The 53,723-nt window shown below is 35.4% G+C and overlaps 2 protein-coding genes, 1 long non-coding RNA gene and 1 other non-coding gene across 7 annotated transcripts; 3 read left to right on the top strand and 1 right to left on the bottom strand.

Annotated features, from left to right (window-relative positions):
• The first annotated feature begins 9,998 nt into the window (after window positions 1-9,998).
• Window positions 9,999-10,105, top strand: LOC123887795. The gene has a single exon (XR_006801789.1). It is a non-coding gene; the product is annotated as a small nucleolar RNA R71 (small nucleolar RNA).
• A 3,954-nt stretch (window positions 10,106-14,059) lies between these two features.
• Window positions 14,060-17,420, top strand: LOC123884745. Of its 2 annotated transcripts, XR_006800920.1 has the most exons (7): window positions 14,060-14,262; window positions 15,463-15,593; window positions 15,841-15,982; window positions 16,083-16,132; window positions 16,383-16,465; window positions 16,803-16,869; window positions 17,029-17,420. It is a non-coding gene; the product is annotated as an uncharacterized LOC123884745 (long non-coding RNA). The 2 variants fall into 2 exon arrangements; XR_006800919.1 differs by having other exon boundaries at window positions 16,383-16,869.
• Window positions 17,421-28,997: 11,577 nt separating this feature from the next.
• LOC123884720 (putative E3 ubiquitin-protein ligase LIN-1) lies at window positions 28,998-37,673 on the bottom strand. Of its 3 annotated transcripts, XM_045933883.1 has the most exons (15): window positions 36,964-37,673; window positions 36,215-36,278; window positions 35,066-36,090; window positions 34,832-34,973; window positions 34,139-34,378; window positions 33,360-33,654; window positions 33,071-33,192; window positions 32,825-32,944; window positions 32,490-32,621; window positions 32,261-32,383; window positions 31,992-32,102; window positions 31,772-31,918; window positions 31,383-31,508; window positions 29,565-29,681; window positions 28,998-29,460 (listed from the first exon to the last, which is right to left on the bottom strand). In XM_045933883.1, the coding sequence occupies exons 1-15, from the start codon at window positions 37,614-37,616 to the stop codon at window positions 29,443-29,445; spliced, it is 3,435 nt and encodes a 1,144-aa protein (XP_045789839.1). In that variant the 5' UTR covers window positions 37,617-37,673; the 3' UTR covers window positions 28,998-29,442. The 3 variants fall into 3 exon arrangements, with proteins under 3 accessions (XP_045789839.1, XP_045789840.1, XP_045789841.1); XM_045933884.1 differs by lacking the exons at window positions 28,998-29,460; window positions 29,565-29,681 and having other exon boundaries at window positions 31,772-31,895; window positions 36,964-37,656; XM_045933885.1 differs by lacking the exons at window positions 28,998-29,460; window positions 29,565-29,681; window positions 31,383-31,508 and having other exon boundaries at window positions 31,771-31,895; window positions 36,964-37,656.
• Window positions 37,674-46,656: 8,983 nt separating this feature from the next.
• On the top strand, window positions 46,657-49,004 carry LOC123884972 (L10-interacting MYB domain-containing protein-like). The gene is made up of 3 exons (XM_045934211.1): window positions 46,657-46,812; window positions 47,705-48,053; window positions 48,136-49,004. The coding sequence occupies exons 2-3, from the start codon at window positions 47,709-47,711 to the stop codon at window positions 48,802-48,804; spliced, it is 1,014 nt and encodes a 337-aa protein (XP_045790167.1). The 5' UTR covers window positions 46,657-46,812; window positions 47,705-47,708; the 3' UTR covers window positions 48,805-49,004.
• The last annotated feature ends 4,719 nt before the right edge of the window (window positions 49,005-53,723 follow it).

Below are 53,723 nucleotides of genomic sequence, written 5' to 3'. Positions count from 1 at the left end.
TAACTGAATTGAACTCTCATCTTGAGAATCTAAAGAAGCATGTTGTTATGTTATTTAAAGGAAATGACCTAGATGAAATCCTAGAAAAACTACCTACCCCTAGTAGAGCCAAAACAGGCATTGGCTATGAGTATAAAAGCGTTAATAGAATTAAAGATTACAACAAAGATGGAAAATATATGCCTGAGATAAGTAACCAACCCTCTCCAACAATGTATGGAAAAATGTCACCGCACTTGTCCACCGGACATCATACTACACACAGACAAGTGTTACCACATATGGCTCCACATCGTCAAAGAAGGCAGAATCCTAGATTTATACCAAGGCATAAAAGCAAATATCGTTCATGGAGATGTCATCACTGTGGAAGAAAGGGGCACATAAGACCTTACTGCTATAAGTTATATGGGTATCCAAATGAAACTATTCAAGAGAAACTTGATCCATCCATAACTAATGCAAAGAAGGAGTGGAAACAAAAGGTTGATGTAACCAACACCAAGGGTTGTGCAGCTAAAAGTTGTGAGAAAAGCTTGATTGCTCACACTTCTCTTAGAGCCTCATCAAAAGAAGATTGGTACTTTGATAGTGGTTGTTCTAAACATATGACCGGTGTTGAAAAATATTTGATGGATATAAAATCCTATGCAACAAGTTTTGTAACATTCGGAGATGGAGCTAAAGGAGAAATTAAAGGTATAGGAAGGCTGATTGACAATGGTCTACCTAAACTTGAAAATGTTCTTATTGTAAAAGGGCTAACTGCTAATCTAATTAGTATACGCCAACTATGTGATCAAGGCATGCAAGTCAACTTTACAAAAAATGAATGTCTTGTTACCAATGATGAAGGTGACATCCTGATGAAGGGTGTTAGATCGAAGGATAATTGTTACTTGTGGGTTCCTCTAGAAGAAGCTAATGTATCTACATGTCTCTTAACAAAAGAAGATGAGGTTAAGTTGTGGCACCAAAAACTAGGACATCTTAACCTGAAGAGTATGAAAAGAGCTATATCTGAGGAAGCTATCAGAGGCTTACCAAACTTACAAATACAGGAAGACAACATCTGTGGCGAATGTCAGATTGGCAAGCAAACCAAAGTGTCGCACCAAAAGTTGCAACACTTGTCCACTTCTAGAGTTCTTGAGCTACTACACAAGGACTTGATGGGTCCTATGCAAGTTGAAAACCTTGGAGGTAAGAAATATGCTTTTGTTGTTGTTGATGATTTCTCTAGATACACTTGGGTTAACTTCATTAGGCAAAAATCTGAAACCTTTGATGAATTCAAAGATCTTTGCTTACAACTTCAAAAAGAAAACGACTGTGGTATTTTAAGAATTAGAAGTGACCATGGAAAGGAGTTTGAAAACTCTAAATTTGCTGAGTTTTGTGCTGCTGAAGGAATAGCTCATGAATTCTCTTCACCTATTACACCTCAACAAAATGGTGTGGTTGAGAGAAAGAACAGAACTTTACAAGAATCTGTTAGGGTTATGTTACATGCCAAAAACCTTCCTTATAAATTTTGGGCTGAAGCTATGAATACTTCATGTTACATCCATAATAGAGTAACATTAAGAATAGGTACTGCAACAAAACTGTGTGAACTATGGAAGAACAGAAAGCCTACTGTAAAATATTTCCATGTGTTCAGATCAAAATGTTACATCTTGGCCGATAGAGAACCTAGGAGGAAATTGGATCCCAAAAGTGATGAGGGAATATTTCTAGGTTATTCAACCAACAGCAAAGCCTATAGAGTTTTCAATTCTAGAACGAAAACCATGATGGAATCAATCAATGTCGTAATTGATGATACTGATTTGACAAGTATAGATTCAGCTGAAGAGACAGATGTAGTCACACCTGTCCCAACACCAGATGATGATCAAGCTGAATCTGATTCTATTCAAGACTTTGAGCCTAATACAGAGAATTTGAGACCAAACAAAGGTCCATCAATCAGAGTTCAGAAGAACCACTCAAAGGAAATCTCTATTAGAAATCCTGACCAAGGAGTTACCATAAGAATATCTACATATGTAATTCTCAAGAATTTGAAAGAAGAAGCTCAATCTGGAAAGTTAAGGGGCAAGCTAAGTATTTGCCTATTTAAAGAATTGTAGCAGTTACTGCATGTAACGCGTGCAACCGCCTCTTTTCTCTCTCTCCATTGTATGGTGCACGCTAATCAAGGGAAATGTGATATGAATTCTTCCTCTAAAGTTAATGTTAATGTTGGTGCTTCTGGTAAAGTCATGATTGACTATGTGATTGATTGGTTCAAGAAAATCGTTCTTGAGACTAATGTTGTGCAAGATGTTGACACATCTTTGGCCCGAGAGAATAAACAAGGTGAAACTGTTCCTGAAATCCCCGAACATGTGATTGTTCCTGGAAATGAAAATGGTCAGGTGATGACTGATAATAAGGAAGAAGTGTCTGACGAACACACTGATGTTAATTCCCCATCTAATGAGAAAAGTTGTTTGAACTTGAAGAAGTTCATATTGGTTGAATGGTCCCTAGAAGTGGAGGATAGACTATTCATGACAGGGCGTGTAATAGACCTGTCCATTATTATTCAGGCGTGTAGCTTTGGTGATGATTTGTTGTATGGTTTGATTTATTTTCAAACCTATATTAACCTGTTGGACCTAGAATGTGGAGTGTGTGCAAAGGTCATTATGTTGTGCCTGAAGTTTGTTGATGAGTTTTCTAGTTTGAATTCCGCTGCATATATATCTGATGGAAAACTCATGGTGGTTTTGGGTGCTGAGTATGCAAAACTATGTTGTTCTTTGAAGATGTATCCCTTGGTGAGGTGATACTCGAAGAGAGATCTGTAGGATGATATCAGCAATTTATTTTTTATTTTATTTTTTCGACCTAAAAGCCAACCTCTAGTGGCTTTGATAAAAGATCTCCTAGTATGTTCCTTGAAAAGGGAACTGATGTCCTCCCAAATGTTGGAACATCTGACCAGCAGATGATGCAGTTATTAAGGGGGAGTCCTTAATCTGAAGCTGGAAGACCTTGAAGACATGTCAGACTCAATGTCTTGACATCTTTATATCGAGAATTTATATGAATGGTGGTATTTCTCTGAAACAGGATGGAGGTTGTTTACTCTAACTTGATATTATCAAGTCTATGAGAGCATGGAACTCTTGTTCTGTTGTAGTAAAAAGCACTTCAAGGGATTATGAACATAGGAGCTGTTTCAACTTATGTTCAATGCTTAATTGTTATTTGTACTTTGGAGCGTCATCCAAATCACATAGGATGAGCATTTTAGTTGTTTCAAGCAAGGAGGAGTTATTATTTTTGGGAGCAAAGGATTATTGTTCTTTGGTATTGAAAGTGATCAACTACTGATGGTTGATTCTCTTATGTCCCCCTGCTATTGTTAATTATGATGTTGGTGCTTCCACTAAAACCACAAGTGAGTTGTTGCTGATTCACTCGTGGAACTCGTCCCTAAGACGGATTTTGTGTCAGATGTTGATACATCTATGACACTGGAGACAAATGTTGTACCATGTGTAGGTACATCTGCTCAGCCAATGGTTGGTACTCTCACTATGAAGCAGATGAAAATTCTTATGTTCTGAATGTGCTCAGATATGTGATATTCAGAGGTGATTACTACTAGTATATGTGACTGTTTCAGACCTGTTTTTGAAACTTCTGGTTTGAAGTTCTTATGTGATTGTTGAAGATGGATTTGGTATATGCCTCTTGAAGTTGAAACTGGTTAATCTTCATCTGTGTGTGTGTAACTCTGAGCTAGATGTCCTTGATATTATGTCACCTGATAGGAAGAAATATGACATGTAAGTGTTCCTTCTTAGATGATGTCTCTTTCATGATGTGCAAACAAGGGGGAAATGTCTGATGTGGTGGATATGATATGGTTCCTCCACTACTGATTTATATATGATGAGGTATGTATTCCATTGTGTTATCTTCGGTTGTAGTAGTTCTGTGCACAAAGTGGTTGATGTGCTGAAGATAATATAGGTTTATGCCTTATGACTTATAATCTTCATGCTATATTGCTGGAGTTTGGTTCCGGTATTGTGGATAACAGCTCGCATGTTCTCTTTCCACTACTTTTGTTCTCCGCATCTTTTGTGGGCTAGGCCCTGGATTTCTAGCACCTGTGTGTGCATTCTGGTTTGTAATAATTGCATCCTGACACTTCTATTGTCTGCTACCCTATGATTTCCTATGCATGATGTTTGTCTAAATTGTGGCTAAAAAGGGGGAGTAGTGTGTGTGTGTGTGACAAGTGTGTGGACAGATGTTCTCACATCTGGTGACTGTTTCTGCGCTAATGATCTATGCTCGTATTGAGGGGGAGCGTGAGTAATATGCATGTACTGAGGGGGAGCGTGAGTAATATGCATGTACTGAGGGGGAGTAGTAAATATTCTTTCTCTATCTGATGTTCGTACGCATGAATTCAGGGGGAGTGTGAGTGATATTATCTCTTGATCGCCTGAATATGTTTGTTGACAAATGTTGAGCCAAGTGTTGTGGCACCTGACTAATGAGTCCACTATCCATTATGACTGAGAATTTATTTTTCTCAGATGTTTTATGGGAATTTATTTTTCCCTGATGTTCTTATGTTGAAGAAATGCGCTTTACACAATTAGGAGTTTATTTCTCCTACTTCTTAGCATCTACTATGGGAGTTTATTTCTCCCCTGTGTTGTTCCATGAGGCTAGTTGTTTTTATTCCGCTGTTGCATTGACTCTGATGCTACTTGACTATCTTGGAAGTAGTTTTATTGTGTGTTACTTTCTTTCCTAGTTGTGTGATCATGTTGACTCGAAGGAAAGGTAGTACTGTATCTCTCTATATACTGGTCTAATATTGTTTTAGCCAAAATTTGCCAAAGGGGGAGATTGTTGGGTTTTTGTATATTGGCTACATTTTGCAAAAACATATTTTAGCCAAGTGTTGAGACAAGTGTGCTGACTCCAAGTGTTGTGACAAATGTTGTTACACTTTGGAACAACACCTGACTCTGTTCTGCGCGCGCCAGCTGGATGTTATTATTTTCTACTCAATCTTTTGAAGATCTGTTTGAAGAATTGTTTCAAGGTTTCTTACAGAGGAAGGCGCACGTGTTTAATGTGTTTCCAAAGGAATTATATTTTTGGAAAATATATTTTTGCGTTTCAAAAATATAACTATTGTTTTCAAAAATATATCACAGCTGCCGCAATTCTAGAAGCCCTAATTTTGTCTTGAAGCCCAAGTCATTCTACTACTATAAATACGAAGGCAAGCATATGGTTTCAAGCATCTAAAACCGTGTTCTTACAAAGCGTGTGTTATTAGGGTTTTAGAGTGTTAATTGTGAGCCTTTCTTGTATCTCATTGATGCAAGGTTAGGACCTGTGTTTTACTGAGTTGTAATTGTGAACTTCTCCCAAGCTTTGAAGTACGGAGATTGTTCTAGTGTGTTGTGTGGTTTGCTCGCAAGCTTTTAAGCAAGAGTGAATCCTAGTTTCTTAGGAGTGTGTCTCCACCGTTTGTAATCGTTGAATTGAATAACAACGCTGTCTGTGTTGTTAAGGTGGGAATTGGGACGGGGTCTCATATCTAGGAGTTCCTAGGTAGAAGTGTCATTGGGTAGTGATTAAGTGAGAAGTTGTAAACGAGTGAGTTTAGCTTCGAAGTAATACTGCTGATAGTGGACTTCATTCCTGGATTGGTATCCCCCATAGTAGGCTTTAGGCTGAACTGGGTTAACAACTCTTGTGTGTTATTTACTTTACTGTTTTTATTGTTTTATGTTAAGTGCTCTGTTTATAGACAAGTGTTGGCGCACCGGTAACAACATCTGTCTACAACAGACACGTGTTGATACACCTTGATCAACACCTGTCCACTGTGTGCCAGGAATCTCAGGATCCACCGTCGCTAATGACAAGGCGTGGCGTACCGAATCGTGGGAAGATTATAGTCTTAAACATTTTGGTTACTACTCGTGCATCGTTTGTAGGGGAGGCTATAGCCTCGATCCATTTCGATAAGTAATCAACTACAACGAGTATGTATTTGTTTCCACAAGAGGATGGGAAAGGACCCATGAAGTCAATGCCCCATACATCGAAGATTTCTACTTCTAAAATGTTTTTCAAGGGCATTTTGTCACGTTGCGAGATATTTCCTGTGCGTTGGCAATGATCGCTTTTGGATATTGCTAAGTTGACATCTTCCCAAAGGGTAGGCCAATATAAACCAGATTGGAGAATTTTAGCACAAGTTTTGGATTTACTAGCGTGTCCTCCATAAGGGGAAGAATGACAGTGATTTATTATGTTCTCGACTTCTTCCGGTATGCATCGACGATAAATGTCGTCAGCACCACGTTTGAATAAAATGGGCTCGTCCCAATAGTAATTCTTAAGATCATGGAAGAATTTCTTCTTTTGTTGATAGGATAGTTCGGGTGGTAATACTCCAGCAGCAAGGTAGTTAACAAAATCAGCATACCATGAACTGTGGTTTGTGCTAGCGCGGTTTCAAGATACTTGATATTTTCGTTGCTAGCATTTTCTTCGCTAACGGAAAGGTCTAATTGGGCAATTAATCTATCGCATGGGAAATCATCGTTAATTAGGATTCTTTCCTCTTTAATATCATCTAGTCTAGATAAGTGATCCGCCACTGTATTCTACGTTCCTTTCTTATCCTTGATTTCTAGGTCAAACTCTTGTAGCAGCATAATCCATCTCAAGAGTCTTGGTTTTGCATCTTTTTTACTTAAGAGATATCGGATTGCTGCGTGGTCGGTGTAAATGATGATTTTAGCTCCTACTAAATAGGAGCGGAATTTGTCAATCGCGAAAAAGACATCTAAGAGTTCTTTTTCCGTGGTAGCATAATTTAGTTGCGTCGCTTCTAAGGTTCGACTTGCATAGTATATATCATGTAGCTTTTTGTCTTTTCTTTGACCTAGAACGGCTCCTACAGCGTAGTCGCTGGCGTCACACATGATTTCAAAGGGTTCATTCCAATAAGGAGGTTGCATAATAGGAGCGGAAATTAGTGCTTGCTTAAGGAGTTGGAATGCTTCCATACACTTATCATCAAAGATGAATTCGGCATCTTTCTTTAAAAAACCGGTTAAGGGTTTAGTTATTTTAGAGAAATCTTTTATGAATCGTCGGTAAAAACCAGCGTGTCCTAAAAAACTTTGTATTTCTCTAATGGTTTTGGGAGGTTGAAGATTTTCGATTATTTCGATTTTTGCTTTGTCCACCTCTATTCCTCTATTAGACACAATGTGTCCTAACACTAATCCCTCACGAACCATGAAATAACATTTTTCCCAATTAAGCACTAGGTTAACTTTTACACATCTTTGGAGGACCAATTCTAGATTTGCGAGGCAATCTTCGAAGCTTCCTCCATATACAGAAAAGTCGTCCATGAAGACATCCATGATGTTGTTTATAAAATTAGCGAATATCGCCATCATACATTGTTGGAAAGTTGCAGGGGCGTTGCACAATCCAAACAGCATTCGTCTATAGGCGAAGGTACCAACAAGACAGGTGAAGGTAGTCTTTTCTTGGTCATCTAGGTGTATTGGAATTTGGAAAAATCCAGAGTACCCATCTAGGTAGCAGAAATAGGAGTGGTTAGCTAGACGCTCGAACATTTGATCGATAAAAGGTAAAGGAAAGTGGTCTTTGCGAGTTGCTTTGTTTAACTTCCTGTAGTCTATACACATACGCCAACCTGATTCTACTCGTTTAGGTACGTACTCTCCTTTCTCGTTCTTAACTACTGTAAGTCCTCCTTTCTTAGGTACTACATGAACAGGGCTGACCCATTTGCTATCAGATATTTGATATATGATACTTGCGTCTAAGAGTTTCAACACTTCTTTTCTAACCACTTCACCTAAGATATGGTTTATTCTCCTTTGGTGTTCTCTCGAAGCCTTTGCATCATCTTCTAATAAGATTCGATGCATGCATACAGAGAGGCTTATTCCTTTTAAGTCTGAGATGTTGTACCCTAAGGCGGCAAGATATTTTCTTAAGACATCTAATAATTTTTCTGTTTCTATGGGATTCAGGTCAACATTTACTTTGACTGGACGACTCATATCTTTGTCTAAATATTCATACCTAAGATTTTTAGGTAGCGGGTTGAGTTCTAGCGAGGGCTGTTTAGGTTCGGGTGTGAGACTAGGCACTAGCGGTGGATCTTCTTTTAAACTATCGTCTTCATCTATAGGATGTTTTAGGATCTCCGCCTCTTGAGGTAATTCTTTCTCTATTTCTTTGACACACTCATCTATTATGTCTATGGCATAACAAGTGTCTTCGACTGCGAGAGTTTGCATGAACTTAGAAAGAATAAATTCAATTTTCTCTTCGCCTACTTCTAGTGTAAGTTTCCCTCACTTTACGTCTATTATGGCACATGCAGTGGCTAAGAATGGTCTTCCTAAAAGAATTGGGATGCATGAGTCTTTCGTGGTGTCCATTACTACGAAATCTGTAAGGATATAAGCTGGCCGATTCTTACTGGAATGTTTTCTAAGATACCTACGGGGTATTTAACCGAACGATCGGCTAGTTGGAGGGACATCCTAGTAGGTTTTAGATCACTTAAGTTTAGTTTTTTGCTAATTGACAGGGGCATGAGACTAACACTAGCTCCTAAGTCGAAGAGTGCTTTATCTATTACGTAGTTGCCTATTACACAAGGGATTGAGAAACTCCTCGGGTCTTTTAGTTTAGGTGGCATCTTGTTTTGGAATATGGCACTGCACTCTTCAGTAAGTGCTACTGTACTATCTTCATCAAGTTTCCTCTTGTTTGAAAGAATTTCCTTAAGGAACTTAGAGTAAGTTGGCATTTGCGCTATGGCTTCTGAGAAGGGTATGGTTATGTTGAGTTGCTTCAGAATTTCCACAAAATTCTTAAATTGACCTTCCGTTTTTGATTTAATTAATCTTTGAGGGAATGGGATAGGTGGTTTGTAAACAGGAGGTGTAGCAGGTGGATTCTTTTCTATTGTTTCCTCCTTGTCTTTTGGTTGGGGATTTTCAGATTCTCCTACAGTCTTCATTGGAGATTCACTATTCCTATCTTCCTCGCTGGTTTTCTTAGTGCTGACAGGGTTTTTGATTCTAGGATCGGCTGGTCCTTTTAATTCTTTCCCACTTCTATTAACTATAGTACGTATGGCATTCGCATGCCCTTTGGGGTTTGGTTCAGGTTGACTTGGGAAAGTACCGGCTGGAGCGGAAAGAGCTGCTTGTTGTTGTGCCACCTGAGAAATTTGTGTTTCTAACATTTTGTTAAGGGTGGCTAGTGCGTCCACTTTGTTTGACAGTTGTTTCACTAATTCATTCGTATGAATATTTTGGTTTAGGAATTTGTCCATCATCAGATCAAAGTTAGATTTTTTAGGTGGCTGGGTTGCAGCTTGTTGTCCTATTTACTTTTGAAAACCTGGAGGTGTTTGACTAGGTGGAAATAAGGCATTGTTATTTCTGTAAGAGAGATTAGGATGGTTCTTTCAACCAGGATTATAACTATTGGAGTAAGGGTTCCCTTGGGCATAGTTTACTTGGTCGAGTCCGGCAAGTAGTTGACATTCATAGGGTATGTGTCCAGGAACTCCACATAGTTCGCAGTTTGGCTACACTGCAGCTACGGTACCTGGTAGAGTTAAACTTTCCAATTTCTGAGAAAGGGCTTCTACTTTTGCATTGACTTGGTCTATGCCACTTACTTCGTACATTCCACCTTTCGTCTGGGATTTCTCTATGGCAGCACGTTCGCTTCCCCATTGATAATGGTTTTGGGCAATGTTTTCTATAAGCTGGGTGGCTTCTTGGTAAGGTTTATCCATCAGCGCTCCACCGGCGACTGCATCTATGGTAAGTCTAGTGTTATATAGCAGCCCATTATAGAAGGTATGGATTATAAGCCATTGTTCTAAACCGTGGTGTGGACAGAGTCTCATCATATCCTTGTATCTTTCCCAAGCTTCGAAGAGTGATTCTCCATCTTTTTGCCTAAATCCGTTGATTTGGGCTCTTAACATAGCTGTCTTGCTTGGCAGGAAATATCTGGCCAAGAATTGCTTCTTCAATTCGTTCAATGTAGTGATGGAGTTTGTAGGTAAAGCTTGAAGCTATGCTCTAGCTCTGTCTCTTAAAGAGAACGGGAAAAGACAGAGTCGTATTGCTTCAGGTTCGACACCATTGGCTTTTATCGTGTCTGCGTACTGCACAAACACTGACAAGTGGAGGTTCGGATCCTCCGTAGGGGAACCAGAGAATTGGTTTTGTTGCATGATTTGCAACAACGCAGGTTTCAATTCGAAGTTCCTTGCTTCGATGGTAGGGGCGCGATACTCGAATGAGGTTCCTCTTCAGAGGGGATGGCATAGTCCTTGAGAGGACGTTCGTGTTGAGCCATAGGTATGAGGTTAAATTGTTTTTGAAATTCGTGGATTCGGCGTTGTAAATTAATGTAACGCTCTATTTCAGGGATAGGTTGTTCCAATGGTTCCTCGGAGGTACGAGTACTGGGCATACAACCTAAGTAAAAGGTGTTGCCCTAATCGTTACAGATTAAAAACTAAGTAGCGAAAAACTTGTTAGTGATATTACTACAAGTGCACAGATATATCGTGTAGTTATAAAAGATTATCAATCCCACATAGACTATTTTTTCAATGTTTCGCTTATGTTTTTAATATGTTGTAAGGTTAACGCTAGATATTAATTAAAAAGGGGTTTTAAATAATTAATTAGACTGTATTTAAGATAATATGACTTAATAATCGGATGTGAATTTTATTTATTTTTTTTATTTTTGATAATGATGAGGGCCTAAGCCCAAATAAAAAAAGATTACAGCAGGATTAATCTAGGAGATGAAAACCCCATACAATCAGCAGCAAGTAAATTTCTAATATGACTTGGACACTCATTAAAAAAGATAATTTCATTCTCTAAGGAGCATCCTAAATTTGCCAATGCATCTGCACACATATTTGCTTCTCTATAGGAATGGTTGATTTTAACATTCCACTCCATCTCCAACAATCTTCTGATGCTCTTTAACAAAGAAATTCCCATAACACTAGAAGATGCACCATCCTTAATAACTTTCACCACTGATGTAGAATCAATATCAAACTCCACAGCTCTAAAACCCAATCTCCACGCAAGGCGCAGTCCTTCTAAAACACCCCAAAGTTCCGCCGTAAACGCACTACAAATACCAATATGTTTTGCAAATCCACCAAGCCAAACACCTTTACTATCTCTTATGATACCTCCACACCCCGCAGTGGCCATTCCTTTACAAGCTCCATCCGTATTAATTTTAATCCACCCTTCAACCGGCGGTTTCCAACCAATCCAAGCAATGCTACGCGGTTTCTCTATAACAACCCGATTCACAATTGCTGCAGAATTATACTCTCTACATCGCTGCAACACAACCATCACAGGATTAATGGGTCTTAAAAAATTATCTTCATGTTTTTCTTTATTGCGCCATGTCCACAAGCAATAACAAGCATTAGCCCAAAACTCTGTCCACTTAATATCAGCCACCTTCACTAAGTCACCAATCAAATTGATATGAAACCAGTGAGCTATATCTCCACCAAAAAAAGACCCACGGGCTTGTTGAGGGACAACCATCATCCATATGTTTTTTGCTAAGGTGCAATCTCTCAAAACATGTATACTAGTTTCTTCAAACTCTCTACAATGGTCACACATCCCATGAGCTAATCCCATACGAGCCTTAATTGCATTAGTTAGCAATCTATCATGTAAAGCAATCCACATAAAATATTTTGTCCTCTCTGTAACATGTAATGCCCACAAATGCTTCCATACATCCTCCATGTCATCTTCTGCATAATTACATAACAACTTATACATGACAGCAACTGAAAACTCATCAGTTCCAGCACCCGCCACCACTTGTAAGTCCTTGCCATTCGCTGGAGATGGAGGTAATATAGAAGCAATTCTATTTTTTAACATCAATGGCATCCATCCTTGAAATAAATTCCAATTCCACTTACCTTCATCATCAACAAGATCACATACCTTGATATTTTGTAATTCTTCTGGAATGTTATTGATCTGATCAATGACACGCATTCCTTCTTGAATCCATGCATGCCGCCATGCATCAACATCTGTTCCATCTCCTAAAGCCCAAAAACACAAGTTATCTAGCTTCGGGCTGAGCTTGACAATGTATTTCCACAAGCTTGAAGCCGTGTTTTGAACATCAATCTCTCCCTTCAAAGCTCTACAGTCGTACTTACCACGCACAACCTCGCACCACAAGTCATTAGCACCCGACGCCAGCTTCCAGCCAAGTTTGAGAATACAAGCTTGATTCATGACGTCAAGCCTTCGTAAACCGAGACCTCCACAATACTTAGGCTTAGTGACCTTCTCCCAACCTATTGCATGATATTTCTTAACACCATCTTTATCTCCCCAAATAAAATTCCTTTGTAACTTCTGAATTTCCTCCAAGCAACTTTTCGGAATTTTATTGGTCATCATAGGATAAATAGGAGTTGCTTCAATGACACTTTTGGCTAGAGTAACCCGGCCAGCAAAAGATAGTTGTTGAGCCTTCCAATTTGTTAGTTTGGCACTAATTTGATCAATTACATACTGAAAATCGTCCCTCCGAGGCGCCCTCCCTGTCAAAGGGACGCCAAGATATTTACCAAGCTGGTTTGACTCCCTAAATCCAGACATTTGCACCAATTTTTGACGAGTATTTCCATCCACATTTTTAGAAAAAACAATACTAGTCTTCTCTTTACTAACCTCCTGGCCAGACATATTACAAAAGGCATTAAGAATTCCCAAAATGCATTGAACTTGTTTCTCAGTAGCCTCTCCAAATAACAATAGATCATCAGCAAACATAAGGTGGGAAACCAAAGGGCCATTTCTACCGGCTCGTAATGTTCTCCATTCTCCGTTTTCAACTGCATGACAAATTAGATGAGATAATTTATCCATGCAAAGCACAAATAAATACGGTGAAATCGGATCTCCCTGCCGAATACCTCGTTGAGGCCGAAAGTACTCTGCTCGCGCCCCATGCCACTTCACATTTGTTTCCACACTTGTGATAGAATGCATGATAATATTGATTATATTATCAGGAAAGTTGGCTTCAATCAGAACCCTCCAATGGATTCAATACTTAATTGCTTCAATGGATGTGAATTTTAATTGCTTCAATGGATTCAATACTTAATTTGTATTAATAAAAGATTTAGTTTTCACAAAATTATATTGATTTAAAAACACAAGTCTCACACTGTCGCGCTGTTGACTTATACTATACTAAATAAAACCATGCTTTGCTGTCGCTCACTCATTGTTTATAAAATACTTTTTAAAAATTAATATAATTTAATTAACTTTAAAGAGTTGTCGCGGTGTTTAAAATTAATATTCAGTTTTTACAATTCGGTATAGATTTCACACGCGCTATTAATTTATAGCTTAGTTAATTTTCACTATCGTACAAAATCTTTAATTTAATTATTAAAAACTGATACAGAAAACTAGTTTAAAAATTGAGTATACAAATTAACTATCGAATCCAAATTAGCTTTTAAATTCACATCTCAGTCTTAGTAAATTAGTTAAACATAGCTGCAGATAAACACATGATATTTAAATAATAATTAACATCTACGTTAAACATAGAGAACTAGCAGTAGCTAAAATAATGACAAAATAGACCAAACAAAAACATAAAACAGAAAATAAAATTCAATAACTATGACTGAAATTAATTAATTAAATAGTGACGAACAGTGACTGAATTGAAGAAAAACAAATAAATTGCAGTAACTAAATAAATAGACAATAGAATAAACTGAATTGAATTAAAAAAAAAAAATATTATCAAAAAAAAAAAAAAAATCGTTACCGGAACCAAGTTTAGCAAGAGAAATTGCATCACAGAAAAACAATGCAGGAAAACAGGAACACGATTTATCACTATTTTGCTCTTAAAATCTAAGTTAAGCGAGAAAAAAATAACAATAGATGAGTCTTGTATTTATAGACCGAGAAGAAGATATTTTGTTCCTGCAAAATCGTTGTTCCCTTGAGATACTGCGTGCGATTCGGCGTGGAAGAGATAAGCATGCCGCCCACTTTCGATGCATTCCTTCGTCTATCCCTCGTCTCTCTCTCTCTCTCTCTCTCTATCTATATATATATATATATATATATATATATATATATATCCCCTTTGTTGTTTTTGAAGCACCATAGTTAGGGTTTCTTAATAATTTGGAATTTTTTCATCTAATCAATGTTAGGGTTTTGATATGTTAGAGCATCCACAATAGAGCTACTCATTTTTGAGTACTTAAGTGGCCCCACATGTATACATAATTCATTTATAATTTTTTTAATAATAGTACATAATAAGTACTCATTCCCTCCAACCTAAAACCTTTTCAAAAGTTCTAAATTGGCCCCACTAGTAGCACATCTATCCAATAACTCAACATCATTTTAAATGGGTCCCACAAAAATTATTTAGGTACTATGTCTTATTGTAGAACTAGTACCTATTAGGTACAATTTTGTTTTTGCTCCAATGAGAGTACCTATTAGGTACTAGTACTTAAAAATATAAGTACCACCATTGGAGATGGTCTTATAAATTGGGGAATTTGTGATTGTTAGGTGCTGTGATACTTTTCATAGCATTATTATGCATGTAGTTGCTGATTTATACTTAAGAATTGTGATCTGTTATAGATATATTGAGGTCTTAGGAGCAGTTGTAGATAAGACATGCCGTTAATCTTTATGTGTCTCAATAGCATATCAAATGATTTTGGATTTATTTGAAATTTTACACAAATGATCTATATGATGTAAACTTTCAATCCAACGGTGGATTTTATAAAATTTATATCGGTTAAAACGTTATTGAGAGGTGTAACATTTGGTGTCAAACTAGTTGGTGTCAACGGATCCTGACTTGATGTATCTCAATAACATATCAAATGATTTTGGATTTGTCTGAAATTTTACACAAATGATCTATATGATGTAAACTTTCAATCCAACGGTGGATTTTATAAAATTTATATCGGTTAAAACGTTATTGAGAGGTGTAACATTTGGTGTCAAACTAGTTTATGTAAGGCAGGAATTTCTATTATAGTTAGTGGAACAATCCTCTTTTGCATTCATTGTTGTTGACAAGTAAAGGAGGGATGTGAGATGATGTTTGAAGAAGAGAAGATGAGTTTCCTTTCAGAGATGAGAACTTTTTTAATTTTACCACTGTGACTCTCAATTGTAACCAGTTGATCTTTACTCTTTGAATTGCCTCATGATTAATTTGAGTAACTGATTGATGTAGAATTCTACCTTTTCCAAGTCCTACTATGTGTCATGCACTTGAGGCTTATGGGTTCAAGCTTCTATTGAGGCATTGTTGCAATTTGATTAAGATGCACTTGTTTGCAGTTGCAGAGATGAGTTTAATTGAAGGTAAGCAAATACTAAGCTCACTGTTAAAGTCTCATATCATTTGAATTATATTGCAACATCACTTCAAGAAAAAATTGTAGATGTCATCCCTTTGTTATCTTCATTGTTGTTTAGGTTATATAGTATATAGATCGGTGTGGATTTATCAATGGTTTTATTAAATTCTGAAGTATAATTTGGGTTTTCTTTTCTCAGCTTCACATGTTCTTGAATTTTTTTATGTGAAATAATTGTTAAGCTTTTGCAGCATCCTGGTCAGGATTTTCCACTTTATGAACTTATTTTGCATCTTAAAAAGTCCTAGAAATAGAAGCTCAAGAAAGTTGTGTCAGAATATTGCAATTTTCAAGCTTAATTTTGATAGCCACTGTTCCTCCTGCAGATGCAGAGTATGAACTCAATTTCCTCTTAGCTATTTTTATGTGTAGATTTGTTGCATAAGTTAATAATGCAGGCTTGGTTTCTTAGCTATTTTTCTCTGTGTTTCAGACATGAAGGGTCAAACATAACTGTGCTGACACAATTTGGCTATGTGACAGGTTTGTGGATTCTAAGATATATCATATAGGTTGCATTTTTCTTGAATTATATATCATTGGCCAAAGTTATGGAGTTTCTTGTGATTTATTTCTTATGGTTTAAAAGCCTAAATATTTTCAGCAAGATTTTTAATATTTCTTATTTCCTATTGTACTGCTACGGCTATTTTTGTGTGGTTTATGCTTTGCTTTGTTTGTTAGTATTCAAATTTCTATGATAGATGTATCTTCATCTTCTTTTTCTGTATAGGTGTTATAACCTGTAACGAGAGGAAGTGTCATGATTGGTGAGGCGTTTGGAGGAAAAAATCGAGTGTCTAGATCTTGTAACTGGTGAGTATAAATTGATTAACTTTTTTGGTATTTTAATGGGGCAGACGTGCACAATAGTTTTTAGAGGTATTTTTATTATTATGTTAATGTCAGCCATCATATATGTTCTTGATGAGGTTGAGAGATAATTGCATGATATCCTTGTATGTGTTATCTCATAGTAGGTATATTGTTGTTTTTGTTCTTTTGTTATAAACAAGTTCTTTGCTATGAGTATATTGTTATTTTTCCCCCTACAATTGTAGTAAAATTAGAGGATTCAAGGACATCACATCTCTCATGTTCAATGAAAAAACTGATATGTTCTTTTGACTCCTTTGCACCTTGTACATACAAGACATCTTGGACATTTCTGATGAGGAAGCAATTTGGTATGTTCTGATTTATGAGCCTATTATCAGTAGGTGAGTACCAATTCTCTAAACTAAATGATTAACAATTTCATATGTCCTTTATTTAGCTACAATTTAAATGGAAATCTTTGGCTTTAGGGTGTGGATTTATGCAAATTTGGAAATATGCTTTAACCTTCTTGTTGAAATGCTAACTATAATTGGTTTCAGTTTAGGTTGAAAATATGCTTTACTCCATCAAGTGCAAAAGTTGGTAATGTGGTCTTATCGGGGAGATGCATGCAGATTAGTGGCTATTATTATTTAGTTGGACTGCAGCTTATTGACTGGTAGCTAGGAGGTGATGCACATGTATGTTTTGTTGAAGTTTATTGATTTGTAATTTTGGGGTGGATATTAGAAGTAAGCAATGACTTTAATATTGCTTTCAAGTTTATACGAGTTTGTTCTGCTCTAAGTTACTTGGCGCAGTTTAAATTTTGGAAGAATTGAATAGGTATTGTTTTGGTATTTTGATGTACTTTGTCATTATTTTGACATATTTGTAAGATTTGTTAGTTTTTTCAATATAATAATATAATTTAAGTTTTCATTTATTTTGTTTCATAATTACAGCTAGTGTGTGCAAGAAATATTGACAAAATCTTATTATTAAAAAGAAATTGATCGGTAAAAGAAAAAAGAAGCAAAAAAAAATGTTGCCATGCCTATACCAACGGCAAAAGTGGTGGCTAAAACAATTGAATAGATTTATCAATGGCCGTGGGTATAGCTTTGAGATTTTGTCCAACAGCTGAAATTACCGTAGCTATAGCCTATAGTGATGGTATATTTCCGTGGGTATAGCGAGTTAAAGTCTACGGAACAAAACGTCCGTTGGGGTAGGTTTTTCGGCCTATACCCACGGTTTTGTGACTTTTACCTACGGATATTTGCCGTTGCTATAAGTCAAATTTCTTGTAGTGATAGCAAGTGGCGTGCGCCACATGTTGATGAATAAGTGCCTATGAAAAAGAAACAAAACACACATGGCGTGCGCCACTTGTAAATTATTTGGTAGGTTCCAGACATTCCTGAAATACATAAAAATAATAGTAGTAATACTATGAAAAATGCAAAGAAATAGTAAAATACTAAGCTAATTTTATTAAATAAATAGTGCATTTTTTGGTGTTATCATCGATGGTTTTGTCAGGAAATGGTTTTGCTCTTCTCCAGTTGTGTTGCTTGTACATAAGAACTAAGAAAGTGGTCAAATGATTATTTTTGATTTGGCATTCAACTTTGGGGGCTATTTGGTGGAAATGGAAGAATGGAGATGATGGGGAATTTTCGGTAAGACAACTAGACAAAGCATATATTGATTTTAGCGGAAATTTTTTTAGCACCGCTCTCTTTGAATCAAAATTAGTGTCGGATAGGCCAGGCCGGCCTACCGGGCCTTAAGGCCCAGCCTACACAGGCTCAGGCCAGGCCAGCCTATTTCTTTAAATAGAGCAGGCCAAGGCTTTTTTATAAGCCTATTTAGCTAAAAAGGCCAGGCCGCAGGCCATTAAAAAAGCCTTTGAGGCCTATTAGGCCGGCCTATTTAACTTAATATGAATGATATTTTTACTAAGATTATAATTTATATATTAAAATTTGTACTTTGGTTAAATTATAAATCTATTAACTTTTTAAGTAGTTTAAATTTATTAATCTACATTCGTTTTTAACATATATAAATGTATTATTATAAACTAGAATTAAAATATGATGACATATATAGTCAAAATTTCTAAAATATCATGTTAAATATCAAAAGGAACATTGGTTTATTCGTTCATAAGTATATTTTAAAAAAATATAATTATTTATTTAAATATGTTCATATGAAATAGGCTTTTAAACAGGCCAACGGGCCACATCAGGCTTTCAAAAGACCAGGCTCAGGCCTAAAAATTAGGCCTATGATAGGCCACAGGCCAGGCTCAGGCCTTAGATTTTTTGACAGGCCAGGCCCAGGCTTGGCAAAGCCTAGCTCGGCCTAGCCTATTCCCACCTCTACTTAAGGACCAAACTGATTAACGGAGATGTCTTTAAGGGACCTATTCAGACTTTTTTTTCTTTAAGGGACCTATGTGAAACCAAAAATATCTTTAGGGACTATTTTATTAATTAAGCCTTTATTATATCGATTGCCTACCAAATTGAACCTGTTTCAAAGGAACATAATTAGAGATTTGGACTCCTTACATTGTGTATTGTGTCGGTCCGAAAGAGAATCAAAAGTTCATCTTTTTGTGAATGTTCCTTTAGCAGGGCGATTTGGTATGCTATTTGTAACACCCTAACCCATACTACCCTTAAAAACGTAATTTTAAAAACTTTTCAACAAGTGTAAAGGCAGAGTGCCACGCGGTAATTAAAACACAAGCATACACACAGAGCATCATGAAATTTAACATGAAAAGCAACAGCGGATTCCAATCAAACCAAGCATGCATATATATACATATATATATACATAAGCCATATTCATCCCTAAGGATGTCACTTATACAAGAACTAGCATATCAAAAAGGTAACACCGATATACGATGAAAGCCAAGCGAAAACCCCGACTCGATGTTACATTACCAGAGCATTTACTATTTACAAACTCTAGTCAAAAGCTAGTACTAAGAGGAGTAATCTATGCTAAGTCTCCTCACCAAAAGGTACTTCAACACCACGCTAAAACCGCAGTCTAAACGTCGGCACCGTCCTCAGCCTGAATATCTGAACCCCCAAAGGTCCAGCAAATAACACAAAGCAGAGAGTTAGAAAACATAACCGCATATCATACGAGTATAAGAAAGGTCTTACACTTTCGAACTACATCATACATATTCTAACTCACGTCAAAACATCGCACCAAACAGTTATCAATTAACAAAGTTTAGCACAGCTCAACCAGATAATGTCACATACCATTTATCAAATATATGCGCATTTACCCTAATGTATCTAATGCCAATCATTCTATGTCATGTCATCCCTAGACACAACTAATGCATGTGGTACCAATTGCCTTTTACCCCTCATGGATAAGTTAAACAGTTTTACATCTTGCCGGATTGTTCGGAACTTACCAAACCTTCATATCCCTCATGGATAAGTTAAACAGTTTTATATCCTGCTGGATAGCAGCTCTAGATCTTATGGATTCATCTAATCCGATCCTCGGCTTCCTTATGGACTCAAAAATCCATTTAAATCTATTGGAACCCTAGTTTCCAATTCAACATATATATATACATGAATGCATGTATGTTTACACATATCATCAATATGATATTTCTCTAGCTCGAAGCTGCTCATTATGAATGCGGGAACACAATCCTAACACATTCACTTAACATTACAATTTAATGTCAAAACATCACATTGCTCACTTTAAGCTACAACTTATTGCATACACGTTTATCAATCATTTAACGATTATCAATAAGCATTAACAGCATCAACATGTATCAACAATCATGTAAGGATACTCTTAAACCATGTTACAAGTGCCTAGTTACACTTATGAACACTTATCAAAAATTGCAGGTTCAGTACTGTTCGCTAAGCGAATCCGTAGCGAACAGGTAGCGAACTTATTCGCTAAGCGAAGCTTAGTTCGCTGTAGCGAACTACATCAGAGGATTACAGGTACATGGCGAACAGGTAGCGAGCTGGTGGCGAACTTATTCGCTGTAGCGAACTCCTGTTCGCTCAGCGAACTACACCAGAAAGAAAATCTGTTCTTGAGTTATCTAAGGCGGTTTAACCTCAAATCAACTCAAAAATTCATCTAAACATGTTATAAATTCATATAAACAGTCATTCCAAACATATATGGTATCAAGGAACATTAATCATCCCTTCCAAACATCCAAATACCTCTAATAATCAAAATCATGCCAATTTCTTGGGTTTTAAGTAACTTTCATAAACTTTCCAAAAATGATCCAAACACATACATATTTATCATGGAATCAAGCTAGTGATTAACACACACAAAGTGATGATGAAGAACATCACACTCACATACAAAAGCTTATCAAAAGTCTAAAAGAAATTGAGTGGGAGAGTTCGGGAACGGAGACATAGACAATCTCCCCCCTCCTTGTCACTCAAGAATCATGAATTCTAATCTCTTACCTTAAGCAAAGATGATGATCCAAGCCTTCTCTTGCTCAAGCTTTCTCTTAGCCAAAACCCTAGCTCTTGCTCTATCTTGCTTCTACTCACTCAAACTTAAAGAAATGAATTTATGATACTATTCATATGTTTGACTTGCTACTTATACTACTTCTCAATTGTCATGAACCAAGCCCAAATGGCTTAGGCCCATTGCCTCTCACGCCCATTAAGCCCAAAACAAAGGTTCTCGAGCCTAATAACTTACGTTCGGCTAAATAATTATTCGCCGCTCACTAAAATAATAAAAGCCAATTAATAAATAAAATAACATTTAATAAAATATACGAATACGAAAAATGGGTCGTTACAATCCTACCCCCCTTAAAAGAATTTCGCCCTCGAAATTACCTAGAAACAGATCGGGATAAGAATCTCTCATCTTGCTTTCCAACTCCCACGTCGCATTCTCACCAGCCGGTCCTCCCCACACGACTTTCACGGATGCAATCTCTTTGTTTCTCAACCTCTTCACTTCTCTTCCTTCGATTCTCAAAGGCACAGTCTCGATGGTCAAGTCATCCCTCACTTGAACATCGTCCGATTCAATCACGTGTGTCGGATCAGACACATACTTGCGCATCTGTGATACATGAAAAACATCGTGCAAATTCGCCAATGATGGCGGTAATGCAATCCTATACGCAACTTTCCCAACTCGCTTCAAAATCTCAAACGGTCCAATAAACCTCGACGTCAACTTCCTTGACTTCAACGCACGTCCTACTCCAGTAGTCGATTTAACTCGTAGGAATACATGATCCCCCTCTTGGAATTCAATGTCCTTCCTCCTCTTATCATGATAACTCTTCTGTCGACTCTGAGACGCTTTCATCTTCTCACGAATCATCCGAATCTTCTCTGTTGTTTCTTGTACAATCTCTGGTCCAAGAATTGCACCTTCTCCAGTTTCATACCAACACAGAGGTGTCCTACACCTTCTCCCATACAAAGCCTCAAACGGTGCCATTCCGATACTAGAATGGTAACTGTTGTTGTATGTAAACTCTACCAACGGCAAACAAGAATCCCAATTCACGTTTTGCTCCAAAACACAAGCTCTCAACAAATCCTCTAAGGATTGTATCGTCCTCTCCGACTGACCATCTGTCTGAGGATGATACGCTGAACTCAACCTCAACTTCGTTCCTAAAGCTTCTTGCAAGCTTTCCCAAAATCTAGAAGTAAATCTCGGATCTCTATCCGAAATAATACTTGTTGGAATACCATGTAGCTTCACAATCTGCTCCACATAAATCTCGGCCAACTTAGGCACCAAAGTACCTTTCCTAATAGCAATGAAGTGAGCACACTTCGTCAGACGATCTACCACTACCCAAATCACCTCGTTACCTTTCTTGGTCTTCGGTAAACCTCCCACAAAATCCATTGCAATGCTATCCCATTTCCATTCGGGTATAAACATTGGTTGTAACAAACCAAACGGCTTCTGATGTTCAATCTTCGATTTCTGACAAGTTAAGCATGAATAAACAAATTCAGAAATTTGCCTCTTCATTCCCGGCCACCAAAATAACTTCCTCAAATCCTGATACATCTTGGTTACTCCAGGATGAATACTCAAACCACTTCTGTGACCTTCTTCCATGATCATTCTCTTTAATTCGGGTACATCCGGTACACAAACTCTTCCGTGAAATCTCATGACTCCACTTTCGTCAATCTTGATATTGGTCTCCTTGCCTTCATTGATGAGTACCATCTTCTCCATCAATCTCTTATCCGATTTCTGACGTTCTTTAATATCTTCAAGAAAAGGATTCGTCAATCTTAACATTCCAAGCTTCACACTTGTAGAAGTAACCTCGCACACAAGACTCAAGTCTCGGAATTCTTCAATCAACTCTAACTCTTTCACCATCAATGATGACATATGCAAAGTTTTCCTACTTAATGCATCGGCCACCACATTGGCTTTTCCGGGGTGATAACTCAATTCAAAATCGTAGTCCTTTAAGAATTCGAGCCATCTTCGTTGCCTCATATTCAACTCCTTCTGGTCGAATAAGTATCTCAGACTCTTGTGATCACTAAACACTTCAAACCTCGATCCATACAAGTAGTGTCTCCACACTTTCAAAGCAAACACCACTGCGGCTAACTCCAAATCATGCGTTGGATAGTTCCTCTCGTGAACCTTCAGTTGCCTTGAAGCATATGCTACCACATTACCCCCTTGCATAAGCACTCCACCAAGTCCTAACTTCGAAGCATCGCAATACACGACGAACGACTCTTTGGCATCAGGTAAAATCAACACGGGTGCAGTAGTCAATCTTCTCTTGAGCTCTTGGAAACTCTTCTCACAAATACCATCCCAAACAAACGCTTGATCTTTCCTCGTCAACTTGGTTAACGGCAAAGCCAACTTCGAAAAACCTTCGATGAATCTTCTATAATAACCGGCTAAACCAAGGAAACTTCTAATCTCTGAAACAGATTCCGGCGTTCCCCACTGTGACACAGCGTCAACCTTCGCAGGATCTACCGCGATTCCTCCACTTGAAATTATATGCCCTAGGAAACTCACCTCTTTCATCCAAAATTCACACTTTGACAACTTGGCATACAACTTCTTCTCCTTCAAGACTTGCAAAACAATCCTCAAGTGCTCTTCGTGCTCTTCCTCGGATTTTGAGTAAATCAAAATGTCGTCGATGAACACCACCACGAATCTATCCAAAAATGAATGGAAAATTCGGTTCATATACTCCATGAAAACTCCAGGTGCATTGGTCACACCAAACGGCATAACTGAATACTCGTAGTGCCCATACCTCGTCCTAAATGCAGTCTTAGGTATGTCTTCCGTCTTCACTCTAATCTGATGGTATCCAGATCTCAAATCGATCTTACTAAACACACAAGCTCCAACTAGTTGATCCATCAAATCATCTATCCTCGGAAGTGGATATTTATTCTTGATCGTCACTTTGTTCAACTGACGATAGTCTATACATAATCTCATGCTTCCATCTTTCTTCTTCACAAGCAATACCGGCGCTCCCCATGGCGAAACACTCGGTCGAACAAACCTCTTCTCAAGCAGCTCTTCAAGTTGCTTCTTCAACTCATTCAACTCTGACGCTGACATTCGATACGGCGCCATCGATATCGGACTAGTTCCAGGTACTAGGTCGATAGAAAACTCTACCTCTCGCTTTGGAGGCACGTCAGATATATCATCCGGAAACACATCTGGGAATTCACAAACGATCGGTAACTCTTCTATCTTAACTCCTCCTTCGAGTTTCAATGATGCAAACATCATGAACATCTCGGCATGTTCTTTCAACGCTTCCGATACTTCCTTCCCGCTCATCAAATGCAAGTTCTCCTCCGGCTTCGGAAAAACAACGGCCTTCTCACGACAGTTGATATGAATTCGGTTGAAGATTAACCAATTCATACCAAAAATCACATCCATACCACTAAGTGGAATACACACTAAATCCATACCAAAATGCCTACCAAAAATGGTTACGGGGCAGTTACGACATACTTGTCGGGTAATCACTGAACCATTAGCAGGAGTTTCTATTTCCATCCTACCCGTCATATCCGTTAAAGGAATACTAAGACGCTTCGCACAATCCAAAGAAATAAAAGAATGCGTCGCTCCCGTATCTATAATCGCAATTAAAGGAGTGTCATAGATGAAACACGTACCTCTAATGAGATTGTCCTCAAGGCTAGCATCCTCTCCACTCAAAGCAAACACCTTGCCCATCACCTTCTTGGGCTTCTTGCAGATTATACTCTTGTGGCCCTCCTCACCACAGTTGAAACAAAACACTCTTGTCCTACACACTTCAGTTTTGTGGCCTAACTTCCCACAATTCAAACACTTGTCCAATTTCTTCAGGCAATCATACGACATATGACCCTTCTCTCCACATTTGTAACAATTCTCATTCACCGGCTTCTTACCACCACTTGTATTACCCCTACCGCGGTTATCATAAGGTTTTCCGCGCTCTTGTCCTTTCCCTTTTCGGTCATTCACAGCTTTGTAGTAGTTCACCTTTGCTCTACCATCTTCATCACAGATCCTACTCTTGTTCACAAGGGTCGCAAAATCCCTTATCTGCGAAAATCCAATCATATGCTTAATGTCTGGACGTAGACCACTTTCAAACTTCACACACTTGTCGTTCTCCGCTTCCAAAGTGTTGTAATGCGGGCTAAACGCACACAAAGTCTCAAACTTGACGGCATAGTCAGCTACCGTCATATTTCCCTGTTTCAACTCCATGAATTCCACTACTTTCTTGTTCTTCACATCCACAGGAAAATACTTAACCAAAAATTCTCTTTTAAACATTGCCCATGGTATAGCCATACCACCGGGTCCTAGCCTCAACTTGGCATTCTTCCACCACACATTCGCTTCCTCACGCAACACATATGTTCCAAGGGTTGTCTTCCCTTCCTCGGAACAATCCATTGCTTCAAAAATTATCTCAAGTTCCTCCAGCCACTTGTGAGCTCCATCCGGGTTGTAACCTCCGGTAAATGTTGGCGGTTTCTGCTTCATGAACCTTTCCAACCTCATCTCTACCTCTCTTCCAGGTTGATGATCTCTAACCACAATGTTGGTGAGTGCGGCCAAAGCCTCCGCAATCTGAGCATTCGTCCTCGCAGCAGCCATGATTCCTGAACGAATCACAACTAGACGTTAGAGAGTACTAACAGTGTTCCCTACACATGCTCATACGGGGAAAAGAAAAGTCCTAATTGGTTCACACGAACCGACCTGCTCTGATACCACTATTGTAACACCCTAACCCATACTACCCTTAAAAACGTAATTTTAAAAACTTTTCAACAAGTGTAAAGGCAGAGTGCCACGCGGTAATTAAAACACAAGCATACACACAGAGCATCATGAAATTTAACATGAAAAGCAACAGCGGATTCCAATCAAACCAAGCATGCATATATATACATATATATATACATAAGCCATATTCATCCCTAAGGATGTCACTTATACAAGAACTAGCATATCAAAAAGGTAACACCGATATACGATGAAAGCCAAGCGAAAACCCCGACTCGATGTTACATTACCAGAGCATTTACTATTTACAAACTCTAGTCAAAAGCTAGTACTAAGAGGAGTAATCTATGCTAAGTCTCCTCACCAAAAGGTACTTCAACACCACGCTAAAACCGCAGTCTAAACGTCGGCACCGTCCTCAGCCTGAATATCTGAACCCCCAAAGGTCCAGCAAATAACACAAAGCAGAGAGTTAGAAAACATAACCGCATATCATACGAGTATAAGAAAGGTCTTACACTTTCGAACTACATCATACATATTCTAACTCACGTCAAAACATCGCACCAAACAGTTATCAATTAACAAAGTTTAGCACAGCTCAACCAGATAATGTCACATACCATTTATCAAATATATGCGCATTTACCCTAATGTATCTAATGCCAATCATTCTATGTCATGTCATCCCTAGACACAACTAATGCATGTGGTACCAATTGCCTTTTACCCCTCATGGATAAGTTAAACAGTTTTACATCTTGCCGGATTGTTCGGAACTTACCAAACCTTCATATCCCTCATGGATAAGTTAAACAGTTTTATATCCTGCTGGATAGCAGCTCTAGATCTTATGGATTCATCTAATCCGATCCTCGGCTTCCTTATGGACTCAAAAATCCATTTAAATCTATTGGAACCCTAGTTTCCAATTCAACATATATATATACATGAATGCATGTATGTTTACACATATCATCAATATGATATTTCTCTAGCTCGAAGCTGCTCATTATGAATGCGGGAACACAATCCTAACACATTCACTTAACATTACAATTTAATGTCAAAACATCACATTGCTCACTTTAAGCTACAACTTATTGCATACACGTTTATCAATCATTTAACGATTATCAATAAGCATTAACAGCATCAACATGTATCAACAATCATGTAAGGATACTCTTAAACCATGTTACAAGTGCCTAGTTACACTTATGAACACTTATCAAAAATTGCAGGTTCAGTACTGTTCGCTAAGCGAATCCGTAGCGAACAGGTAGCGAACTTATTCGCTAAGCGAAGCTTAGTTCGCTGTAGCGAACTACATCAGAGGATTACAGGTACATGGCGAACAGGTAGCGAGCTGGTGGCGAACTTATTCGCTGTAGCGAACTCCTGTTCGCTCAGCGAACTACACCAGAAAGAAAATCTGTTCTTGAGTTATCTAAGGCGGTTTAACCTCAAATCAACTCAAAAATTCATCTAAACATGTTATAAATTCATATAAACAGTCATTCCAAACATATATGGTATCAAGGAACATTAATCATCCCTTCCAAACATCCAAATACCTCTAATAATCAAAATCATGCCAATTTCTTGGGTTTTAAGTAACTTTCATAAACTTTCCAAAAATGATCCAAACACATACATATTTATCATGGAATCAAGCTAGTGATTAACACACACAAAGTGATGATGAAGAACATCACACTCACATACAAAAGCTTATCAAAAGTCTAAAAGAAATTGAGTGGGAGAGTTCGGGAACGGAGACATAGACAATCTCCCCCCTCCTTGTCACTCAAGAATCATGAATTCTAATCTCTTACCTTAAGCAAAGATGATGATCCAAGCCTTCTCTTGCTCAAGCTTTCTCTTAGCCAAAACCCTAGCTCTTGCTCTATCTTGCTTCTACTCACTCAAACTTAAAGAAATGAATTTATGATACTATTCATATGTTTGACTTGCTACTTATACTACTTCTCAATTGTCATGAACCAAGCCCAAATGGCTTAGGCCCATTGCCTCTCACGCCCATTAAGCCCAAAACAAAGGTTCTCGAGCCTAATAACTTACGTTCGGCTAAATAATTATTCGCCGCTCACTAAAATAATAAAAGCCAATTAATAAATAAAATAACATTTAATAAAATATACGAATACGAAAAATGGGTCGTTACACTATTGACAAGTGGATTTGAGTGCTAACGCAATCTTTTACTTCTCATCTTCGAGGTAAAAAACGTAGAGTTGGTCTTTCTTGATTTGGCATGCGACGTTTGGGTTATATGGAGTGCGCGTAATCACATTATATTCTCTTCCAAAGAGTCTCATGTTGATGAAGTTGTTAATGCTATCAAACGTCTCTCTTGGAGTTGGATTGTAAGAATCACTTAAAAAGGGTAGTCCGTGTTTGTATCATGAGTGGTTTACGTACCCTTTTAATTTTATTCTCCACTAGATTAGTTTTTCTTTTTGGGTGGTAGGAGTATCCCTTGTACGTCTTCCATATCTATTGGGTTTCGTACTATTTGTACTTTGTTCCATTTTTATGAATACAATTTCTCTTTGCTGTTAAAAAAAACTTTGTGGGCTATTTGGAAGACACGTAATGATCTAATCTTCTCCAAAGATTCTAAAGACACACATTGTGACAATGGTTGTTGGCTAAAAAAGTGGGGAATTCGTGCTTGTTTTATGAGTGGTATGTTAACCCCATGAATTGTTTGACTAGATAGTAGGGATCTCTTGTTTTCTCTTGTTGTGAGCTTAGTATCACTTGTATTTGAATTTCTCTTGAGTTTAAAATGACTTATACTTATTTCCACTTCTAATCAATTTTTTTATTTTTTTTCACCAAGAGTTGAATCTGGTTCGGGGGTCAATTATGACATCAAGTGGTTTCAGGCCCCTCCGATCGCAGTTGCGGGATCGAACCGCGGTCCTCTCTACCAAGTTCAGCGTCAATCACCACTGAACCAACTAACGATCGGTCAATAAAATTAGACTACCTCCGGTCCTATATATAAGAAATATTTCACTTTTTAGATTTATCGTAGAATGAATGTATTTAGACTATATTATTGTCTAGGTATATCAATTCCCCAATGAATTAAAAAGTCAATTTTTTTATATATATAAGACCGGAGGGAGTATTTTTCCCGATGAACAAATATACTTATTTCCACTTCTAATCCATTGTTTGTATATTTTTACAATTACAACAAAAGGATTTACACCATACTCAAAATTTTGCAAAATCATAGTCCGTAGGAATAGCTTATTGGTATTTTTTTACAATACAATTACAAGTTTACAATCAACTACTATTCACAATGACTTTCACTCGAAAGGAAAACTCACAAATATTTACTATCGCTAGCATCAACACTTCCAATTTAATGGTGTATTTGGTGTCTAATATGTGTCGGTATTCTATACCAACATGACACCGATACATGCAATTACATTCAAATCACTTTCATTTTTCAAATTATTATCGATCTTCACTTGCCAATGTTGTGTCCAGTGTTCATGTCTTTGTCAGCGGTGCTTCAAATAATCGCTCATGTCAATGTATGTATGCACAATGAGTTGAAGTTCTTCTTACAGAGGGATCCAGCCCTGTTGAAAAATTAGGATGAGGAAAATGCCATCATGTATATAAATTCATTCAAGGGAGATAAATAAAAAGAGATTAGATATGTTGGTTATGCATAATTAATTACCTTGATTAGTCCTTTCTCAGTACCACAAAAAATAATATCATTGGCAGCATAGATGCTTGTTATCTTGCTCCCTGCTGACATTCTCCCCATCTTTTTTGGTACTCCTCTCAACCAGATCTGTTTCAGAAGTTTGTTTCAAGTTTTATGTCTCTTATTATAAGCTTTTGTTGCAATTTTCACGTATTTAATGTGTCCATTTTGTATATGAATATGTTCATGAAATACCCTTTTGGATATGGATACGTTTAACTCTGATTTCTCGTCTTTCGAAAAATTATAAACATATCTTGGAAGCTTAGTAAGCTTTAGCTTGAGGGGGAGTGTTAGAATATAGAAAATATTATATTATTTGTTGAGAAAATATCTCTATGATTTGGTTTGTTTATTCTTAGCCCTATAATAAAGGGAATTTAGGTGAAAGAATAGGAGAAAATAATAAGGAACAATGAATATTATTGATACTTGTCAATAACCCTAATTACAATATTTACATTACTATTTACATGAATAAAATAGTATGACTACCTTGGTATTTATAACCAAGTGAATAAACTTAAATCTAAACTAAATCCCTTTATTATAGGGCTAAGAATAAACAAACCAAATCATAGAGATATTTTCTCAACAAATAATATAATATTTTCTATATTCTAACACTCCCCCTCAAGCTAAAGCTTACTAAGCTTTAAGCTTGTTACAAAATTAACCCTAAAAATAAATTAAATCCATTGATAGCAAGCCATAAAGAGCAGCAATCAAAGAAGTAGTAAAGCAGCGACCGAAGAGATGAATCCATATCAAATTAAGTAAAAATGTCCGCAGATTAAAGTATCACAAACGGGGTATGCCCGCGGATTAACGTATCACAAACGGGGTATGCCCGCGGATTAAGGGAAAACAAACGGGGTATGCCCGCGGATTAAGGGAAAACAAACGGGGTATGCCCGCGGATTAAGGTATCACAAACGGGGTATGCCCGCGGATTAAGGGATCACAAACGGGGTATGCCCGCGGATTAAGGGATAACGAACGGGGTATGCCCGCAAATTAAGGGATCACAAACGGGGTATGCCTGCGAATTAAGGGAAAACAAACGGGGTATGCCCGCGGATTAAAGAATCACAAACGGGTAACGGGATTAAAGGTAACGGGGACCCGCGGATTAAAGAATCACAAACGGGTAACAAGATTAAAGGTAACAGGACCCGCGGATTAAAGAATCACAAACGGGTAACAAGATTAAAGGTAACGGGTAACAGGATTAAAGGTAACTGGGACCCGCGGATTAAAGAATCACAAACGGGTAACAAAATAAAAAGAAATTTCAATGACGGCTAGGGTTTATATGAAAAAAAGGTTAAGTAAAGCATATATGAACAAAAAGGTGAGTAAAACGAAGAATAATCGAGAGTTAAATCTCGGGGAAAATTGCAGCGGAATTATGTTTTAAGGTGGATACCATGGCTCTGATACCATGTTGAAATTTGGGGAATTTAGGTGAAAGAATAGGAGAAAATAATAAGGAACAATGAATATTATTGATACTTGTCAATAACCCTAATTACAATATTTACATTACTATTTACATGAATAAAATAGTATGACTACCTTGGTATTTATAACCAAGTGAATAAACTTAAATCTAAACTAAATCCCTTTATTATAGGGCTAAGAATAAACAAACCAAATCATAGAGATATTTTCTCAACAAATAATATAATATTTTCTATATTCTAACAATGTTTATATCTAGGGGACACATTTTTTTCTTCCAAAGCTTATATTTAGAGACGGAGCTAGTATTAGGTTTTTATTTACCTGAATGCTGCTTGCTGAAGAGCTAGAGATTAGGTATAAGAAGTCTTCAACCACTTCCATGGCTACCACATTATCTCCTTTTTCATTAAGGAGTGAAATTTTGGGTTTGCCACTTCTTTTCCATTCCTATATAATCCATCAATGTAAGAACAAAAGCAAAGCATTTTTTTAAGCTCAAAGTTTAAGGATGGTTGCTTTTCGCCCCTCCTAAATTGATCAGAATCCCCCGATGTCCCCCCATCTACCGGGAGATATTTCCTGGTAATGCAAATCTTATCGGGAGATATCTCCCGGTAGTGCAAATTTCACCAGGAGATATCTTCCGGTGGTGTGTTTTAGTGTGAGCAATTCAGGGGGGCGAATAGCAACCATCAAGTTTTAGTTCTCACCTTGATTGTAGTTCCTTCAACATGCTTACTTGCACTATAGAGCATATCTCTATAGACTACAACTGAATTGATAGGCTTGCTTTGTTTCCTCCAACTTTTTGTAGGTGGTTTGATTTCTAGTTCCCTATTGTGTGTCGCCGAATACTCCTAAAATAAAGCATCACATCATACTTGTAATTTGTGGAATATGCCATAATGTATGTCAAACAACAAAACAAACCTGTATGCTTGAATCTGTGCATCCAAGATATAACTTTCCCTGAGAGACTGTCATGCACTTCCCATGCTTACCTTTGAAAATATCTCTTATCTCTCTTGATTTGTTAACAAGCTGAAAATAGTACATTTTTTGCTTCAAAGTCAAATCAAACTGAACCACGAACATGGAACACCTATTATATAGAGGATTATGTGCTATATGTGTGTGTGATTTTGCTTTGAATTTTCAGTATCTACATATCATAAATCATTGCAAATTTGAGTCATCACCTTTACTCCTTGTCTTTCAGTAATTGCGAAAATTGTCTCGCCATGTGCGCCTATATGATGGATTGGTTCCTTCATGGCTATAACTTCAAGACATTCAAGATTTCTTTGAACCATTTTCCACACCTATTTTGTGAAAGTTATTGTGAGATAATTAGTTCATTCATTTGTACCATTAGAAAACTTGGTAGAGAATAGAACGTGATAACCATAGAAGAGGTTTTAACCTTACCCTTATGGTTTTATCAGTTGATCCGCTTAAAAGGCCGTCTAATGGTTCATAAATTGAAAAGCATGTCACCGACTTCTTGTGCTCATTAATGTCCCATACAAGACTAGCTGAGTGCCCCCTAATATCCCAAACCTTTTCAATACAGCAAACACACAATAGTTTTGTTAGAAAAATAGTCCTGGTTCAAAAGAAAACAGATACGAAAAATGTGAACACACAATATTTGATCACAGAGTTCGGCCATTTGTGCCTACGTCTACAACTTTGCAGTGATTTTCTATTATGTAAATATAAGAGCTGCATGATTCATCGACTTAAATCATATATGTTTTTACCTTAATTGATCCATCCGAATATCCGCTGAATAACAGTCCCTTGTAGTATATGAGGGAGCGAACTGGTATGCTAAAGTTGCGACCGACCTCAAGTATTTGCGTGTGAACACAAGAAATACGCTGCTCTTACCACCAAGAAAATAAATCAGTCAGTGCAATTTATTTATACCAAAGTTGCAACCTGCCTCAAAGATTTGTTTGTGAACATTAATCATGTTAAAATTTGGTACATAAATAAGTACTTACTGATGTGTTTGGAAGCAAGAAATCGGCTACCCTATGTAATTCCTCAGCCATCCAAATTATGCTCGAAAGACGTCTTAATGATTCTTTTACTCCTTCCGAGAAATTCATTAGTTTTTGCTTTCCTACATGAAAAGGTTCTCAAGTTATTTTCCATAGACAATCAATGGACAGAAAGATCACAAGCCTTCTGTCAAGTAAGGTGTTGTTTGGATAAACAACTTAATTAATGCTTATAGCATAAGCGCTTATAATATACGTGTTTATGTATAAACTGAGGTGAGGACAATACCTTTCCCAGAAGCATAATTAAACATGCACATACATGCCAAAAGTCTTTCATCCAATTCCATTCCAGGATGCAAAAATTGCTCAATTCCTCTTAATATAATCTCAGATGTAGAATTACTGAGGCTTTCCGGGCTTTTTGATATTTGACATCCAAGCCATGAAAGGGTTACAAGGCAGTCTCTAGAAACCTTTTTCATCTTGCTTCTTAGTCCTTTCTCCAAACTATAGAAGATTGAATCTCCAACACTTATGATACATTTTGCAATTTTGCTGCACCATACATCTATGCTTGAATCCTGCATGTTATGAAATTTGATTATCTACTTAATTGCTTCTGCACAACACTGATCATTTAAGAAGTTCGATACATAGTATGATCCAAATACGATATGACATGGATACGTCAAAAAAAAAAAAAAAAGGAACTTGTGATCATAATGCTTAGGCCTAACTCAACCCTAAAAATACAGCTTATAAGGTGAGGATCGCCTCTACTTTATAAACATATATTCAGGCCATCTCGCAACTGATGTGAGACTTCCTAACAAAATCGTTAATTAGTAAGACATATCGAAGATGTATCGTATTGGAAAAACAATTGTGTCTTTAGTTGGTAAGAAGTGTCAAAGATGTCTCTGAGAAGTACTTATCGGTAAGTATCATATGTGTATTACATCCGATACGTGTTAGACACGGATACTTCTCTATTTTTAAAGTATCTGTGCTTCGTAGCTGTTAATACATATACTTATCGACGTATAAACCTTTTTGGAAACATACCTTTAAACTCTGATCCAACCAGTTGAAGTTTCTTGTCATATTTTGGTGATAGGGGGAGTTCATGCCTGTCTTTTTCAGACACCATGCAGCTGTATATGATTCTCCTGTCCAAGCATATGTACCAGCAAGATTTGATAGAATGGATGCAGATAATATCTGTTCTGAGCTTTCTTGAGATGTCAATGCCCTTACAAGAATCTGCACAGCTTCTTCTCTAAACAAGCTTTTATCGATAGGGTTCTGCATGAGATTATTGTTTTGTTAGCAATTAACTAATGAGTCCTTAAACTTCACATATTATATTGTCCAAATCATTATCCAAGATTACAATATTTTAATGAAAAGGAAAATGTGTTCTTCTATGGCTTTATGCAAAATGCAAGGTTTTGAAAAATGGTCCGTGGCCACGATCGTGGTTGTGCTACCAAGGTTTTTTATGTCTCCGCGACCTCAGCGTGACTGTAATTGTGACAGTATAGGTAACAGTCCTCGCCCACGATTGTGGTCGTGACACCAAGGATTTCATGTCTCTATGATCTCATTGTGACCATATCAGCCACATTTGGCCGCAGTATAAAAAATCGCAATTTAAGACTCTATCCAAATGTATGATTTGGTGACATCATATTCGAACTATGTAAATAGAATGCTCCAATCTTTGTTCATAATGACTTTCTTAACGTAAAACATTACCAATGTGTCTAACTGAATCATAATATTAGCAGCTAAAATCTGGTGATTAGGCTGTAATTGATGTGCACAATGCATCAGTATTTGCATAATATTCATTCTGCTTTCTTTCTTTATCCTCTGCAGCAAATTAATAGCCGATGATCTAGAAAACGGAAAACAGAAAAGTCAGCTACAAATCATTGCATCTACTTGATAAATACAGTTATGTTACAAATTATACTCAACTATATATACCTTGGTATGCATAGGATTTCATGAAAAAACTCAAGTGCCTTGCATTTGGCACGAATATCTTTTGTCTGTAAAAGGTCTAGAAAAGGCGCAAGAGGACTAAACTGTGACACATACTTTCTGCATTGTGAATCAAACTGCATACACTTTATAAGAATAGTAGTCAAAGAGAAAAACTCCTCGAGATTATCGTTTTGAGCAACTTCTAGAAATCCACTGAGAACATGAGGTGAACTGATTACTTCCAAATGCATGTTATTTGTAGCATAGTCAAATGAAGTCACAAGTTCTTCGATGATCATCAACGATGCTGCATGAGGTGTCATAAGAACCGATTCTTGCTTACTTTTGTAACAATTTTGTGATGAATTGCATACAATTTCGACTAATATCGGCAAAAGTTCCAATGATTTTATATCGATAGGAGATGGATTTATCAGATAGATTAGAATTACAGCTTCATGAACATTTTGTTTTAGAGCACTTGCTAAATCACATAACCTTAAACCTTTCCTCTTCACATCGTCGATAATTGATTTGTTCCTTGAAATGATTGTTGTAAGAATCGATACCGATGCTCTTAGTTCCTTTTCCTCTTTAGAAGTTGAGATTACTATTAGCAATTCATCCAAAATCACATCCTTTAAGGAACCATAATTTGCGCCAGATGAACCAATCAAACTCTCGAAAATCGATGCAGTGTTAACAATATATTCTTCACCACATTTTCCTAATGATGTTTGCAATTTCATCTTAGAACTTTCTTCATGATATTTCAGACTGAGTCTATGTTTGCTACTTGCATGATCAAAAAGATGGAATTCTAATGGCTGCAATGCTTCTTCGATTAATAAATCCTCAACGCGGCAATTTAAATCGATACTTGTTTTTTCTATCCGTTTCGAGATCGATAAAGCAAAATCTTCAATGGACATTGTGAATCTGCTAGAATCAAGATTAATTATGTTTTTTAAATCCAACTTTTCTTCCATCACATCTTGAGTATCCATTAGGTGAAGCTTTTCATACTGTCACAAAATATTTAAGAAAATTAGTTTAAAGACACGTGCATTTGCAAGTGTTGAAAATTAATTAATTATGCTAGTAATAGAAATTTAAAAAAAAAAGAAGAAATTAAATAAAAAAACTTACTGTATTGCAATTTTTCAATCTTTGTTCATGTTGAACTGAAGCAGAAGATAGACAGCTAGTATTCCTGTCCATATCAATAAATTACTCTTAGATGATAAAGTAAATTATATGGTTTTTTTTATAGTTTTTGTATTGCGGAATTTGGTGAAATATATTTATACGAAGACTATATAGTGTTATATGTAGAGCTACATAAAAACAAATCATATTTTTAAATAATAAACTAATTATATAAATTCTAAACAAATCGTAAATATTCTATACAAAAATATAAATCTTAAATCTTAATCATATTTATTTTAAATATAAATCTAAACTATATTTAAATTTAAAATATTCAAAAAGATATTTAGACATATTATTAAAAAAATCAACTATGAACTATGACAGAAATCAAATTTTATTTTATATATATCCATTCATGTTTTTAGTAGTCGGTGGTTTACTATTTAACCCTTAATTAACCTTTCATAATATATCAGCTAATTGAATTAGCTCAAATAATTAATAAACTCTAGTTAAAGTAAGATCATTTAGAAGAATCTAAGTTTAAACCCTGATTAAAACAATTCTAGACTGAACTTTACTTATCCTCAACCGAACTCTGGATTACCAGAGCCCCTTATCTTGATAACCAAAGGATTCATAATAACTAACATTTCATATCATGTTTAGTACCTAATCAATTCCTCAAACTATATTGAATTTCATAAAACAAAATGTTCATCTGATAGATTAATTAATCTTACATATAACTTGCTGAATTTTTGCTGCAATAACTGCTCCACCATGGAATTTCTCCATAAAGCATAACTTGATAATACACCAAACACTCCTTATATCTCCTTGCTTTCTCCTTAACAAACACTTCATCGATTTCTTCCTCGGAATTCGATGAAGAAACAAACTCCAAACTTCTATTTCCATGTTTCTTAAAAAGACTTTCACAAAGTTGAGGTGCAAATTCATTCCAAACAAGCATTGGAGAAACCAAAACAGCTTGAAGAAAATGAAGTGCAGCTTGCCATTCATCACCTTGAAGTTTTCTAACCATTGAAAGATAAAAATAAGAATAACAAACCAAATAATAATTTGGAATTGTAGCTGTGAATTCATCTTCATCAAGCATTGCTGGAACTTGAAGCATTTGTTCTGAATTGTTTAAGTTGAAAGATCTTTCTTCTTCATGTGTTGATTTTATTGCAGTTTCAATGCTATCAATGCCATAATAGAGATTTGATAAGACTGATTGGTCAGAAAATTCAAAGAATTCTTGACTTTGAATCTTTATGTTTGAGATACATCTCATTTTTAGAGTTTTTCTTGTTTTTTCATCTTGTATTGTGTCAAGAATATATCTATTGATTGAAACTAGCACCCATATGTATTTGAGGTCTATCATCTCGTAGTATTGAGATAATGAAAAGTGGGGAAGTGTGAGCTTTTTGGTTAAGCACTTGGGGTAGAAGATATATAAGGTCTATTTTTATTTTTATTTTTGGTACTAGTCCTCTGATTTTTAGAGGAAGGATTCCGATAATACAGAGTTCGGTTGCGAGGTTAGAAAAGTCTAGCTAAGAATTATTCTCATCAGGAATTGAACTCGAGTTCTCCCGAACAATCTATCATAGAAGAAGCTTATTAACGAGTTGAGTTTAATGTCTTGATTTAAAGTCTATTTTCTTCTAGACTTATAATATTAAAAAATGTTTTTACCGTACATCGATAAATAGAAGGTCTTCTTCTAAATGATTTAGCAATCATGTGAGTTGCCTTAAAATTCATCTAAGTGATTTGTTTTTTTTTTTTTGTTTTTTTTTGTAAGGCAGAATTTGATGAACTCTTATAAATATAGTCTTATACGAAGAATACTCTCATATTTTTATTTTTATTTTTCTTTTATCATTCTCATATTTTTCATAGCTATATAACTCTATATATAGCTACAAATTTCTAAATCATATATTTAAATAACAAACTAATTCTAAATATTCTAAAAATAAATATAAATCTTAAATTTTAATTATATCTATATTAAATATGTCAGAACTGACCCCCAAACAAGATTAGGCGGTCTAGTGGGCCGGATACTGGTGGTGAAAACAAAAAAAAATAAAATTATAATATGTTTAAACCTAAAATCTTTAAAAAAAAATGTGTAGGCATAATATTCTTAACACTAAGGGTGTTTGTATAAAAATCTCTTAAAAATATTTTCTAAATTATTGAATGACAAAATTATGAAATTAGAGCATGAACTAAATAAATCTTGATCGGATATTCTAGATCTACCATAGTGTAAATAAATGTATGACCATAGTTTTTTTTTTTCACTTCAAAATTACTTATTTATTTATTACAAAAATATATTTTTTGATAAAACACAATTTATTTATTTTTTATCAACCAGTCTAGTAGACTTATGTCCACTTTAGATATAGAAAAACTAATATTCAAACGCATACTCTGCAATTTCAACATGATTACAAATATTGATTATGACTAAGTTGTATTTATAAGACAGATAAAACACAATTATTCTCCATCTAAAAATATACTTAAAAATGAAAACATGTATGTTTTTTTTAGAAATTTAGGTGGAAAAAGAAGCTTTGATGCATGTGACATAGTATGCAATTCATTTCCGTGTTAATTCTTCTATATGACACAATTAATAGAGTTTCAACATCATGTAGCAGTTTCCTCCCGTGAGTATTTTAGCAAGATTCCAAATTTTCATTGGTCCCTTTAATATTCAATTGCTTTCAAACAAAAATAAATAAGAAAAAGAAAATATCATTGCCTTTATTAAGAGGGAAAAATTAGAAAAAGGTTAAAAACTTTTATATTATATATATATAGTGCTTCATTTCACGTGTACTTTATCACTATTCTTTTTCTTTCCTTTTACGTTCCATTGCTAACTTTCATAGTGCTAAATGTTCATGAATACTTTTGTTTAGAAATTATAAATGTGGTATATATGTGTGTATAGTTAATGAATTGGGTTGTGACCATGTGCTTGCAAAATGGACAGAAACTATATGATATAAATTAATGTAATCTAGTACACACCAAAAATTGTATTGAGAAAATCACGTTATCTTATGATGACATAGTTATAATATTTTATTTATTACACCACTAGTTGTCTGTTTCGTAACACAGAAACCTAAGAGCGTTCAAATGAGATGGTGCAGGTCTCTTTTATTATTTTAACTAAAATTCTGGGTTCGATATTTGATTTGAACATGCAATTGTGTTAAAACTCTTATAGAGAATTTGCCGTCTATTTAGGTCTACAAAGCTCAAAGGATTAGTCTCTACAATTGCGCGCAAATGATATTCAGTTTACACACAGAAAATGACTTCAAAAACAAAGTTTGTAATGCTTTGAACATCTCCCATGAGATATCTAAGTGAGTTTATAAAACAGATCAATTTGTTTTTTATTTATATTTTTTATTGAGGAAATTTTTATGTGATAAAGTGGGTAGTATATAAAAATTATAAAAGTAATTTAAATAAAATATGGTATCATCATTATTTAAAGTTTGTTTGTATGATAAGATATCTTATATCAACATTAATATTTAGCTCAAATTGATATGGTTAAGGTGGTCTAAATTCATAGTTGTATATATATGAATTTCACAGTATGTATGATTTTCAGGATATTCTTGTCGACACAAAGAAATTGAAATAGAAATTAATACTATTTGAAAATCATCATGCTCATGCATGTTGCCATGCTTTCCACTTTAGATTTTGCTTTCTAATTAATTTATAAAGCGTCATGATTCACAAACTGATAAATCCTTTGAGATGTCGTTAACCTAAGATTGTGTGTTCGCTTTTATAAATAACAAAATTTTGGTCTCTTATTTTTTTTTTTTTAAGACTGGTCTCCTATCTTGTGGCATAATTCGTGAAAATTGTCCTTTTTTCCGATTGCAATGTGTCTCACTAAGTGTGGGCTGAGATTAGAGCTGTCAAAACGGCCGGCTCGGCCAAATTCGGGCCGGCCCAGTCGGGCTTCGGGCTTCATTGGGCCGGGCTAAAAAACCGGGTAAAAAGCGGGCTACCAAAATTAGTGCCCGAGCTCGGCCCGGTACGGGTTGTCGGGCTTTTGGGCCGCCTGGTTTATTTTTTATTTTACATTTAGTGCTAAAACTCAACATTATAAATATGATCAATAATTTTCGCACGTCCTATTTTTACACACCGTAATACCAACATATAGGCTAAAGATCTATCAGGCGGCTTAAAGTTAAATATAAAAGTTTTGTTTGCAATTTTTTATTTGGTGACACAATTCCTTACGCACTACGATCGAGAGAAAATTTGAACCATTTGATGGAAGAATCGATCCCCAAACTAGATTAGGTGGTCTAGTAAAATGGAACGGAAGAATAAAAAAACTTAGATTTTTGCTAAAATTAAGGTTAGGGTATTATCATTGATTGGATTGAATCCATGGATCCAAGCTGGAACTGGGCAGCATATATATAGCTTTGATTCTTTGACAACTGTTTGGTTTTGGAATGAAAGAAAATGTAATGTTGACCTGTCAGAACCATTTTCATCATGACCTACCTTACCTTCTCAATCATCACTCTCATTCACCTTCCTGCCATTCTTCCAAGATTCTTGTTATTCACGGGTCCAAATTCACAACCACAAATACTTATAAAAATGTTCAAACAAAATATGTTATTTTTCCGATAAAAGTACAATTTACTTTCTGATCCCATTGAAAAATTGTTTGAGTGTGTGTTGTCAAATATACAGTTAGCTAAGTAGGTATATATATATATATATATATATATATATATATATATATATATATATATATATATATATATATATATGAGGATTTCCTACAATTGGAAACGCCCACGGTTTAATATTGTAATTAATCTCAGCCACTAGCTCCAACGGTTTAGATTATATATATACAAAATTCATTGAGAATGAGATCAGATGGTTCACACTTTAACTGCGTCAATATGCAATTATAATAGAAAATCTGTTTCCAACTAATAGTACATGGAAGTGTATTCAATTTGATTATCCATTGAATTTTTTTTAAGGAAGATCATCGACTGAGGATATTTGTTTTGGATATACTGTAAACAAAAAGTTTTATATTTTTATTATATAGGAGTCAAATTTACATTGTATAAATTGAGACAAATCTTATATTATGTACAAGTTACTTTTTACAATTTGTGTTGGAACAAGTTAGCAACTTAACAACTTGTATGATGAACTTGGCATAGATGTAAACACAAGTGAAAGAGCTAAAGTTGTGAATTTGAAAAAGTTCACATTTGAGTCCCACATTGGATGGGTCACTCACTTTAGTAGTGTTTATATACCACAAAGTGGCAACCAATGGTGTTCCCTTGGGGTACCCACTTTTGTAAGAAAGGGAGACCGCACACAATGTCGAATATCATGCGCGCTGCCGCCGTCCGTCCGGCTCGGTTCGGGCTGGGATTGGGCTTGGTGATATCTTAAATTTTAATACTCATAAGTGAAAAAATTAATTAATAATTAATTTTCACTAAGTGTGCTGACCGTTTCAAAAACGCACATGTTTTGTGTGCTCAATGTCAAGTCAAACGGAATTATTACCGTTATTAATTTGAACTCAGTCATAACTGAGGTTCCTGAAATCTTGGCCACGTTTTTGATGTGCTGGCAACTCTCTTCTCTCTCTCTCTCTCAATATTCTTACTTCAAATTTTTTTTTTCTTGTTGTTTCAGAGAAAGTGGTTTACCACTTCGAATTGATATTCGTATATCAATCTAGACTGGTTTGTAGTAACCATCGGAGGTGTTTTTCTGACCGTTTTCTACAGTGCAGTAGTTAACGGTATTTCGCTTGAATTGACTGTTTTATCCTGGGGACTTCACGGTTGATAGTTTACCTTGCACAATTTGGGTAGTGCCGTGAAACGTCTTAAAGAGAGCGTATCGAACCGCGACTCGGCCGATAAATTCACAGTTGCTATTATTTTCGAAACGATTTTTAAAACCGAAAAATAACAATTTGATTAATTAATTTAATCTTTGGATTATACAAGATAAGATGAGATTAATTGATTCAATGGTGAAAATTAATCTCAGCATTACACTTTTAAGAAATTCCACATAGAATGTTAGATGCTCTAGATATGTTTTTATAAAGTAGAAGATTTTTTTATCTTACAAGTTGATTTTGTAGGGTTGATTTAGGTACAATTAATATAAAAATCTAATATATGATATTAGAGCCTTTCCAAAATCTGTTGGGCCATATACTATTAAATTTCCACTAGCGCGGACTACCCGCCGTCGTTTATATCAACGCACCAAACTCAATAATATGTTCAGCATGAAAAGTGAATATGTGTGTTAAAAAATCTCATGTCTATGAAATTATCTGAATATATTTTTATAAAATAGAGATAATATTCACTTTCTTTCTTATAAGTTATAACTTTTTTTAAAAAAAATAATTTGGTATCCGGCCTTAGGACCGACTAATCCAAGCGGACCAATCTCACCGCCCACTTGCGAGGGCCCTATTTAAAGCCAGAGTTTTTTTGGCTTTGTATGGGCTTAGCCCACCGAAATTGGCACCAGGAGAATCGAACATGAGACCTTGAGAGGAGCATACTTTAAGAAGTCAAGCCAACACCATTATAGACCAACCCCAAGTTATAACTTATAAGCTCATACATATTATATGTTATTTGTGCGCAAGACATGATGTAAATTTAGATAGTCTGAACTATGATTTCTTTTCAGATAAGTTGTTAGGAAGAAGTTAATAACATATATCCAAGGATCTTCTTTTGCTTGTCTTATAAGAATAAAAGAAAAAGAACTTCTTCTGCTTGTCTTATATTTGGATTTTATTAGTGTTATTTAGGAGGCTGTAATGAAAAGAACATGACAATTGGAAACAAAAATAGTACCATTCATTTACTCCGATTGGAATAACACTGCAGAGGGACGTTGTGTTTCATGCCATTCATACATGCTAGTCCCACACCCGTGCGATGCACAGGTATTATGTGGTATTTTATATTATAATGTTGAAAAATTATTCGTATAAATTGTAACAATAAGTGTTGTGAAAATGAAAATAATAATAATAATAATAATAATAAAGTGATGTACTTATCACTTCCTCCAACCAATATATTGTCAACGATCCTTCGTCAACCAATTTTTTTATATTTGAAATCAAACTATTTCCCAAAGTAGCAAGAATCTTATCACATTGGATGATCAAAGTAAAAGAAAAAAGAAAAAGTCAATAAAAAAAACATCAATAGAGATTTTGTGAAAATGTGAGAAATATATCAAAATAGTACATCACCTTTTCATCAACAAACAACATATTCATAGACGTAACCTCAATTTGGTTTGTATTTGTCTGTTACATTCCACACATGAACAATTCGAACTTTCAACTTTAGATTTGCTTTTCCAGCTACTATAGCAGACACGTGAGGGTGGATAGGAGCTATGGTTTGAAAGAGTAATTTGTTTTAACTAAAAACTAATCTCAATAGAAATGTAATTAAGTCAATAATGTATACACTCTTCGTATTTTTTAGTGTGACTAAATTATAAACTCTTTGTTGTTTCTATGAAAACGGTTGACATTTAAATGAGATAAATGTTGAAAGAGAATCCAACTATGTTCATCTTCATTGTCACTAAGGAATGTTATAGTAATATAGAAAAGTGTAACATCTTGTGACATCAATTTTTGGATAATTGGAGAGGTATAATTCAATAATAATGTAGAAAACTGTAACATCTTGTGACATCAATTTTTGGATAATTGGAGAAGCATAATTTTTTATTATTTATTATGAGATTGATATAATATAAAAAAAAAAATAGAGATGAGAATGATATAATGTAAGAAAGTGATGTGGCATTATTGTGTGATTTAATTGGATGTAAGTGGATGATGTGGATTAGGGTTAAGATGGATAGTAGGAGAACTATCTAGGAATTATATATATATAGATTCACCTAGGCCCCAAATATTTGTCTTTTCATCAAATTATATCACTCTACTACAAATCTATTCAAATTTTTTGGACTCTTATATTCATTAAATGTGGATTTTATTTAGAAAGCAATTTTACCTTACGAATAATAGGAATGTTTGAGGTTTGAACTCCGGATTCTACATATATAATATAATGTCCCTATCTATCATTCCATGATTTTTTTGACGATAAAAAAACGATATTCATTCATTTAAATCGAATTAATCGAAATCATTATATATTCAAATTCGCTAAAAACTAAAAAGGATGAATCTGACAACAAACTAAAAAGGATGAAAAAGCCTACGATTGATATAATAAAATCCAAGTTTCCGGAACAGTCGTGCCTCCGGATCTGCAACGTTGACGACTGTAAAATCATTGAATCTGCTTTGAATTTGGATTGAAACAAATCTGCAAATTTAAACAAAACAAACATCTTACAAAGACGAGATAACAAACAACTCTGCACTAAGGCAGGACAAACGAAGAAATCACAAAGAAAAAACTCAAATGAAACCTAAAATTGTGTGTAAATCACTTATTGAATTGAAAAAGAAATAAAAAACGATCAAAATGGGTGATTCCGGATCAAAATTAATCCTAAATCACCCCTCTCTAAAGAATGAAAAAAAAAATTAGGGTTAGGAAGGTGGCTGGCCGCTTAGTGGAGAAATAAAAAACCCATCATTTTTTCTGAAATCATATTAGGCAACCTTATCATTCCATGATTTAAAAGCTGAATTATTTACGATCAAGAAACTCCATATTTTGTACAAAAAATAGTACATTAATACTATATATTAGTGATACACTTGAAAAAAATTAAAAATTGTATCAGGTTCAACAAGCAATTTGGGGGGTGAGTTTACGCTTAGATCAATGCACTCATATTTAAGAAAAATGCTTTATATAAGAAAAATGCTAACTAGTGTCTTAAATAGTAAGTCTTTATCAATTTTTTATGAAAATATTTAAACTTAACACATTGATAATTGAAATGCCGTCATTTGGGTGTTTTGGTGGGCTAGGAATGAAGGATTTTTGTTGAGAAAGAGGTACTACCGCAAGAGATCTTCTACAAGGTTCAATATGTCTCTTGGAAATGGTTTCTATCTAAATAATAGCTCTTATTGTCTATTCTATGAATGGTGTGTTGACTCATTTGATTGTATAGTTAGATGGATTTTTTGTGGTGGTTTTGCTTCATTTACGCCATAAGTTTTGTCTTTGATTGATCTGCTATTTGGGTATAGTACTATTTGTATTTCTCCTACTGGTGCGGGCGAGCTCGACCTTTAATAACAAGTTGGCTTCAAAGCACAAAAGGTCCATTCTTACACAAATAATTCCTAGTCGGTGCCTCGAAGTATGAATTAGGATAAGCCAAGTCTCGGAAGGTACAAATGTAACATCGACGCTTCTTTTTCTCCTACTGACAACAAGGTGAGAATTGATATATGTATAAGGGGCGGTCATGGAAGATGTGTGACAAGAAGAACTGAATGGATAGAATCTATCCTTGATGTGGAGATTGGAGAAGAATCTATAGGGCTATTGTGCGCAGTGAAATGGGTGCTGAGTTGATTGATTTTAAAAGAATAGCGGATAGTCTCTATAGTAGCAAAATCTACGCAATGTAACTTAGGTGATATATTAAGAGATTGTAGAATTATTCTAGTACAAGTTTTCTGAACTCTCATGTTAAATTTATTATGAGACAAACAAATGAAGTCGTCTATAGATTTGTTGGGATGACTATATCTCTAACTAGTTTCCATAAATTTATTATATTTCAACATGTACTTTCGATATTATTTCAAATGAAATGAAATAAACGCTTTATTTACTATAAAAAAATATTTCTTTCATGCACATTCTGTGAGGTCCCACCTGATTAACCGACTCACTTACTTTTAGAATATCTCTATTATTTACTTCATTACAACATCTCTGACTAGTTTTCATAATTTATCATATTTTAACATGTATTTTCGATATTATAATTTCAATGAAATGAAATAAACCTTTTACTTCCTATAAAAAAGTATCATATTTACCAATCGTTAGTTGGTGGTGATTGACGCTGAACTTAGTAGGGAGGACCATAGTTCGATCCCTCGCAACTGCGATCGGGAGGGGGCTGGAATCACTTAATGTCAGAACTGACCCCCGAACCAGATTATACTGGTGGTGAAAAAAAAATCATATTTTGAGTGTAATTTATTTTTAAATAAATTCAAATTTTAAATTAAATTTGCATATTACTTTGTTCAAAATCGATTTTGACTTTGAGGGAACATTGTTTGGTTTGGCGTTCCCTCCAAATCACGTTGGAGGCAAATAAACAAACAAACATGCTTCTCACCAAAAGCAATCGTGCGTTTAGCGCAATCAGCTTATATAGCACTTATTTCCATTTTCAATCACCATTCATTCATTCATTCTCAAACTCAACCCTAGCCTCTCATATGCTCTTTTTCACTTTCCAGGATCCATTCTTCTCCAGCTTCCGGGAAGTTGTAGTAACATCAGGTAAACCTCTTCTTCCCTGTCTCTTCATTTTGCAACATCAACAACACTTTAGTTTTCATGTGTTTAATATTGCTGTTTTTTTTTTTTTTTTTTTTTTTTTTTTTTGCGTTTAATTTTAATATTGTTTAGGGTAAATAGTGTTTTTTAACTTATTGATGTACTGATTAGAGTAAGATACAAGAGTATTATTCAAGGATAGAAATTATTATTATAAAAAAATTGCATGGATTAAAATCGAGTTTCCCTCAAAAGGGTTTGTTGATTGGTCAACTGGGTTGAGCTAAAGGTTAAAGGAGTTGGAGGTTTGGAGTTTAAAACTTGTTGAAAGAGAAAATACTAATCTAAGAACTAATTACTAACTTTAGATAGGGTGGGATGGGTAGCTCAACTGGTTAAGCTAGTTGAGCTAATGGTTAAGGAAGGTCCAGGATTCAAGTCCTGACGAAGGAGAAAAAAAAACTAACATATATATTCAAGATAATTATATATGAACGAAAGATAGACGGACAACAAACTGCGCTGCTAAACCTTAATGAAAAATTCATGCAGTAACAATTGTAATAGAGAGAACATGGAAGACAAACTTGGAAGAATGCATTTTCAAAAACAATGTTATCACATTTTCAATTTTTTTGAAAATGCTAGATTTGTTTTCAAAGATTGTAAAAGAAAATGGTGAGAATATATTGGATCGATCTATATTCTCGTATGTTTATTAGTTGAAGTAAAAATGAAAACAAAAAGTGTCGAACAAAAACGGACCTTATATTGAAAATAAACCTAGTCATTTAGTAAGCAAGTTCTTTTTCTTTCTTGTACAAGGTTGTGCCTTTTGCTTGATGAATATGTTATCTATGTTTACCTAAGGACATGGTTATTTTGGTTTGTTAAGGACAATGAGAATGAGTACCATGATGAAATTGAAGAGGAAAGACATTGTAGATAATGCAGGTGTAAGACCAAAGGCTGTATGGGATATAAAGACAGTTGAATTGTATATCAGACTATGCCTTGATGAAGTCAAAAAGGGAGAACACAATGGAACAAACCTTACTGAGAAAGGTTGGAAATCTGTTTTATCTAATATTAATGAGAAATTAACTGGGAAAGATTATGGAAAGAATCAATTGAAAAACAAGTGGTATAATCTTAAGAGAGATTGGCAAGAATGGTATAAGTTGTTTGCCAACGAGACACTTGTCGGAGGAGATAGCGCAGAGCGGTGGGAGAAAAAACAACTGGTATGGACTTTTAAATGTTAAGTTATATGTTTTGTTATTTCTTTCATGTGATATATCATGTTGATTAGTTATAAATATGCAGGAAAATCCGCAATATGGAAAGTTTAGGCGTAAGGGACTTCGGTGTTACAATGAATTAACTACTTTGTTCAAGGGTATGGTGGCTATTAGACAGGTTGCATTGGCTCCTTCTTTTGGGATGCTACCAAATGGCATAGATGACAGTAACGATGAGTATCGCCTATCCGTTGAGAGTGGTGGTATAGATCTCGAGGAAGGATACGGGGATACTGAAGAATTGGAAGGTATTTGTGCTGGGGTTGGTGCTGTTTTTCGAGATATAAGTTTTAGCTCTTCCTATGGAAATGATAGTGAAATGAGTAGCGTGAAGAGGAAGAGATCTGAATCTTGTGAAAGAATTGAAAAGAAGAAAAATATGAAAATTTCTGATGCAGAAAGGATAGCTGATGCATTGTGTAGAATTGCATCCGCATGTCAGTTGCGTGAAGCGGTTAGAAAGGCACTGATAGTACCCGGGACATCTATTGCTGAAGTGGTTGCCGAGCTTCAACACATAGAGGTAATTGGAAGCGATCTTGATTGGCATTCCCGATGTTGTCAGCTCATGCTGTTTAAGCCCGCGAGGGAAATGTTTGTAGCCTTAAAAGGACTTGGAAATGAACAAAGCTTGTTGAATTGGCTTAAATATGCGGCATATACACCTCTGCCATTTATGAAAGAAGTAGATTGATCTCTAATTTTTAATCAGACTTTAAGTGCTTTTGTATTAAGCTAACACATTTGATGGCTTCCTTTCTTGTTATGTATTTGCAATGAACCACTTAAGCTTATGTACTTGCTAGTTGAATTTAACAATGTTGATTGAATTGGTTAACCCTTTAGATTTTGCAAGCTTGCTGTGATAGAAACTCAAAACACTGCTTCATGCAATCTTTTTTGTAACTCAGTTTATTGTGCCTTGTGTTGTCCTAAAATAATTTACTAAAGTATATGTGTGCTTGAATTTTGTACACTGATTATTTCATGTGAGTGAGCTTCTTACATATGAAGTTGAGGTTCAGCATTTCTGTCGGTTGAACTAAGATTTGAGAAAACATAACACAATTAAGGATCTCATCCGATGATACACACAGTGCATTTATATGGACACCAAAATTTTAGCAATGATAAATCCTAGCTAAGATTGTAGCATTTATGTAGTTCTTTTGTTGCAGATACTTATGTCTCAAGTTCATCTGTGCTTGAAAAATTCTAGCATACTTAAATTTCTATTTTGTGTTTAAATTTCAATTCTTCTGTCATTAAACTTTTGTTATCAAGTCTACTTATGGGATTCATATTATGTGTTTCTAAAATAAAACGTGTTTGGTTCAGATGGAGGAGATGGGAGGTGAGAGAATTATTGTTAATTAAGGATTAACAAAATGTGAGATTTTATTTTGAGGCAAAAATGTGACATTTTCTTAATACCGCATCCCCCCGAAACCTAGTTTCTTTTGTTCATCCACCAAAGATGGGTGACTTTGGGTCAAATATTGTTTTTCATTTTCATTTAAATAAGTGATTTTCACAAATATTTAGTTTTTCTTTTTCTGATTTCGTCGTCTTAGTGCGACGTTGTGTTGGTCGTCGTGTTGTTGCGGCATTAGTTTGTTGTCCCGTCTTGGTGCGGTGTTTGTTCGGTTCAGATTGACAGATTAGATTCAACTCGGTGCATATTCAACAATCAATGAATTTGGCGTCATCAACGTTGCAGACTCGGAGACATGGGTATTCCGAGCACTTCAAGTTCGTCATATTTGTAGGCTTTGTCACACTAGACATTTGGCCGTTATATATGCTATTAACGTGGATGTTGTAAGTTGGTTCGCAGATTCATCCTTTTCAATTTTTAACGATTTTGAATTGTATTATTCGATGTATTCTATCAATTTGAATGAATGAATGTTGTTTTTAGTCAAATAAAATAAAAAATTATAAATATTTGTCTTGTCCTTGATTTGAAGTGCAGCACCTGGCTTGATATTATAGTTTGATTTTTGTCTTAGTTCAAACTTATTACATATTGACAAAAACAACATTTTAGTAAAAATAACAATCAATTCATAGAAAACTCATTTTACTAAAACTTGTATGTACATTGTTTATTTGTGGGGTGTGGTTATGGTGCATAAGCCCAAACTTATGCACCATGCATAAACTTGCTTCATACACCCAGCATATTTGCTTCCTACACTAAAAGTCAGCCAAAGCCCAAAATTAGGCAATCCATTACTCGCGCGCCCCCCATATACTACCCCATTACTTACGCGCTCCCCTTTTGCTTAGCGCACCCCTAGTTTTTTTTTCCTTTTTCTCCTAGATTTCTTGTGAGCCCCCCAAATTTTTTTTCCTCCCCTAGATTTCTAGCGCGTCCCCAATTTTTTTCCCCCCAATTTTTTTCTAGATTATATATATATATATAGGGAGTGTATCCGGTGAGAACTGATAATTATTGTGAGAAATGAGAACTATTAATAGTAACCATCAAATTTAATTGACGCATCAGATTAAAATCTTCCTACTCACTTAAAATCCATGTGATTCTATTTTGTGTATATTGAAATATCTTCCTATATATAATCTTTCCTAATTTATTTCTATAATATTTACTAATTTATTAATACAGCTCCCTCCAAAACTTATCACTCTTTTGGCTTCCCCTTCTTCATCCTTCCCTTAAAATGTTCTGATTTTGCATCAACTAAAATTTACTTAATCCTTGGCACTAAGATTTACTACACGCTAATGTTAAACATTTAACTTCTGATTGTGCACTAAAATAATGGCTCCTGCCCTTGAATATAATTACAAGTACCTACCAATCATTTTATTTCTCTTGATAAATTAGTACCTACCAATCATAAAATACCATTTTTTTAGGATATGCAGTTGGCAAATGTGATCACTTTTCTTTCTTAAGGTAGTTTTCAATTGGTCTGTCATTTGGTAGTGAGTATGCAATAAATTTATGGTTCATTTGCGTTACTCTATGAGTCTATGGCTTAGGGGATTTTGTTGACGAGCCTGGTCCATGATAATTGGTACTACTGATTGTTTGTTGGGGGTTAGAGATATCAACATCTTTCAATTAATTAATTAATTGATAATTTAGATGTAAGGGGAAATCACATGAAAATTTAGCCCACTGAGATAGAGTTTAATATCAATAAGAAGCAGAAAACAATGTAGAAAAAACACCAGAAGACTAGCAGAAACCACACAACAGAGGAACACAGTGAAACAATTCCAACAACGATTTGAAACCATGCTCAAAGGGAAGGATGAAGAAGGAGGGAGCTGTATTAATAAATTAGGAAATATTATAGAAATAAATTAGGAAAAATTATATATAGGAAGATATTTTAATATACACAAAATAGAATCACATGGATTTTAAGTGAGTGCGAAGATTTTAATCTGATGCGTCAATTAAATCTGATGGTTACTATTAATAGTTCTCATTTCTCACAATAATTATCAGTTCTCACCGGATACACTCCCTATATATATATATATATATATATCAATTTTTCTTTACAATAAAAAAATGATCGAATCAAATATCTCATGCATTCTATCCAAATTTTTTTCAACTAAACTAACCCTAATTGCTTTATATGATTTTTTGCTTTATGTAACATGATTTTGTAAAATGGTTATATGATGTTTTACTTAATAACAATGGTTTCAGTGTATAACATTTTGACACTAATGCCCATATGAAACCATTTAACTAAAATAATGGTTTCAGTGTATAACGCTATGAAACCATTTAACTAGACTAGTGGTTTCAGTATATAACATCTTGAAACCAAATAACAAGATTAATGGTTTCAGTGTATAACGCTATAAAACCATTTAACTAGAATAATGGTTTCATTGTATAAAAGTATGAAACCATTTAATTAGACAAATGGTTTCAGTGTATAACATCTTGAAACCAATTAAAAGGACTAATGGTTTCAGTGTATAACATCTTGGCACTAATGCTCATATAAAACCATTTAACTATAATAATGATTTCAGTATATGACAGTATCAAACCATTTAACTAGACAAATGGTTTCAGTGTATAACATCTTGAAACCAATTAACAAGACTAATGGTTTCAGTGTATAACATCTTGACACTAATGGTCATATAAAACCATTTAACTATAATAATGGTTTCGATGTATAACGCCATGAACCATTTAACTAGACTAATGGTTTCAGTGTATAACAGTATGAAACCATTTTTGCTGTGAAATGGTTTCAAAGAGTTGTTCTCCAAAAACATATTTAACACTTAATAAAAATTGTGAAATAAATTTAAATTTTTAAGACGATATAAAATCGGAGAGAGTGAGGTATCCCCAACCGTTCCAAATAATTCAAAATACCATAAATAAATTTTTGGGAAAATTTTATTAATATCTGATATTTATAAAAGCATATTTACCTCATTTAATTAACTAAAAATAGTTCCAGGTCTCAGAAAAATACCTAACTGGTCCCAAAATTCACAGAAAATTATTTACTATTTTTCTGTAAAAACAATAAAAATATTTGGAGTTTCCTTGGCACCGCACGCGCCCCCACGCGCCGCCAATGAAAGTGGGCGTGGAGGCGCGTCACTGCTCATCATCTTCCTCACCCATTTTCTGCAGAAACGGGTCGCGACGACCCGGTTCATCGACCCGGTTTGTTCTCCCTCAATAATCAACTAAACTCGACGTTCTTTATACTGTTTTGATCGTCGTTCGATTTTATGAATGTTTCCGGTATTAGTTTTCGAAATCGGTGATCGAATCGCATATAAAATGTGGCCTAAATTGAGCAAACAAAAATAGAAAGTTCTTCAGTTATGATTATTACACGTGTAAAATCATCTGATGGCTGTGAATAACTTATGCACCATGCATATTAACTATTGCCGTTTTTATGTATGTATCAATCGCTTCGAGATTGATTTTTCCAAATTGCCACCTTTTCAAAAAAGTAATACCAAATTAACACCAATTGAAAATAATGTACCAAACCAACCACCATTTGTGGAAGTAGATAAGGGAAAGTAGACGGAGAGTCTGTGAGGTAGCTTTGCACGGTCTACAATGATGAATTTGACCGTTTGTGGAGCGTTTTATGAATTTAGGTTTGCTCCATTAACCACTCATCCTTTTGTTTTTCATTTAGGATAGAGGTAGACATAAGTGAAAATTAGTGAAACCCATTAAAAGTGGATCTCTTAATTTTCACTTGTGGACATCTTTCTTCTAAATGGACAATAAATGGAATGATAGTAAATGGAGCAAACCTAAACCTATGTTTGATAGGGACTTTGAAATCTAATTATCACGTTTTTGCAAAATGTTTGTTTGTCGATGATGACTTCAAGTCATTACATATCATCGAGTATTGTGGGACTCAAATGGATTACAAACGTTTTCTAAGAGGTTTAACGCTACTGAATATCCAAACCACAGGCATCAAACACATAATTTTGGCTAAGTTAAAAGAGACTTGTGTCATCTGACATGAGCACTCTTAAGTCTTCGAGATTGATTTTTGTCCTATGACATCCCACATTATTGTATGTAGCACTGTAGTTATGTTGGGCAGTTCATCT

Source organism: Trifolium pratense, linkage group LG5 (genome assembly GCF_020283565.1).
Source record: "Trifolium pratense cultivar HEN17-A07 linkage group LG5, ARS_RC_1.1, whole genome shotgun sequence".
NCBI classification, from domain to species: domain Eukaryota; kingdom Viridiplantae; phylum Streptophyta; class Magnoliopsida; order Fabales; family Fabaceae; genus Trifolium; species Trifolium pratense.
This window is presented reverse-complemented; position numbering and strand designations above follow the sequence as displayed.

Bases quoted from the DNA above. Each gene is read 5' to 3' on its own strand.
- LOC123884720 (XM_045933883.1), bottom strand. From the start codon at position 37,616: ATGATAGACCTCAAATACATATGGGTGCTAGTTTCAATCAATAGATAT. The intron at 36,091-36,214 runs GTAAGTTTTTTT...ATTTTGTGACAG, and splicing joins GATTGAAAAATTGCAATACA to TATGAAAAGCTTCACCTAAT. The intron at 34,974-35,065 runs GTATATATAGTT...TCCGTTTTCTAG, and splicing joins GAAATCCTATGCATACCAAG to ATCATCGGCTATTAATTTGC.
- LOC123884972 (XM_045934211.1), top strand. From the start codon at position 47,709: ATGAGAATGAGTACCATGATGAAATTGAAGAGGAAAGACATTGTAGAT. The intron at 48,054-48,135 runs GTATGGACTTTT...ATAAATATGCAG, and splicing joins GGTGGGAGAAAAAACAACTG to GAAAATCCGCAATATGGAAA.